The 65,323-nt window shown below is 44.0% G+C and overlaps 2 protein-coding genes across 2 annotated transcripts; both read right to left on the minus strand.

The window, feature by feature from the left end:
* Window positions 1-8,141: 8,141 nt before the first annotated feature.
* On the minus strand, window positions 8,142-41,641 carry LOC137523039 (IgGFc-binding protein-like). The gene is made up of 11 exons (XM_068243228.1): window positions 41,514-41,641; window positions 38,962-39,551; window positions 32,357-32,834; window positions 28,529-29,112; window positions 24,212-24,701; window positions 22,692-23,083; window positions 21,314-21,809; window positions 16,009-16,184; window positions 15,649-15,927; window positions 10,809-11,059; window positions 8,142-8,256 (listed from the first exon to the last, which is right to left on the minus strand). The coding sequence occupies exons 1-10, from the start codon at window positions 41,635-41,637 to the stop codon at window positions 10,811-10,813; spliced, it is 3,858 nt and encodes a 1,285-aa protein (XP_068099329.1). The 5' UTR covers window positions 41,638-41,641; the 3' UTR covers window positions 8,142-8,256; window positions 10,809-10,810.
* Window positions 41,642-41,690: 49 nt separating this feature from the next.
* LOC137522272 (IgGFc-binding protein-like) lies at window positions 41,691-60,220 on the minus strand. Its single transcript, XM_068242301.1, has 6 exons — window positions 60,166-60,220; window positions 53,266-54,492; window positions 47,272-47,358; window positions 44,934-45,223; window positions 41,758-42,054; window positions 41,691-41,714 (listed from the first exon to the last, which is right to left on the minus strand). Exons 1-6 carry the CDS (start codon window positions 60,218-60,220, stop codon window positions 41,691-41,693), a joined length of 1,980 nt encoding a protein of 659 aa, XP_068098402.1.
* Between the last annotated feature and the right edge of the window lie 5,103 nt (window positions 60,221-65,323).

Below are 65,323 nucleotides of genomic sequence, written 5' to 3' on the forward strand. Positions count from 1 at the left end.
ACCTCTAGCAGATCTGCAAAACGCTAGAGGTTTTTGAAGCAGATTTCAGATCGATTCTAGGCATGTTTAGAGAGGTTTTCTAAACATGCCTAGCGGTTTTTTTTTTAGCCTTTTTGTGTAGCAGATTTCAAATATTGTTACAGTAAAGCTGTTACTGAACAGCTTCTGTCAAAAAAATGCCGCTCGGATCTAGCGTTTTTCAGAGCGGTTTGAGCTTTTCCCATACTTTACATTGAGGCAGAAACGCATCTGCAAACCGCAAAAATGCTGCAGGAGCCACGTTTGTGGTTTGCTAAAAACCTCAAACCCAGTGGCGTAACTAGGAATCGCCGGGTCACCCTGCAGAGATTGAGCGGGCCCCCCTCCCCCCTGGGGCCTGCTCAGGACCGTTTTTGGGGGGGCTGGAGGGGTCGCAGCATTAGGGGAGAGCTTGGTGACACGTCGGTGGGGAGGGAGGGCGGTCCCCCCCCTCACCATCTGTGGAGCGCACGGAAGGTATGAGGTGAGGGATGAGACCGTCCCTCCTCCCCACCGACGTGCCACCAAGCTCTACCCCTCATGCTGCGACCCCTCCAGCCCCCCAAAACCGGTCCTGTAGCGGGCCCCAGGGCAGGCCCGGGCCCCCCTGCGAGAGCATGGGCTGCATCCCCTATTGTTACGCCCATGCTCAAACCGCTGGTGTGCACCATCCCATTGAGATACATTAGGCAAGCATTTTCACAGGCGTCAGCAGTTTTGAAAACGCTACCAAAAATGCTTGGTGTGCACCAGCCCTAAGATTGACCTGAACTCTCGCACAGGACAGAAGGAATATCAAGAAAGGTCTAAACAAGTTGTAATTTGATCTCTCCTCTGTCACCTGACTGCCATGGCAGAGCAGCTAATTTGTAAACACAGGATGTTAACCCTATGCAGGTTTCCATGAAAGCAGGAAGTAGACATACTTAAGATTTATTGTAGGATTTATATCAGCTGTAACAAAGAAAGGTTTTACCTTAAATATACTGTTGCTCATCTTTAAAGGGAACCTAAACTGAGAACGATGTGGATTTTTCCTTTTTCAAATAATACCAGTTGCCTGGCTCTCCTGCTGATCCTGTGTCTAATACTTTTAGCCACCGCCCCTCCACAAGCATGCAGTTCAGGTGCTCTGACTGAAGTCAGACTGGTTTAACTGCATGCTTGTTTCAGGTGTGTGATTCAGCCACTACTGCAGCCAAAGAGTTCAGCAGGACTGCCAGGCAACTGGTATTGTTTACAAGGAAATAGCCATATCCTTCTCAGTTAAGGTTCCCTTTAAAGAGAACCAGAGACGTAGAATAAATAGATTTATACATACCTGGGGCTTCCTCCAGCTCCATAAGCCTGGATTGCTCCCACGCCGCTGTCCTCCGCTGCCCACAGCTTCGGTACCGGGTCCCATAATTTCCGCCAGTTGATGCAAGCGCAGTGCGCTCCCTCCGTACTGCGCAGGCGCATGCGTACAAAGCCGGAGGGAGCCCCTGCGCATGCGTACAACTGGTCGTGTCCGGCGGAAGTGACAGGACCCGGTACTGACGATAGAGGCAGTGGAGGATGGCAGCGTGGGAGCGATCCAGGCTTATGGGGCTGGAGGAAGCCCCAGGTATGTATGACATCTTTTTCCATTTTTAGCTATGTTTCGTCTCTGGTTCCCTTTAAGAGCAGAGAGGAAGTTCTGAGTTTAGGTCTGCTTTAAAAATAAAAAGGGAAGCACAGATAAAGGTTGCACAAACAGCTGTGGCTCTAAAAATACTTTGGGAAGCAAATTAAATAACTGACTTGTAGTTTACAAAGCGTCTCATGTGACTTGAGATCATGCAGAACACATGAACTGGGTTATGCGATGTCAAGCCCTAAAGAGGAACTGTACTGAAAACTATGAATAAAATAATTTTACAATATTCGTAGTTTTGTCAGTGTTGGCCCATTTTTTCCTCTCCCTGATTTACATTCTGAAATAGATCACTGGTGGTGACATCTTTAGTTCTGTCAGGTGATCTGTATAGAATGTTCGTTACTGAGAGTTCTATGCACAGAGGCAGATGCTGCTTGCATGGCAGTTGGAAAAAGCTGTTATTTCCCACAATGCAATGAGGTTCACGGACAGCAAACTATCAGGACCATGGTCATGACGACATTACACTGTGGGAGGGGTTTCACCCAAAAAATTACCCATACAGACACTCCTGATGATCTATTTCAGAAGAGGTAGAGATTTCTTAACTGATTGGAAGTTCAATCCTTGGTTAAAGGATACCCGAGGTGACATGATGAGATAGACATGGGTATGTACAGTGCCTAGCACACAACTAACTATGCTGTGTTCCTTTTTTTACTTTCTCTGCCTGAAAGAGTTAAATATCAGGTGTGTAAATGGCTGACTCAGTCCTGACTCAGACAGGAAGTGACTACGGTGTGAAGCCTCATTAGGATCCAGAGTCCCCCCCCCCCCCCCCCCCCCCAGATTTACTTTAAGGCAACATTGGCTATCATTCATAAAAGTGAGTTCGGTAACAAAAATCTGTGCGGGAAAATACCGCTTTCGGTATTTTAGACTTCTGTGTGCTCATTCATAAAATGTTGCCAGTTGCGATAGTGCGGTGATTTCTTGAACTAGGCTGGCGGTAGGCTGGCGTAATGGGAGAAGCTGCCTGAGCCCCTCCATGCGCTGTCACTGCTGCTGCTTGGCAGGTCTGTCTCCATTGACTTAGCTGTAATCTGCATGCTTATCGCTACTTCCAAGGGAGCGGTATTCCCCGTCCGCATACCACTTGCTCTAATCTTTATGAATTGACATTTAGTGACATTTGTTAACCTTTTGGGGACCAAGTACGTTGAATCAACATCCAGCATGTGATGCTACCTTTCTGATTGGACATTGATTCAACATCTGCGCTAACGTACTGTCCCGAAGCGATCCTGCGCACCGGAGAGGGGAGATTAAGCTGACATATGACAGCTGGCATCTCTCCTCAGTGATCAGCAGCAGCCATTGCGTATGGCTGCTGAATCACTACGATCGCCGTCGGATCGTAGTGATCAATTTGACAGCTGCGGTGTGTGTGGGGGGGGGGGGGGGGGGGAGGGAAACAAGAGGATCCATTCACCTCCCTGCCGTTCTCGCGATGATCGGCGCCCCCCACCGCTCTTGCCGGCATTTCTGCTCCTGACGTCAGAATCATGTCCCAGCTTGATGACATCATCAAGCCGCGACCCGGAACTGAGCGGCAGTAGGAGCTGAGATACTGGCCGGAGCGATACGCTGCAGCTCGTCGCTGGAGCCTGGAAGGTAAGGGATGGCTGCTGACAATGGGTGTGTGTGTGTGGGGGGGGGGGGGGGGGACAACTGGCCACATAGGGGAGACAGCCCAGCCAAACCCGGCTGCCTGACCCCCCCCCCCCCCCCAAACTCACCCCTCTTCAAAAATGCCTGGTCCTGAAGGAGGGGGTTAGGCGACCAGTCCCGAAAGGGTTAAGATAATCACCGCACAAGGCGTTAATTTATCACTCTGCTCAGGAATGTCAGCTTTTCATGCGGAAACAGCCTTTATGAATACACATTTTGCTATGTGCTCGGTAAAGTAAGCAGTTTTCAGCATTTCCGCATGCGGGAATGCTTTATGAATGATAGACATTATGGGGTATGTTTGACGTACAGGCATGCTGCATCTGTGAATAGAGGGGAGGAAGGACAATGGGGCATTGCATGAGTGATCAGCTTTCAGCAGTTGGATAACAAAAGCACCATGGACTAGTTTGTTGCTCGAGTTTAGTGGTCCAGTGGGATGGTTCAGTAAACAACGCTGGGCAGGAGCAGTAGTAAACATCCTCAGCTAAAGATCATCTAGCGTATACATGTCAAACTCCAGCCCGCGGGCCAAATCTAACCCTCAGAACCATTACATTTGGCCATCAAGTGATTTCCCCACTTTGCATTCTGTCTGGCCCACTCTAGACCACCAGGGAAGCTATATTGGAGGTGAAGCCCTAGAACACTGGGAAAGCAATATGGGAGGTAAGGGGGAAAGCCCTAAACACCAGGGAACTGTATAGGGGAGGTTGGGGGCCTCTAGACACCAGGGAACTGTACAGGGGAGGACGGACCATTAAACACCAAACTGTATAGGGAAGGAGGACTACTATAGGGAGCAATTAGACACCTGGGAACTGTAAGTGAGCAAGGAGTCCAGTAGATAGAGGTTGACCAGCAACTAGGTCCCAGTGTACAATTTCAGCCCACTTTGTATTGTGTATAACGTTTTAGATGGAAATTAAAGTTCGATATAAAATTGGTATGGTGTGATGGAGCTGCCGAGAAAACCATGCGAACATTGGCGTAACAATCACCACTCCTTCCGCTCTGCATTCAGCATAACTATATTATTAGGTACAAGACTGAGCCCCCCTCGTCGTACCTGTGCCTCCAAGTTGGCCTTGTCAACGGACCCACCTGTTGGAGACAAGAGACGCTTTCCTTGCGATGCAAAATACATTTTCCAACCCTTGCATCAGTATTTACAAAGGTCATCAGTTTCCTGCACACCTGTCACTTAGACCCCAACTAACCTATTTTAACTTCCTGGGGTCACCTTTCAGGTCATGTGCTCCTTGCATCTTGCTCCACCCTGCTCAGGAGCTCAGTTTATCATCATTAGCCGGTGAATAGGCAAGCTCATTGCAGAAGCCATTTCCTTAAAAATCTGCTTCAGATCATTTATTCAGAAAACTGCTGATATGAAACTTTCCACCAGCCAGCTACAAGATCCGCCTGTGACTGGAGGTGAAAGTTTCAACACTTGTATCTTCACGTTAATTTATCCAGAGTGTAGTCTAAGCGGTGGCTGAAAGGAAGTCGTACATCAACATTGTGAAAATTCTACTGTGGAGAAGTCACCAACCCCCATGAGCTTCTGAAAGCACAATGTGCAAAACAAACCATCCGATTTAGACAATGTGTTGATCCATTTCACCTTAAGTATTTAAAACAAAAAAACTGCCTGCGAAAAATAGGAGAACTATGAAACCCATTTTGTGTCTTAGCAAAAATTCCCCTTTTGTGGGGAAATAGTCTCTTAAGCTCAATATATTGCAAGAATTAATGCAACAAATATGGTTTCAGCTTGCTTACTTTGTTTCTGTGCATATAAACAGCTATTCTGAAAACATGGGAGTGTCAAACCTTTTGGCCAGTTACTGGATGAAACAAAATAAATGTAAAACATAACACCAAATTGTTGAAAGTAACAGGATTATTACCTAAACTGCAGTATAGTAAAACAGCCACAAGATGTCACTGTCTGTAAAATGATGCAATGATCTCTATGGTATTGCGATTTCTGGTTCTGTGTTCCGCGCTGATCTAAGTAAGCAGCATTTCCTGATGGTGATGTAGGATAGAACTCTTTACTGAAGAAAAACCATGCAGAGATAAGTTATACTGGGTGCCTTATCTGCATATAAAGAACACTCTGCTCCATCAATTGTAACAAGGAGAGAAAACAGGAAAAGTGTAAAGCAGTCCCAGATTACCAGCAGACCAGCCCCCACCCTGCTTCCGCTCTATCATGTGTGGGGGAGGTCCACTTCTGTACATAATGCAGAGTGGCAGCAGAGTGTTATACATTACATTATCAGCTCCCGGAAGAGACACAGGTCCTCTATTCACCATTAGTATACAAGTGCTGTGCAGGAAGCCACTCACTATGTGGCTTCTGTCCAGTTCACACGACATAGGACAGTTCACACGACATAGGACAGTTCACACGACATAGGACAGTTCACACGACATAGGACAGTTCACACGACATAGGACAGTTCACACGACATAGGACAGTTCACACGACATAGGACAGTTCACACGACATAGGACAGTTCACACGACATAACGGAAGGGCACAGGGACGGATCTAGGGGGGGGCAAGCGGGTCTCTTGCCCCAGGCGCAGTTTGTTGAATTCTTAAAAAGGCGGCAAAATTTGGATGGGGAATGGCAGTTTAGGCGCCAAAACCTGACCTTGCCCCAGGCGCAACTTGGGGCAACTTGGTCTAGATCCGTCCCTGGAAGGGCATAAGAATTGGCTGGTTGCAAGGCACTCATGCATTAGAGAGTAGTGAAGAGGACCTGTATCACAGCCGGGAGCAGTTAAAAACTGGGTTCCCGTTTGAATCCCAGGGAGGGCATTATCTGCATGGAGTTTGTATGTTCTCCCAGTGTCTGCATGGGTTTCCTCCAGGCATTCAGCTTTCCTCCCACATCCCAATCATTGCAGTTGCATGCAGCTATGTGTAGGGCAGCGATGTGGCTTAGTGGTTAGCTCCTGCCTTGCAGTGCTGGTCCCCCAGTTCATGTCCCAGCTAGGGCACTATGTGCATGGAGTTTGTATGTTCTCGGTACATACATAGACATATGGCTATGGGTGGTATGAGTGAGGGGATGTATAGGCCCATATACAATTCACTTTAATTTTTTATCTTCTAATTAAAAAATACCGTACCTTTTCAGCACTTTGCAATTGAAAAAGCGATGATGGTCATCAGCTAACTACCATTGCGCAACATTTTGCGTACATTTTCACAATTACGACTTGTAACTTCAATTGATTTTGTATAATCATTCGTAAGTGTGTAAAAATGTTCATGCCTACTTTAGCAAATAGCAAGGCTCTTTTTTTTTACTTGTACCCAATATTCTGCTTAACACATGTAGCAATTTTGGTAGCAATAGCATGTATGGGGAGCTTTGCTATTAACCGCTACAGTTGGCAAAAAGGCAAAATTATGAATTACATTAAATAAGAAATTACTATTTTCTCTGAAATGTCACAAGATTACGATGCAAAAATTTCAGCCCACCACTGATTGAAATTATCAAAACAGATCTTTCTGTTGGTGGGGTCTGATCGCTTCCCCAATTTTTTTTTTTATAATTTTTTTAAAATAAAATTGTACATTTTTTCCCCTCCCCCCGTCTATCACAGCGGATCGCTCCAGAGTCCCCCAGGGGGACAGCTGTGTCACATGGCTGTCCCCAGTATATCGCTGTACAGCCTAATTAGACGGTGTCGCCGTCTAACAGTTTCCTAGTGGCGATCTCCGCTGGTGGACTAAATGCCCATAGGAAACCATTCACGTCAATCTGTGGGGAGTGGTCCTGAGGCTGCCGCCGCATTCACGTCAGTTGGCGTCCAGCGGTCGGCAAGAGGTTAACGTGTTCACCATTCACCTGCTTGTGTTCCTCTACCCGTTGACTTTGTCTCAGTGCCCAGGAACTATGTGCAGTGTTGATTGCATAAGAATGTAAATGGATTAACTCATATCCATAGGGTAAGGGCAGGTGGCTTTGCTTAAGAGTGCCTACATCTGAGGGCCCCATGAAAGCTTTGCTATGGGGCCCCATGATCTCTAGCTATGCCACTGGCTTGCGCGTCAATGTTAAAGGCCCAGCAAAAAGAAAAAAAAAAAAAAAAAAAACAGTACTATTCACCACACTGTACATTTACCATACACTTTAACATGAATAAAAATGAAGGGCTGATTGACATTGGGGCAGTTCTTCAGCGCTTTGCTGATCGTTGGCAATCAGCAAAGCGCTGCTACAATGCATCCCTATGGATACATTCACACTGCAGCAGTTGCAATTTCAATCAATCGTAAATGCGCTGCATGCAGCGTTTTGGGGGCGATTGCTCTTTGATTCTTGTTCTATTGAATGGGAATCACAAGCTCAAATCCTGCTGAATCGCCGAATTGATTTTGCCCGCAAATCATGATTGGAGCCTAACTGATTACTAAGACAGAGGTTTAGGACTGTATGAAGAGGTGTAAAAGTAGATTTATGCATCCTGCAATGCCAGGAATTTTCTGGTTGCTTCAGAACTATCTTACGGTAACCAGAAGTCTCAATAACAGGGGTTTTAGTGTATTTGCAATTTCCACTATTTTTTTTCCTTTTTAATTTCACTTCACACCACCTGCAACCACCTAATCCGTTGTGGTTTGCACAGACAATGTCCAGGCGACATTCTTCAGTCAAAACAAGCAACAAAAGGAGTTGGTTTCTAAAGGTTTATTTTTAGCGCTTACAAATACAAGACAACATATCTTTAACTTTCAGCTCTGGAGGACAAGCAGACAAGTAGATCAGGAAGCTGCTATATGGAAACCCCTCAGTGGCTGTAAATCATGTGCGACAGACTTGCTGGAAGATTAAATTCCCCGTTGTCAGCATTCTGTGGAACTGCACAAAAACAAATATACGGTGCATATATATATATATATATAAAAGAAATCATAACAAAACAGCTCAAATGGCATCTTTCCTTTCTGTCAGGAGTGTAGCAATAGGGGGGGGGGGCCTTGTGCCAGAGAGGCTTCCCTTCAACTGCAATATTAGCTTTCTATTGGTCCTGTGCTCATAATCACTTCTACAGATTATTTGAATAGTAGTAATAGTTAAACTGTTCCCCATTCCCTTCTTGCACCTCTGACACTAATTGCCATTGGCAGGTTATGGTGTGCCATATCAATTGTTATGTATAGAGTGCTTGGGGGGGACCCATTGTAAAACTTGCATCAGGGCCCACAGCTCCTTAGCTATGCCACTGCTTCCAAGTTCCTGGCAGGAAGTTACTATGTTTAACCAGCTGAGCGGTCTGGACGAGCTCAGCTCGTCCATCACCGCCGGAGGCTGCCGCTCAGTCCCTGCTGGGCCGATTTTCATCAAATAAAAAGCAGCACACGCAGCCGGCACTTTGCCAGCCGCGTGTGCTGCCTGATTGCCGCCGCAGCGCGGCGATCCGCGGCGAAAGAGGGTCCCCCCAGCCGCCTGAGCCCAGCCGGAACAAAAAGTTCCGGCCAGCACTAAGGGCTGGATCGGAGGCGGCTGACGTCAGGCGCCATGGCGACGAGGTAAGCGAAACACGGAAGGCTGCTCATTGCGGCCTTCCGTGTTACTTCTGGCCGCCGGAGGCGATCAGAAGAACGCATTCGGAGCGCCCTCTAGTGGGCTTTCATGCAGCCAACTTTCAGCCGCAGCCGCCCTGGCGATCTTAATAGAACGCCAGTGTGGTTAATACAGGAGGGGAGGGAATTATTGGGCAGGCCATATTTTACACCTGCATTTAAAGTCATCAATCCATAATCTCCAGGAATTAGAAAACTTGAGTTCAGCAAACATTGCATGGGTAAGGTAGCTATACATCTAGTGATGATAGCGCAGATTTGTCTCTTGGTCGAATCTGCCCGTTTGCGGTCCATAGACGCAGGCCGATTCACAATCAATTTTAGCATGAAATCTCAGGAATCGGCAGGGACTCCTGCTGCCCCTCTAGTGCATAAATGTAGCTATGTGCAAAACAATCAAAAAAAGAAGAGGGAGCGCGCCATAGCGCATTAATCTTAAAAGATGGTTTATTAAAATAAAAAGTTTATACTCACAAACATATGAGTGTACGCGCTTGTCAGCGGGCAGCCAACCGCTTCAACAGGGGAGGATGTCGCGCCGTGGCCAGCAGCGCGAGTCCCGATCGTCTGGGCTCCAGCCGGCTGTGAGGTGGGTGTGGCTGAATCAGCGGGCGTGTGACGTCATTGACGCGTTTCGGCGCTCTGCGCCTTCGTCAGGACTTCATTCATACATTACCTGTCTTGCCCACCATGTGCTCTTCTATTAACGGTATAAACGATGCCAGTTCATAGCATGCGGAACATGTGACGTCACTCTTACGCCATGCCGGCACTGTGGATACCGCTAACGGAAGTGCGGGGGATTCCGAAGACTGATGGGCACTGCACGCTGTGGGCGGCAAAGGACAGGTAATGTATAAATGCACACATGGAGAGTACATACTGTACATACCAGTGATGGCTAACCTTGGCACTCCAGCTGTGACAAAACTACAAATCCCATCATGCCTCTGCCTCCCCGAGCAATGCCTCATGGGACTTGTGGTTCCACCACAGCGCGAGTGCCAAGGTTAGCCATCACTAGTATATACACTAGGGGGCAGCACCAGGGGTTTCATCTTGTGCGGATATCGCTCGCTGTTACCCCTGAACTCCCAATTGAAAAACGATGGCTCGACATCCTTCAGCATGTCTGGACGATTTCAGCCTGAAATTGGTTGCATTGTGGATCGGGCATGTTCTTGGTGGCGCCGATTTTCATCAGATTCAACAATCATTAAATCCGATGGTCGATCGGCTGCCAAATTGATAGATGTATGGGTACCTCTACTAAAGTGGTGGAAAGACTAATGTCTGAGCAGAAACAAAAAGATAAAATTGGTTAGCAGCATTCCTTGAAAGCTAAACGGGGGTCCTTTTCACCAACAAAATGTACTTAAAGTGTACCAGAGAGGATATAAGTAAAAGATTTTATACTTACCCAGGGCTTCCTCCAGCCCCATAAACACCGCTGAGTCCTTCTGTTCTGTAGACTGCTAGCGGTCTTGGTAATTTGGCTAAGTCGTGCCAGTCAGTCTCTTCTGCGCATGTGCAGAAGAGCCCAACTGGCATGGCTGAGCCAGTTACCGGGATTTCTAGCTGAACAACTGAGTCACTCGGGAAGATGTTGAGGGACGCAGGCTTGAGGAAGCCCCAGGGAAGTATCAAATATTTCATGTTGTCTCTGGTTTACTTTTAGTGTTAGTTGGGAGGAAATTTTAGATCACAATTTAGTCAATATAATTTACAGCAACCAGAGTTATCTGCATGGCCTTTTCTGAGGCACCAAGTTTAACACTGTTGACATAGGCTGAAAGACCAACAGCAGTGTTATGCTGCGATAATTACCATTAGAGGTCTTCTGCTTTCCAAGGGTCCAAATAGAAGATCTCACCATCCCCCTGGTAAGAATTGGCTATAGAACAAGCCCCACACAGTTCTGCTGCCACATTCTGAAAAGCGTAGATGTTCAGTTGTCCTAAGGGGTTGAAGGTCAACACCATCTTCCCTGGCCAGCCGAGAGAAAAACCACCCTCTGTTTTTTCTAGGTACAGGTTTGATGCCACAATAACGGGCAGTGATTCATTCTTACCATCCACCTGTAAAGAGGGGAGAGAAATTCACTGTATAACAATGCTTAAAGTGTTAAGTCTGTTTTATCTCCTGAGTCCTGACTTAGCAATAACCTTGTAAAAGGAGTAGGATATTGCACTGTGTTAACCATCAGTAGAAGCAAGACATTTTGAATCAGGATGGTACCAATTATTGGCCAACTTAGAATAAAGCAAGCTTTCGACTGTATAGCCTTAAATCCTGTTTGACAAATGCTATACAGTCAAAGCTTATTCATTTTCACAAAAATGTTGAAATCGGAAATGGCCTTTGCGATGCGAAAATTCGCAAGCAACACTGCTAGCAAAGATTAAAAGATAAACTTGCGAAAGGTTGGTGGTTCAAACCCACCCAGGGACGGCCTTGTCTTTTGTGTTAAGGTGATTCAATTTCTAGCAAAAAAAATTGTTCGAGCGATCAGATAATTCTGGTCAGATGTGACTGGATAGGTTGCAAATCTGTTGGTGGACACTCACCCGTTCAGTTGGCATTTGATTCAGTATTGGTAGTAGATGAAGTATTCACACAACAAAAATATTTCTGCAGAGAGCCTAAGCACTTTGAGTCCTATAGAAGAAACGCACTATAGAAATGCTATTAATTGTTCATTACAAATGACTGGAAAAAAAAAAAAAAAAGTCCTATTACAATTTTCAAACCAAAATTTGGATTTTGTCGGTTTTAATAGATCGGAAGCAAAGATTGGTTCGTTGATTGCGTGGTGAACAATGTATAATGATATTTTACTTCTGATCAGAATTATCTGATTGCTTCAACAATTTTTTTGCTAGAAATTTGATAGTTAGCGGCCACCTTTATTTGTCACTTTTTTGGTCTTGCCCAACTTTTAGCCACCAGCTGGTTCCATTCCTAGAGTTTGAGTCCTCAACCTAACTGCAAAGTATGCAGCAAAAGAGTCCTCTGGCCAATAGTCAAGGAATCGTTGCATTTTTGAAAAATAAAAAAGGGCATTTTCTGAGCTGGTAACCTCACATTTTTTGTAGAAGCTGCTTTTCTTTAACTACTACATGCATTTAAGACCAATTTAAGGGGTGTGTTAAAATCGCACTCCTATCTAGCCTACAGATCTACTGCTAGGCAAAGCAGTATAGTTTAGTCCCTGCATATTCTGGCAAGCAGAAGCAATTTGCATATGCTGTACCTTTAAATTTGTCGAGAGACAGTCTTGCAGACTAGTGATGGTCGAGTAGATGCAAATAACTCGAAGTTGGTGCAAATTTGTGCAAATTTTATGCAGTAAAATTCTGCTGAGGTACAATACGATTGGTTCAATTTCAAGCTGCTTACACTTGCATAAATTTGCATCTACTCGACCATCACTACTGCAGACATACATACATACATACAACAGGTGCTGCTTGGATACCCCTTTTCAAAATCTGGATCCGATTCGGATCCGGATACCCAGATATCCGATCCGGGTCGGATATCAGAGTTCAAAATTTTCCGATCAGAATGCAAATCGGATATCCGACCACAGTATCTGGGCTATCCGGGCAAATTCGGATATCCGGATAGAAAAACCGGAAGTGGCCTTTAAATTGCTTTAAAAACGATTTTAGGGTATATGAGGCATGTACCATCATTTTGTAAAGGGGAACACTAATTGATGTGGGGACTTAAAATCCCCCCCCCCCCAAAAAAAAATAGCTGTAAATCAACATCAGGCCTAGGTTACAGACAGCAGTCGTGCAGCCCACATTGTGTCCAAAGTCCAACCGCACAACTGGGACATGACAGTTTTCACCCCAGACACCAAAAAAAAAAAAAAAATTATGCAGCAATTGTGTTTTGGGTTAAATATAGGTGGCATCAGTGGCCTGTGGCACCCTGGCAGTGGGAGCTGCATAGGCAGCAGGAGCAGGGCAATGCAGCAGGTGTAACGTGTGCCAGAAGCATGTCAGATGTGGCACGTGCTAAGTGCCAGTAACTCTGGTTTGCAGAGATGTATGGAACCCATCTTTGGAGTCCAAGTCTAACAATAGGTCTTCTACCTGCACGAGACATTTCGTGAGATTCAGACGTTTGCTAACGGCCATGGCTGAGATTTATGTACGTCAGAATTGCCACCATTGAAATTACCCAAACAGGTTTTTGTGACCCTAGGCTATGACCTCTTTGGCCTAGGGGCCCGAAACTCACCAGTTATGATCCCCCTAACAGTTCCTACAATGCTAGAAAATTTGCCACTGCTGAGCAATTGCCCTTTGAAAAGATTTGAGATTTTGGAAAGTGAAATAGGGAGCCTAATGGAAGCCTATGGCAGAATTCAGCAGTTTTGCACCCCTATAATTCTGGTTCGTTATCACCCGCCGACTTTAGCAGTTAATAGCAAAGCCCCCTTACATCCTAGCAACACCAAATTTGCAGGATATGTTAAAGATAGCAGGAAACAATATTTAACCTCCCTGGCGGAGGTTAAATATCAAGTGTTGGAGTGTAAAAACGCTAGGTGTATTGAACAATTGATGCACTTGCACAGACAAAAAGCACTGGAGCAATCTCTCAGTACAGTCAGTAAGTCGCAAGCAGGATGAGTGAGGCAACATGGCGCCTGCTATTTATAGAGGGGGGCTTGGCCAGGCTCCCCCTCTGTGATTGGCTGCAGTCAGAGGGCTGGGAACCCTCTGATTCGCTTGTGAGGACTCGAGGTGACGTGACGCTATCCGAGCTTGGATTGCTAGGATATCTCCGGATAGCTGATTGCTATCTGAGTGCGCTTGGATAGCACAGCCCGGATAGCTAATACTATTCGAGTTCGGTATTCGAGCGCTAGAATATCCGAGTATCTCGGATATCCTAGCCCGGATGAGCATCACTAGCTGCCTGGTTTGAGCATACTCCTGTTTCTCCAACAACAGTTCATAGTACAGTTTTAGCCAGGCCTATTTTTAACATTCACTAAACCAACCAGAAATTACACTTACCCAGCATCAGAGCATGTGTTTGGATAGGTCACCCCAAACAGAGAGACCGAGAGCGTGAGAGTCTTTTCCAGAATGAAAAACCACATTCCTTACTTGTAAATAGAGATGGCCCGAATGGTTCGCTGGTGAACTTCCAGTGGTTCGCATTTGCCATGCAAGGCGAACTTTTCCGGAAGTTTGGTTCGCCCCCATAGTGCACCATTAGGGTCAACTTTGACCCTCTACATCAGTCAGCAGGCACATTGTAGCCAATCAGGCTACACTCCCTCGTGGACCCACTCCCCCCCCCCCCCCCTATCAAAGGCAGGCTCCGCCAGCCATTACTCACTCGTGTGCCTGCAATAGTGAGAGAAGGGACAGCTGCTGGCAGACTCATCGGGAAAGTTTAGTTAGGCATGTGTAGGCTTGTTAGCTTGTTCCTGGCTTATTCTTATTGCTAAAATAGCACCCCACAACAGCTCTTTTGAGAGCCAATCTTGTTCTTGTGATCTATTTTTTTTATGAGTGTCCCACTAACACTTGTGTTGCATAGACAGCCTTGCTAATTCATACTGTGTGCCACTACCAGGCCCAGCACATTCAGTGACAGGTGCACATTGTAAAACCCAGTACTGCATATACCTACCTGTTGTGTTCAGTGCACCCACCTCATCACTGCATATACCTACCTGTCAGTCCTCACACACAGCATCTCTGCCTGCAGGCCGCTTGCTTTCTCTGCCACCAACAGGGTCCGGGACTCCAGGGGGATTCCTGAATTTTTAAGGCCGCTGCTAGCAGCGGCTGCTATACTAAGTTTTTCTGGTGCGTATACATGCCTGCCTAATTTTTGTGGCTGCACTGCAGCTGCAACAACAAAAACGGCATGTGCCCATTCCCCTTTGTGATCATTAACTTGCCACGGTGAAGGGGCTTGTGTATCACAATGAAGCAATGACCGCCGGCTATATGAGTGTCTTGGGGGGCGGCACACCAAAGATAATAAGGTTGTTGCTTCATTGTGGACAGACCAAATTTGATCAGCTGGACAGTCACTGTTCTATCATTTAGCTACCACAGCCCGGCGACCATATGGGCTTGAAAACCGCCACGGCCTGCACTCTCGCCATGGTGCGCACCAGTCCAGCACGGCCGTCACTACGCAAACAGCTGTTTGCGGTGCGTTACACAGTGAGTTTGGTCTGTCAGTGTGAAGCAGTACACCAATTACGCTACCTGATTGATGTGTACGCATGCAAGATGTTTTAAAGCACTTTAGGCCTGCAATTTAGCATTCAATGTGATTTCTGCCCTTAAAAAAACGCTGCTTTGCGTCAAATCCAGATTTTTCCCCGTGACTTTTGGCATGTATCCCACTCCGCCATGCCCCCGTCCAGGTGTTAGACCCCTTGAAACATCTTTTCCATCACTTGTGGCTAGCATGATTTTTTCTAGTTTTCAAAGTTTGAAGTCTATTGCGGTTTGCGAAAGTTCGCGCGAACCAAAAAAGAGGTTCGGGCCATCTCTACTTTTAAACAAAAAGTTGAAGATTTGTTAGCTTGCCATATGTTGCATAAGGCAAAATTTTGTCAAAATGGCCAAGTGAAAGTGCCCACTCTAGAGCGTAAACGAAAAAACAGTTTACTTACCAAAACATCAAGATCAGTGTTGACGGCAATTGAAAAGTTGTTAAAGTGAATGGAGAGCTGGGGTGGTAGAGGTGGCGTAAGTGCCAAGGATATTCTCCACTTCTCCTCAGCCAAGGAGTCACAGATCTTTACTACGTCATATGTGCCATTCCCATTGTGTTCACCAGAAATATAGCCAAAGGTGGATATGCTGGTATTGTCCACAGAACACAAGCGGCAATTGGGCTGAAGTGAAGAATCATTCATACAGTTGAGGTATTTATTCGGGTAGAGGTTTGGCTAGGGAAGAAAATTATAATTAGCAGACAATTTTCAACACCACAACCACCAAAACATGCAAACTGGGACTGTGAAACTCACCTTTGTTTGGTTTTTCCCACACACCTCTGGAGCTACACAGTTTCTGCCATCCCACAATAACCCATCTGTGCAATTACAGCCTTCCTGGCAATACAAACTAGGACATAGTCTTCCTTGACACATTCTACAGGGCTCTGTACACACCTCATAGATTGCTTTTTCAGGACAAGGGAAAGCTGGAGGCAAAAAACATACAAGTTGATGTTAACTACAGGATGCAGCACGATAGGCCACCAAAGATTATTTTGTGTTCCATCCTAAGATGGTTCTGCACATAGAATGCAGAAAAGATGGTTCTGCATGTGGTCAACCAACACACACTATTCTGCATTCTTTGTGCAGAATCTTAAGATGGTCAACCATCAACCAGAGCAGAGGCAAGGTGCTCCGGCACCCAAGGCTGAGACCCTAAAGTGAGTGCCTCCATCCCTCCCACTCCAGCCGTCACACACGGATTGCTATTAGACTAAGAGGTGCCCTAACCCCCCCCCCACCACACCCCCCTTACACTTACCGTAATCACTTGGTGTGCGTTAGTATGAGTTTTTTCCATAGTGCATTGGGAAGAAGATTTCAATTAAAAACGCGTTAAGTGGGAAAGGTGCCATAGGAAAACATGGACATTACTTTGAAAATCAGTTTTCTTTAAGTTATAACAGAGCAACTGATTAAGTGTAAACGGGGCCTAAGCACCTTCAGTCCTATGGGAAAAAAGCGCTATGGAATTATTGTTAGACATTCCACTTAGATCAAGAGTCTGGCTCAAACCCCAACAAAGTCCATGCAGTCCGACTATACTCTCCCTTGAACCTCCAAATTGCAGTTATTTACCGCCCTCCAGGCCCTGCTTCTGTTTTCTTGGATCATTTCTCTGCCTGGCTTCTCCAGTTCCTCTCCTCTGACATCCCTACCATCATCATGGGTGATTTTAACATTCCTATTGACACCAATAACACTGTCTCCAAAAAACTTCTATCACTCACTTCCTCCTATGGCTTGTCTCAGTGGTCCTCTACCTCAACCCACACTGTTGGCCATACGCTTGACCTTGTATTCACTCGTCTCTGCTCTGTCACTGACTTTACTAATGATCCACTACCACTCTCTGACCATAACCTACTTAGCTTCTCTCTCTCCTCCTCTTTTCCTACCACCCTGGCACAAGCACGCTCACATACTCGAAGAAACTATCGCAATCTTGACATTCAAACTGTCTCTGATGCCCTGGCACCTCTCCTCAAACAATCCTTCACTGACCCAGACTCTGCTGCTATACACTACAACAGCTCCATTACAAAAGTCATGGATGACTTCACCCCCCTCGTCAAGGCCCGCCCTCACCATGTCTGTCGCCAACCCTGGATGACCAAAACCACTAAACAGTTAAAAAGATGCTCTAGAGCAGCTGAACGGCGCTGGAGGAAAAGTAACACAAGTGAGGACTTCATCTTATATAAAATTGCCTTGAACAACTTCAGAAACACTCTCTGTGGCAAAAAAGTCCTATTTTTCTTCCCTAATATCCGCCCATTTACACAATCCAAAACGCTTGTTCAGCACCTTCAACTCCATTCTCCATCCCCCTCCTCCTTCATCTTGCTTATCAGCTGAAGAATTTGCAACATACTTCACTGATAAAATTGACAAAATCAGAAGTGAATTCTCCATGCGGCCCTCAAATCCCACCTCCACACCTCTCATTGACTGTTCTCTAACTGCCTTCTCTCCACTCTCTGAACACTCTCTTTCCTCTAAAATTGCCAAAGCTAATCTAACCACCTGTTCTTTGGATCCTATTCCCTCCCATTTCATTCCGCAGCTATCCTCATCTCTCTTGCCTGCACTAACAACGCTATTTAACCTCTCCCTCTCTACTGGCATCTTTCCGTCCCCACTCAAAAAAGCTGTTGTGACACCACTACTTAAAAAACCCTCTCTAGATCCTACCACACTTGCCAACTACCGCCCAGTGTCACTTCTCCCATTTGCATCCAAACTACTTGAACGCCATATACATGCAGAATTAAGCCATTATTTATCTGCTAACTCCCTACTTGATCAGTTCCAGTCTGGCTTTCGCTCTAACCACTCCACGGAAACAGCCCTTACCAAAGTGGCCAATGACCTTCTTACAGCCAAATCCAAAGGTCAATTTTCCATACTCATCCTTCTTGACCTGTCATCAGCATTTGATACTGTCGACCACACCTTACTCCTACAAATACTTTCAAATGTCGGAATAAAGGGCCTTGCTCTCACATGGTTATCTTCCTACCTCTCTGGAAGGTCCTTCACAGTCTCCTACTCAGATCAGATCTCTTCTCCTCATGCTTTGTCTGTCGGGGTTCCCCAAGGCTCTGTCCTTGGTCCCCTCCTCTTTTCCATCTACATGCATGGTCTTGGTGATTTAATCAACTCATTCGGGTTTCAATACCACCTCTATGCAGACGATACACAACTGTACCTCTCTGCCCCAGACCTTAACTCCCTCCTTAAACGTGTTCCTGACTGCTTGTCTGCTATATCCTCCTTCATGTCCTCTCGCTTCCTAAAACTTAACATGAGTAAAACGGAACTAATAATTTTTCCACCGTCTGTCCACCTCCCTGCCTGAACTAACAATAAATGTTAACACCACTCCCATAACTTCAGTTCCCAAAGCTCGGTGCTTGGGGGTGATATTCGATTCATCTCTCTTTTATTCCTCATGTTCACTCCATAACCAGCTCCTGCCATCTCAAACTCAAAAACATATCTCGCATCCGTCCCTTTCTCACTCAAGACACAACTAAAATGTTAATACATGCTCTCATAATTTCTCGTCTGGACTACTGCAACGTACTACTTTGTGGACTACCGTCTAACAAACTGGCCCCGCTCCAGTCAGTACTGAACTCAGCTGCTCGTCTCATTCATCTCTTCTCGATCTTCCTCTGCCGACCCTCTTTGTCAAGCTCTTCACTGGCTGCCAATTAACCAGAGGATTCAGTTCAAACTCCTAACCCTAACCTACAAAGCTCTCCACGATCTCTCCCCCCGGTACATATCCTCATTAATCTCCAGATACAAACCCAATCGCAATCTCAGATCGGCACATGATCTTCTGTTGTCCTCCTCTAGAATCAACTCCTCACATTCACGTTTACAAGACTTCGCACGCGCTTCACCCCTCCTCTGGAATGCCCTCCCACAACACATCCGTCACTCGCCAACCTTTGCTACCTTTAAACGCTCTCTAAAAACACACTTGTTCGACAAGCATATGCTCTACCTTAGGCCACTTCCCTTTGTACTAAGACCAAATTGCACTCCTACTAGGTATCCTAAAACACAAAGCCTCTATATATTTGCTGCATACTACCCCTCCTCTTGTTTCCCCCCATTCCCTTTAGATTGTAAGCTCGCAAGGGCAGGGCTCTCTCCCCCTTTTGTGTCTTGGTAACCATTATACATTTTATTCATCATGTTAATTTTATCACTGTCATTACCAATTCTATAATTTGTATTTTGTATCATTCTTTGTATTTTGTCACTAATTATGTATCTTGTATATTGGTGTACACCATTGTCTGTATTATGTACCCCATGTTTGTTTCTTACTTTGTACAGCGCCACGGAATATTTTGGCGCTTTATAAATCAATAATAATAATAATAATAACAAAGACCAAGTCTGAATGGCATATTGGCTTGTCCTTGTAGTAGATGGTCAAGGAGATTTAAAATGTTCCAACTTTCAAGGTCTGCAGCCCGAATTCTCCTACAATGAAATCCTCCTGTCCTTTAGTAACTTCATCTCACACCTAGGACTTCGTGAATGTCACCTCTGAATTTATCTTAGCGTGTGCTCAAAACCTGGAAACCTTTAGATGCAACCTTAAAGGGGCACTATGGCAAACAATTGTAATATTTAAAATATGTGCAAACATACAAATAAGTATGTTTTTTTTCCAGAGTAAAAAGCCGTAAATTACTTTTCTCCCATTTTGCCGACACTTACACTAGGTAGTAGAAATCTGACAGAAGTGACATGTTTTGGACTAGTCCATCTCTTTATGGGGAATTCAGGGATTTATTTATTTTCAAAAGCACTTAGTGAACGGCAATTGCTCTGTCCAACTGCCAAAAAAAAAAACTGTAGCAAGCTGGGAAGCTGGCGGCATCATTGTTTAAATCCTTTTTAGGGAATATCTTTATAAAAAAATAAAAGCCTTACCAAGAATCCCCTATGAAGAGATGTACTAGTCCAAAACCTGTCACTTCTGTCAGATTTAGACTACCTGCTGTAAGTGACAGCAACATAGCAGAAAATGTATGGCTCATTTTACTCAAAAAAAAAATAAATAAATCTAGTTTACATAGAAATGTTCCTCACACAATGAGGAGTGTGTTTCAAATATACTGTTTATGCACAGCCTGGGTCTTTACAGGTTAAGCAGCCCATACACTCAGCCGATTTTCTGGCCGACCGATCGATCGATCGATCGCAAATCGGTTGGTCAATCGACCGATCGACGGCCGATTTCGATCGATTTTGATGGATTTCCATCGAACTAGCAGGGTGGAAAATTTAGGTCGATCTGATGAGATTGCTTATCAGTTTGCATTGGCCTTAATGGAAATCTGATGGCAAAAAAATGCCATCAGATCGAATTTCAACAGATTTCAAACTGAAATCTATTGGAATTCTATCCTGGTAAAAAATGTTCTAAAAACGCATCAGATAGATCATTAGATGCATTTCTTATCTGTCTGCTGCCAATCTGACGAGTGTATGGGCACCTTTAGACTCTTGTCCTGGATATCCAGGTTAGAGTTGAAACACTTGACACAGCAGCACCTAATTAAGTGTTTAGGCATTGAAATGGCCATCCGGAACTTGCAGTTGGCTTTAATTACATAAAGTACAGTGTGCTAAGAGTAGCTATGTGGTGCTTCAGGTCTGTGCCTGGTTTGCCTATGCCTTAAAACACAGGTACTGAACTCTAGGCCTGGAGGGCCAGATCCATGCCAGTGTTTAGGATGGACTGAGAAAGGACTGTGTTCTACCTGACGGACTGGGACCACACCTCACCTTTCCTGATTTATTCTCATCAATTTGAGCTGTGTCAAAAATGTGTGAGGACCTCGGCCCTCGAAGGACTGGTTTGACATCCCTGCCTTAAGAGCCCTCAGTCACAGTTTAATAATGTTAACAGCTTGATATACTCTACCGCAGAAAATAATAATGCCCTATACAAGGAGGAAAAAAAAAAAAAAAAAAAGTGTAAAGAGTCAAACAAACCCTGGAGACCAATCATACTTACGGCAGAAGGTCTCATTCCTCCATGGTCTGACAAGAGCACCATGCTCATGGCATCTTGAGGTAGAGGCTTGGAGAAAATTACACACACTTGCCTCATTTCCACCACTCTCACAGAAGTGCTTTTGACAGTTCTGGTGATAAGTTTTGGGGTCAATGAGATTACTGCAGTCCTTAAATGGACCATTGGCAACCAAAAATATATCGCAGCCAGTATGGTGCACCTCACAGCTAAAAGGTTCCTTCACCCCAGAAAGGCATTGGTCTGGCTTTGCATTCCATTCCCTGGAGAAATTCAATAGGTGAACACCGGCACCTTCTGCACACTGACCAAGCAGCTGGTCCTGTAAGGCAGCTGGAACCAAGACAACGAGATGTCCATCTGGGTTATAACTCACAACAAGTCCAGAGTCCGTTTCCAGTATGAAATCATAGTCATCAACCCAAACCTTGATGTTTGACGATAGACAGGCTGGGATATTAGTTGGCACCCCATTAACCTAAAAAAAGGAGAAATTGAAAGAAACCTTGATGCAAAACTTTTTAAAGCCAGATTTTAATAGACATTTCTGGGGATCTCTGCAGAAGATAACTGGTAATACATTTCGTTTTCCAGATCTGTTTGTGGTGGTAGATTCACATACATCTCATTAGCCCTCGCTAATCCAATATGGCCCACGTGGGACTATAAACTTCTAATTACTTCATAGCAGACATTAATCTAGTCCAATAATTCTAGAGAATTTAGGATAGGGAGCGGAGAGGCCTTCATAAAAACAGGCCCAAAGCAATCCATTTTGAAAACCAATAGTGTTTGGAATGGTCAAAGATCATGCACATTTTATATCCAATTATTTGTAGCTTGAAAATAGACCAATCAAGTTCTCTAGAGGTGGCGTTGGATTGGTCCATTTTCCAGCTGCACGTTTGCACTTTACTTACAGTTTAAATCTATATTTATTTATTTTTTTTTTATTTTTTTTAGCACCTGCATGCTAAGTTTTTTTTTTTTGACGCGCTTTTCTAAAGCGCTTTTGCAGAGCAATTTTTAATTCACTTCCAGTCAGGAAGTGAACTTTGACCCGGAAAAAAAAAAAAAAAAAAAAAAAAAAAAAAAAAAAAAAATTTCCCACCCACAGCACCAACACCCTTGGTATGAATATTTAATCCCCCCTCCCCCCCCCCACCACCACCTATCCATGCCAAGTACTACATTTGTATAAATTTATAATTTAAGGCTTATTGCATAATTAAGGGTGTGCAAATTTTGGAAGTACGTACTACATTGTATACCTTAAATATTTTCCCCTACAAACCTAGCGTAACCCTCGTGCTAAACACTTAGTACAGCTAGGCAAAAAACAAATACCAAACAAACTTACCAAAACCTGATTATCTGCAATAAGTGGCAGCATGACCTGCATCCCATAGCCCTCCGCTATCAGATTTGACACGCTTCTATTAGCTTCAACTATATGCTGTAGAGAAACCGAAAAGGAAAGGTTTGTAGCAGTTCCAATGCTTCCTAGAACCAGCAGTTTACAGTCTATAGAACGATCCCACCCAGATCCATTTCTGTCTTGGGAATAGGTTTCAGCAATCTTGAACGTGCAGTTGTACTTTCCTTCTGATTTGTACAAGTCATTGAATGATCCATTTAAAGGCAGATGACAACCTTCTACAGGTTGGATTGGAGAGGCCATCTGTGAAGAGTTTGAAGAAACTCGTGTTTCATTAAGGGAAATTGGAAGTGTGCTTGAAGGTCCTTCAGAAGCTGCAACAAGAAAAAGGCCACGAGTCAACATCCATCTAAGTTCCCCCAGAGGATGTCCTCTAAAATAACTTCCCACCAAGTAAGCGGACAAAAATACAAAATGCTAGAACTTAAAATGCTAAAGCCAAGTGTGCTTGCATTAACCCAACCAGATTAAAAAACTTCCCAAATCAAGGAAATCTAGGTAATCCATTTCCAAACACGACAGTTTCTAGGCTTAATGGCTCCGAGGGCAAGGGTGCAAAATTGCATACCTTTTGAATTTTCAGTTTAGGTTTGCATTAAGAATCAAAGCCAAAGTTTAGCATTACTTATGCTCCTCGTTTATATCATGCAAATTTGCCTCTTGTTCCCTTTACCGTTAACTACATACTCACCGCAATGACCCAAACTAACTATGTAACTATGTAACCCAGGAAGAGAGGTCCAGCCAAGTCACGAGTGACCCATTTTTTTTTTAATAAAAAAAAAAGTGTTTAACATGTCTGCCCTACCTAAACCGCCGCATCCCCGTGGCTGTAATCTCACTAAATCTGCCCCCCCCCCCCCCCAACTCCCCCCTCAAAATCCACAACTTTTTGGGTTGTGGATTTTGCTGCTAGAGGAGGCAGAGCTATGAGCTGCAGCTCTGCCTCCTTACGTGTCAATCAGCCGCATATCTCCGCCTCTCCCCCACCCCTCAGTGACGGAAGACAGGTGCAGGGGAGAGGTTTCGATCCGGGCTGATAGATGCGCTGAGAGGCAGAGCTGTGGCTCATAGCTCCACCTCTCATGGAAGCACTGCCCGGATTGCCCCCTGGGGAGATAGATTACAGCAGCGGGGATACGGCGGTTTAGGTAGGACAGTAATGTTAAACGTTTTTTTTGAAAAAAACAGGATTTTTACGAGACTTTAGAGTATCATGATCATGCACCTGTACCCATGTCGCGTGCTCATGGAAACTATTGCTCACTCAGAAAATCACCGGTCATTAGTATGCCTTCTTATTTCTCTCTGCTTCAAACACAATAAGGGAATGATAGCTGAGTGAGTTGTTCGCCCTATCCTACACTGCGCCCTGAGCCTGCAGCCCCCCTCGCCTGACTCAGCCTGAATAGTTTTATTTTCTAGATATTAAAACAACTCACCACAGGTAGTCTCCTGCTCCCATTGGTAGACTGTGGCCCCAGTCGCTTGGCAGTCAGAATAAAAATTCCTTAGTGCCTGGCACACATCTTCCTTGCTGTCACTACAAGCTGATGTCAAACAAGAGCCATAATACTGGTAGGCATCAAGGAAAAGCTGGCATTCCTGGAATGGTCCATCAACCCTCACCATGAGCTTGCAATACATTCCCAAACTGAATGGCTTTGGTTCATCACTGTAATAGGAGATCCAGTTAGACACAAACTCATCCTCCGTCAGATTTTCAAAATCATCACTGGGGTTTCCATTGGCATTGCCACAGAGACCGCACACATTTCCGAGATAAGGTGGTTTTAAGGTAATTGAAACCTTGGACGGATCAATGATCAGATTCAGACCAGACTCTGCTTCAATGCGTGTATGAGTGTAGTTTCCTGCAATGTTCACCATGCCAGGCCAAGAGTATGGGAATGGAGTCAAAAATCCATCAACCTAAAAAAATTGGAAGAAAAAAAGGTTTCAGAATCATCATTGGGACATCTTTCAGTGTGACATGAAGTATTGCAAGCCTGAGAAATATTAAGGTCAACATTGCCGACCTCTGAAAATACCGGCTGTTTAGCTGTATTGATAAACACAGCTGGTTTGCATACATGTTCTGGGTAGTGTACTGGTTAAGGGCTCTACCTCTGACACAGGAGACCAGGGTTCCAATTTCTGTTTGTTCAGCAAGCAAGCACCTAGTCAGTGAGTAGACCTTGGGCAAGACTCCCCAACACTACTACTTCCTACCGAGCGCGCCCTGGTGGCTGCAGTCCTGTCGCTTTGTGTACACCAGGAGAAAAGCACAACAAATGTATCTTTTCTACAGGAAAGATTTGCAGGTTCTATAGCCAGTCCAGTAATGCCTAAATTCCATTGCACATATAATGTAGATTCATACTAAATAGTTTCTTTCAAAAGAATACTGTTTTAGTAGAAGCATTTCTGGAGTTGCCATTAAGGTAACCACTTACCACTATGATACAATTTGCCAAACTATCATTTACAACCATTTTTTTTTTAAGAATCTGAAATCATTTGGGACCACCAATAGACAAAAATCAAACCAATCCAATCAAATTGACAGGATCATCCTAAAATCAGATTGACGTCCTTAGTCTAATCGGAATGGTTAGGAGATTTTTGTCCATTAGTGGTCTCAAATGATCCTTTAAAGAATCATTCGAAAACTATCGTTTGACAAACTATGGTAAGTGGCCACCTTTAGGCAGCTTGGCCTATCAACAGTCTCAAGATCTACCTCCCAGGAGTATTGTGTAAACAGTTCATGCAGAATCAGGGTACATATGCTAGGACAATCAGAGGTGGCTACTAATGATAGAAGTTGCCAAACAATAGTTTACAGCCACTAGGGCACATGCTCAGAAGGTAGTAGCAATGTTAGGGAGTCCATTCAAAGGAATCCTTCCTGAATAGGTGCTGGCTTACTGAACAGGAAGTGCCAAGATTCAAAGATCCAAGACCAAAAACCTGGTCACCTGTGTCCATAGGTGGTGCTGGGGGAGGGGCCGGGGTTTTGAAGCACCCCCAGCTGCCCGGCTCCCTTTAGTGCTACAAGAAAATGGCCACCGATGTCCACAAATGGACATCAGTGGCCATTTTTTGTAGCACTACCGAGGGAGAGGAGGCTGGGAGACTCAGACGCCTGACGCAGGAGCGGCACCGGCGGGAATAGCCACAGAGGCAGGGCCGGCGCTACCATTAAGGCAAAGGAGGCAGCTGCCCCAGGGCCCCACAGCTTGTAGGGGCCCCCAGTGGCTACAAGAGGAAAAAAAATGTTTCAAATCGGCCTTATAGTTTTTGAGAAAATCGATTTTAAAGTTTTAAAGGAAAAAAAAACACATTTAAAAACCTGCCGACTTTAATGGTTAATAGCAAATCCACCTTAAATGCTAGAAACCCTAAATTTGCAGGATATGTTAAGGAGATTAGGAATAAGAGGAAAAAACAATTTTTCAAAAAGACCTTATAGTTTGAGAAAATCGATTTTAAAGTTTAGAAGGAAAAAAGTATAGTTTTAAATGCGGTAAATGTAACTTTTAGTAGCAAACCTAACGGTAGTGTCATTTTACATGTATCAAACGAAAGCGCAATCAATTTCCTGACGGGGTTTCCAGGGTGTCCATACGCAGCCACAGCGCTTTGGCCAGGGATCGCTATACAGCCGCAATATGGCTGTATGAAGATACCTGTCATTTTTTCCTATTTCCCCCATTTTTTTTTTTTGTTTAGAGTGTGGGAATTTAAAAAAAAAAAATTGTGGGGTTCACCTTCCTGAAACTTTTTAACCCCTTGTCCCCCATGCAGGCTGGGATAGCCAGAATGTGGAGCTCTGACCGATTGGGACTTCACACCCTGACTATACCAGCTGCAAAAAAGGTCCCCTAATGCCGATTTTTGTTCCGGGTTATATGTTGGGGGCCCCCCAGGTTTATTCTGCCCTAGGGCCCCATTGTTGCTTAAACCGGCCCTGCATAGAGGTAGTGGCTGCTAGCTCAGAAGGATGCACGAGCGTCGGCCGCAGGAAGGGCTAGTGGAGCAGCTCTACTACCTACGCTGGGGAACTATACTACCTATAATGGGGCAACTTTATTACCTATACACGACCACTTTCCAGTGCATAGACACGCCCCATTTTGACCACACCCCTGTTTTTAGCCATGCCCCATTTTTTGGTGGCACAAGTTTGCAGCTACCCCTAGAAAAGATCAAGCACCTGCATAGCACCCCTAAACAGATTTCCTGGAGCTGCCACTGCCTGTGTCTGGGCAACTTGAGAGATGGCAGGAACCTGGAACGGTGGACTGCCGTGCCTAGGGCCCACATTCACACTTGCAAAATTATCGCTTTTGCTAGAGTTTTGCTCAGGTGATTTGCCATTCACACTTGCCGATTTTGCGATCGCGATTAGCGCTTCTATAGCACTAACCGCAATTGCCAGGAAATGGTGCAGGCTACAAATTTGCGTTTGCCAATTTGCGTTAATCGCTGGTGATTAACAAATCGCCTGAGAATGGGCCCATAGGGCATTATTGCACTAGCGCTTAAGTTCTAGCGCTTGAGCGTTTTGCCGAAATCGCTGACAAAACGCTCAAGTGTGAATGGGGCCTTACAGTTCTTATTTATTTAACTAACTTCAGAGTAGTACTTGAAGTGTTACAGATCTCAACAATTTTCTTGCTCCTGAAGATCCTGTGATACCCGGCCGGGATACGGTGGTCTGCACGCTTCTCCCATATCTAGGTACTAGTCAAAGCGTGCCTCCTCACTACCCAAAGAGGCCGAGCACCTAAGCGCAACTGTCAGGCATACAATCAAAAGTCAATTCTTTATTTTTATCTAGTGAACATATAATAGGGATGCTAACCAGGCAATCCAAAAGTTAAAAAATTGCTTCAAAAAAATGCCCTAGTTTCCCAGGCTCTTATTTCTTACATCTGCCACACAAAGGAAGTTGCAGGGCATGCTGGGTTTTTTCTTCTTTACTTCCCCTCAGACATAACTAATGCAGCCGATTGGCTTAAGCCCATTTTCTGCCAGTTTTTCCCCTCCCACACCGTGACCTCAGTTCCTCTCTGATTGGCCAATATTTCTCATGCTGGGACAATGTACTTTCTACTGCAGAGCTGGGTGGGAGTGAAGACTGGGAGGAGGGCAGGCAATGATACAGTGTAAGGGAGGAAATGTCAGGATTAGCTTCAAGATAGTCAAAATGGAAAATCCCAAGAAGGGTTTTTATTTTTTTTACTATAGAAAAAAAAAAAAAATCAAAGTTTTGTTTTGCAATACATATAAAGTATTTTATCTACTTATGTGTTTTTTCTGAGATAGTATGGCTGACCACTCTAACCTTTACACTATCCAGCCTATGTCCTCTGGTAGCTTTGTGATGTCCCGCAATGCTGTCTCAAGACCCCACTTCAATGCCAGGCCCCACCTCCCCCTGGAGAAAAAAAAAAAAAAAAAAAAAAAAAACACACCCAGCTATTTACTGCAGTAAATAGCCAGGCGTTTTTTCACCGAGAAGAGACGGCACCAGAAGTGGAGTGATGTGGGGTCTTCAGGACGGCTGCACGGGACATCACACCCAAGGTAAAATATGAACTTTCTTACAGCATCGCTGCATGCTCTCTTTTTTCAGCCTAGAGGTCCTCAATGACAAATTCCAATTCTACCCAGTCACATGTGTACAGGAATATTTTACTGTTAAGTAGAAGAGGTGGTTAAGGAGTGGTCGATTTCCTACAATTTCTTACCTCAACTCCATCATTGTCTTCATTTAAGAGGATAGTGTATCCAGAAATCTTCAGCTTGGAGTCTTGAAGCACTGCTAGATTGCTTTCAGGATCAAGCAGTCTCCTCATTTGGACTTCAACGTCTGTGGCAGCTGGGAGTTCAGTGGTAGGGCACTTTGTGGTGAGCAATGTACGTAAACATTCCCCCTCAGCAGTGAAAGTGGCCCCATCGAATGTATGGTAGGTTTGTCCAGACACCCAACAAGTTGGAAGCTTTGGATAGCATGCCCTAATGCCCTGCACAGTTTTACACTCCTCTTCATCAGTACAGGTGTGATCATTACAGATCAGGTTACCACTACAGGTACACTCCTTCCGGCACTGATCAGTGTAGAACTTTTCACCTGCATCCATATATTGTCCATCCACATAACACCCACAGCCTTCATATGGTACACAAGTGTCATCACGCAAGATATAGCCTTCTTCACAGACACAACCTTCTCGACACGGGAGTGGGCAAGACTCTGGCAAGCTGACTCCACACACAGGTGGGCAACTGGGAGCACACAGGGAGTAGTATGAATTTGGTGGGCACTTGTAATCTATGAAAAAAAAAAAAAAAAAAAGGAGAGAGTGTTACGGTAAGTTTGAAATGAACCAATGCCTTTCAGAAAACCACACATTAAATGATTCCTTATTGGAAGAGATAAAGGAGAACTGTTTTACAAGAAGAAACCGCCTTCATATAACTAAATACCAGTTGCTCAGCAGCTTTGCTTGTCTATTTGGCTTCAGTAGTGTCTGAACACCACCAGAAATAAGCATGCAGCAAATTGTCAGATCTGACAATGTCAAAAACACCTGATCTGCTGCATGCTTGTTCGGGTCCATGGCTAACTTTATTAGAGGCAGAGGATCAGCAGTATAGCCAGGTAACCTGTATTTTTTAAAAGGAAATAAATATGGCAGCCTCCACATCTCGCTACAGTTGTCCTTTAAGATCTACTAAAGTAGCCTTTCCATGATTATGCATTGGGAAAGTAGACCATTCTAGACAACTACAACAAAGGTACAAAGCAGATCTGTACTTTAGACCTGAAACTGGCATGCCAGAGATCTAGATATATGAGCTTGGTTGTTGGTAAAATGGGTGACTGTTACTGTGTTAGCACCATTAGATAGACTGTCTCCAAGCTCTTCAAAGTTTTCGGGATCATTTTAGGAGGTCCTTGGGAAGGGGGTGGAGAGGTGTACATTTACGCTAGTTCTTTAAGGTCTACAGCTGTTAAAGACCCATTCCCTGCAGAAGAAAGGTTTCCTCGAAGTGGGTACCATTATTTCACCCAGCTTAGTCTTGTATCTAGGGTGACATTTTACTCTAAACCACCATCCTTTCCAGCTGCAAACAGGTATTAGACAGAGTCCCAGCGATTTGTCATAACGGCCTCACTTGACCATCAAAGGCCATGCTCAGACTTTTGATCATTTAAGCAGCTGGATGGAATTGCTATCTAAAGTGGGGAGACCAGTGTATAAAAATCATCCATGCATAACCGAGTAGTCACAAATACCTCCTGTTTTAGGAAAGCACAATTCTGTTTTACATAGCATTTTTTTTTTTTTTTTTTTTTTTTTTTTTTTTAGCAACAGGGCTATTTGTTCCTTTTTAGCCCCCTTATACACTTCCGGCGCAGCTTCAACTCCAATTTAGTTATTTATTGGGGGGGGGGGCAAATTGGGCATGATGGTTGACTGGAGGGGCTAGATTTGGGTGAACAAAAAACTTGTATAGCAAGCTTTAAATGTTTTTTTGCCCAACTCAGGTTGATATAATGAAGGCCAACTAGTCCAGCAGTAGTTTGACAGTATGCTGCATTCCTTACTTGCTAGCAAGCTGCTCCTGTGTGAACAGATCACAAACAAATCATTCCATCCCCTGCCTGTGTCTCACGGATCTACAGTCAGGAGGGGGGGGGATGGGTAGATTGGCATTGCTGGAGGCTACAGCTTATATTTTACAGACAGGAAGTTTTGAATCAAGATCTTGATTAAAAACTTCCTGTTTAGCCTCCAGCAATGCCTTTTACATACAGGAAGTTTTGAATCAGGATTATCGGATTATCTGGATTCAAAACTTCCTGTCTGTAAAATACAAGCTCTACAAGTGCAACTTGACAAAGGCCTGTTAAGGCCGAAACAATCTGTCATTGCGATTACTTCACGATTCATTAAAGTATTAGAGCTATAATACTCTGGTGACCAGTGGCGTAGCTAAGGCGCTGTGGGACCCAATGCAAGTTTTACAATGGGGCCCCCTCAAGAACTCTACATAAAATGGATATAGTGCACCAAAACCTGCCAATGGCAACTGCAGTGTCAGAGGTGCAAGAAAGGGATGGGGACAGCCTGTTAATGATTCCAACTATCCAAAGCATCTATAGAAGTGATTATTACCAGCACAGGACCAATAGAGAGCTAATACTGCAGTTAGGGAGGGCTCTTTTGGGCCCCTCTGTCCCAAGAACCCCAATGCAATTGCAACCTCTGCAACCCCTATTGCTACGCTACTGGTGGTGACGGTCCTTTGTGGATTTCTACTTTTGTGACCCCTTGGTTCTGGGGTGGGACCATGGCAGACATTGGATTTCTGTGCCTTGATTGGTGCTCCTGGGCCTACTTATAAGAAAAAAAGAAAATCCTTCAGCTAGTAAGCCTTCAGACTATTTCAGTTGACTGACAATTGTATATATAAAAAAAAAAAAAAAAAAATCCAGAAGTACAGATTTTTGTATGTAATATAGTTGCAAAAACAACAAAAGTGTCATCAAGATACATTACTACAAGAGATCTTGCAGGGCCCAGGGCATGGCTTTAGCTGACTGGAAACATATTTCCCCTCCCCCAAACTAGGAACATGAAGGGAGGTGGTGAGAGGAAGTTATAATTTCTGGGAGCGAGCAGGCAGTAAGGCCCCGTTCACACTGCACGCATTTCCAGCCGCGTTTTGGAAACAAGTGCAGGTGGCCGACACGCACGATAGACATCGCATAGAGTGCAATGTCTGATGTTCACACTGCATGTGTTCCGGACCTGTGCGGTCCAGGAACGCATGCTGGACGCATTTTTTGTAAAAACGCGTGGCTGTCCCATTCACTTTTCAGTGATGGGATCAGCCATGCAACGCACACAAACATGGATCGTGTGTTTGCATGCGTTGCGTTACGCATGCGTGGTCATCCGCGTTTGTGATGTGAACGGGGCCCAAGTTGCTGAGGAAACTGGATCCATGCACAGATTAAAGGCCACCTGAGGTGAAAAGAAACTAACGAAATAAACAAATTGCATCCCATCTGCCTTCTAAAAATGTATATCTTAAATTTTATTTTATGTTTAAACCTACTTTAAGTTTTAACTGTTTTGTTTTTGCTCAATGACATTCATTGAAGTATGCCAGAGCTAAACTTAATTGACCCTTTTTATATTTTTCCTGCTCTCAGAAGCCATTTTCTGCTAGGAAAGTGTTTTATAGTTCAAATTTCTTATCAGTGAGGGTCACACTGTAGCCACTTCCTGTCTGAGTCAGGGCTGAGTCAGTCATTTACATACCTGAAAGTTAAACTATTTCAGGCAAAGAATAAAAAAAAAAAAAAAAGAGCATAGTGATTGGTGTGCTTGCCACTGTACATACACACGTCTATCACGTCACATGTCACCTCGGGTATCCTTTAAGCCAGTATTTTCTTTATTTTGCATAAGCCTGTGCACAATTAGATTTTATTAAATAAAACCACCACACAAATACCAGAACAGTGCCTGGACCGGAGGTGGTGGCGGTTTACTACTCACCACAACTTGTTTGCGATCGCCATTCCTCCATGGAGACCCCAGCTTCCTGGCATGCAGACACATAGCTGGAGAAGGAGGAGCATAGCGTGGTCTGGTTACAAAGGTCGGCAACGCATGCCTCAATGTACGCCATAGGATGCACCTGTTCATAACAGTTGCTGAATAGCCCGTCAGCCACATCCAGCTGTCCACAATAGTCCGGGGACCGGTGAAGCACAATGTCGTCCACACTGCAGGAGTATCGGATTCCTTGGCATTGGTCACTACACGGAAAGTTGGATGTAAGATTTACAGGAGAACACAAGCCACAAACGCCTCTTGAATAAGACTCTGGAATCCTGACCAGCAAATGTCCCGTCTGGTCGTAGGAAACCACCAGCCCGAAGGCAGATTGCAAGAGAAACCCCTGCAAGCCACTTCTGATGATCTTCAAGAGATTCCCCTCTATGTATGGAGTCTGGACGAGGGTTCCATCAACCTATAGAAAGATGCAGGTGTCAGAACACTATTGAATACAAAGTCTTATTACATTAGAGTCTCCAAACTGAAGTCACAGCATACACTTATTTGCGCTTAATGATCTACCACAAAAATCTGGGTGTGGTAGAAGTACAGAAACAAGCCACAAAAGGACCGGTGAAGGGCGTGTGGAAGGCTTTAATTACCAGGAAAAGTTGGACAAACTGCGCATCTTTTCTGCAGACAACATAAGCCCAAAACCTGGTACACATCCAGTTTTGGTCGGTCAATTTTTCCACTTCCCTGTAGTAGGAGCGCTTACCTTAATCTGTATACGGTATTCAAAGTCGTTGCCCCTCATACTACATGGAGGTGGTAAAATTGGTCAGTGATTAGCCATTTACACATTGGAGGCATGTATGCAACTTTAGAGGGGATCTCGCTAACACAAATACAGAGAGCAATATTATAGCTTGACAGGCTTGTGCACAGACAAGGGTAACTCATCTGTATAGCGAAAATACATTTTTTTTCCCCGTTTAGAAAGTGGTTCTTTACAGTAAGAGTGGTTAAAATCTGATATATCTTACCACAGAACTCATGGGCAATTTCCCAGCAGATTCTAGAGTATTTTATATGAATTACCACCTGAGTCAAGGGGAATTTTTTTTTTCTTTTTCAAAGCCTAGTAGACCTCACATTTTGATTGCTCATTGGCCAATTTTGCTTCTTGCACGTAGTACGAGAGCTCACCTACACACTAAAGCCTGGTACACTTTCAGTGATTACCACCTCCATGTAGTATGAGAGCTTACATACACAATCTCCCGACATCTGTTGACCCGCATACTAAACAGAAGTGGCAAAAATGGTGACTTGGCAATTGAAAGTTTTTAACAGGCGTTTAGTATATGTGGCCCACATTCTGCATGGGAGAGATCGTAATATTGGCCAGCCATTGTCCAAAACAAATTGGATGCATGTTATGCGAGTTACAATGCGATTCAGGCAGATTTAGTCAGATCGATTTCCAACATGTCAGTTCTGATTTGATTTCGGATCGATTTCCAACTGTTTTCCGTTTACCCTCATCAGAAAGCAATCATAAAAAAGGATTGTAAATCAGATTACACGTGTTGGAAACAGGCCTGGATTTACATCACAGGAGCCTATAGGCACAGCTGTCCTGGCACCTTCGACTTAGTCCTCCATGAACCTACAAACCCTGTCCATAAAATTGCACTGCGAGTGTGCAGACTTGCCCAGCTGTCACTTCTCCCTTACTTCCCATTCCCATCATAGGTAGCTACAGGTGCCCCTTAGTATTAGGTAGCCATAAATACTGAGGAACATCAGTATTAAAGAGAGTCTGAAGCAAGAATAAATCTTGCTTCAGACCTTAGATAGCAGGGGCGTGTGCCCCTGCTAAACCGCCGCTATCCCACGGCTTAACGGGGGTCCCTTCATCCCCAAATCCCCTCCTTAAAGCGGGGGAGCGCTTCCTGGTTGGGGCAGGGCTAACCGCCACAGCCCTGCCCCACGCGCGTCTCAGACACGCATCTCCGCCTCTCCCCCGCCCCTCTAAGTCTTCCTTCACTGAGAGGGGCGGGGGAGAGGCGGCGATGCGCGTCTGATAGACGCAACTGGAGGCAGGGCTGCAGCCGTTAGCCCTGCCTCCAGGAAGGGAAGATTTACGACCAAGACTACGACCAAGTCTTGCGGGGGTGGGTTTGGGGGTGAAGGGACCCCCGTTTAGCGGCGGGATAGTGGTGGTTTAGCAGGGGCACACATGCCCCTGCTAACTATGAGCTCTGAAGCGAGATTTAGCCTCGCTTCAGAGTCTCTTTAAGTAGCTAGAGATGCCCCTGACTGAAGTCAGTGGAATGTTGTCAGTGGAATGCTGAGGCGAGCAACCTCTCATTTGCACTTTCATCAGGACTCTGCATAGGGAAGGAGGGAGACACTCAGGGAGCGGAGTGAGCCGCCTTTCCATCAGGCACCCGTAGGCACGTGCCTACAGTGCCTTATAGTGAATTCTGCCCTGGTTGGAAATAAATTGAGCTGACAGTAAATATGCCTGAAAATCTCAGTGTACCTAGCATGAGGATAATTGGCCAAGCCTTGGAAGTGATTTTGCCTTCTGGATTGGCTGGGATCCAGAGGTGCAGGACAGGGTTGTGTCATATGTTATGGTCTAGCTAGATGGTTGTCCTTTTTAACCATGGAACTTTAGGTTCTCAAGGAGATGCCAATATTCCAGTTATGCCAGTTTGTGTACGCAGTTTGAAAATGGCTTCAAAAATCACCAGGAAGAGCTTTAATTGGCTCAAATGTACAACAGCCTACAAATAGCAGGTTATCGATCCAATCACAGCATGTATTTTCAGTTTTGTGTCAACACGTTTACAGTCCACACCTGAAGCAAAAGTAAAGGTTTTGGAATGAGGATCAGTGGCGGAACAGACATGAAAACAGATCCCATGTCGAGTTTTGGAACAGTTTACATTTGATAGCCTTCTGATCCACTCATTGTGATGGAGTTTATCATAGAAGCCTATGGTGGGAACTAATCTGCATCAGACCACAAATACTACCCTAAATGGGCCAAATTATAAATTAAAATCATAATTCTATAAACAAAGATTAAAGAGCAAATCACACACTAACTATATCGGTTCCACAGAGTTACGACTTGTCAGTCTTGCCTTCTAATGGGTTGAATGGTTGGATCATTGAATTTTTTTCAATCTTAAAAACTCATAACTAGTAACAGTATAGCTGAGGCCTGTGGTACTTAGAGGAACTTAAAGCAAAAATTGGAAGGGGGGGGGGGGGGTTGGAGAAGAGATCGAGGTGATGGCCATTTGCTGAGTAATGTGTTCATATTGTTTGAACAACAATCAGCCTGCACACACTGCTGGAGGACATGGGAAAAAAATAAATAAAGCACTGCCATTATCTATAACCACACCCCTTAGCAATGCAACAGGCTAAAAAAGTTTTTTTTTTTTTTAATAAAGATTTATCCACAGAGGGAGATACTGGTTGCTTGACTGTTAGAAAACTACCGCCATCTTTTTGGTTGAAAGGAGGCGACAGGAAGCATGAGACAGTTCCAACTGTCCTGTGTCCTGATCACCCCACCCAGCTGCATGCAGTAGGCAACAAGAACATCAGAAATCCCTTCATGCCTTGCACAGCATTAGGGAAAAATGCCCGGGCAAATTTCTTTGATGGGGTGGAGCTTAGCTTCTGTGCAGCTAAAAATGAGGCTTGTGTAAGAAACAAAGTTCTGATACACTGAAACCTTTAAAGTGAACCTCCAGACTAAAAATCTACTGAGCAGCACTGAAAAGGCTTGGTGTTTCTTTAAGTATGAGTGCATAGTTGAATTGAGTCAATTACACTAGTCATTTTCACATCAAGCTGTATAATGTGTACCTTTTATGACATGTTTATCTGGTCTTATATAAAAGACTATTTAAATGGGTTGCTACCTAGAATATGACTTGAGATTGGAATTAGAGGCCATTATTCAATTTACTTTTTCTCCTAGGGCAATGATCTGAAAACTTGGCCCTCCAGCTGTTAAGGAACTACAAGTCCCACAATGCATTGCAGGAGTCTGACAAGTCTTGATTCATAAAGGCAAATGCATTGTGGGACTTTGTTCCTTAACAGCTGGAGAGCCACGTTTGCAGATCACTGTCAGAAGATAATTTTGATCTTTTTAAAATAATCTTTCAGTGGTGGTGAGCACAAAGTTTTGCACATTTGTAATTTGCAATACGGATGCAAAATTGTAATGCAAAGTTTTCAGAAAATGTTTAATTCATTTTACATGTAAATGTAATTCATCCATCATTTTGTGTAATTATGCAAAATTTTGTATAATTTGTATCGGATTTGGTGCTTAAAGGGGCACTATGGCGAAAAATTGTAAAATGTGCAAACACTTAAGTATGTTTTTTCCACAGTAAAAATGAGCCATAAATTACTTTTCTCCTATGTTGCTGTCACTTACAGGAGATAGTAGAAATCTGACAGAAGTGACAGGTTTTGGACCAGTCCATCTCTCCATGGGGGGGGGGGGGGGGTGATTCTCAGGGGTTTATTTTCAAAAGCACTTAGTAAATGCAGTTGCTCTGTCCAACTGCCAAAAAACTGTAGCGAGCAGGGAAGCCGGCCAATATTGTTTCAATGCTTTTTAGGAGGAGATCACTTTATAAAGAATAAAAGCCTTGCTGAGAATCCCCTATGAAGAGATTGACTAGTCCTAAACCTGCTGACAGAAGCAACTTTCTACTACCTACTGTAAGGGACAGCAACATAGGAGAAAAGTAATTTATGGCTCATTTTACTAGAGGGGGGGGGGGGGGGGGGGATGTATAAGTTTACACATTTTAAATTTTACAGTTTTACAATTTTTCGCCATAGTGCCCCTTTATTGTCAAAGCCTCCCATACATGCCATCACCAAAACTGATATTTTAAAGGGGAATACTGGGAACAACTGAAACAATTATTTTTCAAATATACCTTGCATTATAATTGATTTTCTCAAACTACAAGTAAAAAAAAAAAAAAAAAAAAAAAAAAAAAGGTTAATTTTAACTCAGAAAGACAACAAAAAAACCTGCATTTTTAAAAACAATTTTTGGAAAAACTAGGCCTTTGTTTTTTGAACATTTTTTGGGACTTGTACTCAATATTCTCCTTAAAGAGACACTAAAGCGAAAAAAATATGATATAATTAATTGGTTGTGTACTATGAATAATTACTAGAAGATTAGCAGCAAAGAGAATATTCTCATACTTTTATTTTCAGGTAGTGTTTTTTCTAACATTGCATTATTCTATAATATGTGCAGATTACACAACACTCAGCATTCAAAATGAGTCTTTCAGAGCAGTCTGTGAAGTAATGACCTCTCCTCTAGCAGAGGAAAAGTAAATAGTCCAGGAACAGTTGAGATAATAAAAGTCAGATAACAGCCCTCTCCATGACTAACTTAGTCGGAGAGCTTAATGGCTTGTTTGCATAGAGATAACAACTGGAGTTTCTCAACTCTTCCTGTACTGGAAACAATTAGACTGATGTATCAGATCCTAATGTTTTATTTCTTAGCTGTGCTACACATACAAATCAAAATCATAATATAATTTTTTTTTTCGCTTCAGTGTCTCTTTAACATATGTAGCAATTTGTGTCGATAGCATGTATGGGGACTTTGCTATTAACAGCTAAAGTCTGCATAAAATTCCGAAAATGTACATGAAGTTATGAATGATTATACAAAATCAATTGAAATTACAAATCATAATTACATATAGGCGTAATTGCAAAAATGTACACAAAAAGGTCATCTAATCGCAATTAACGGATTACAATAACTACCTTTCAGCACACTGCTATTGAAGTACCAAAAACTAAGTGAAAAGTACTGTCAAAATTATTCAGAGTATTTGCTTGCTGGTGGCTTAACCACTTGAGGACCGTGGTGCTAAACCACCCTAAAGACCAGGCCATTGTTGACTAATTGGGCCACTACAGCTTTAAGACCTAGCTGCAGGGCCTGAGCACACAAGCGATTTCCCCTCTTCTCCCCGCCAACAGAGCCCTCTTTTGGTGGGGTCTGATCACCCCAGAGGTTTTGATTTTTTTTTTAATTTTTAAAATCCTCCCTCCCCCTGCCAGCCAATCAGCATGATCGACTGTCATAGGCTCCAGCCCATGACCGCAGATCACTTAACCCTGCCAGGGGACAGCTGTGTCACACGTCTGTCCCCAGTATGGCACTGCTGCAGATCGCAGTGCTGTACAATGTTTATAGCAGTTTCACCATCTAACAGCGGCGGTCGCTGCTCGGAGACTGTTAAAGGTGGGGCTCTGCCTTCCAAGCAGAGATGCGCACAATCTCCTGCTAGCCCCATAGAGGGCCGTTCCTGGGGCTGCCGCGGTGTCCACTCCAGTTCGACTGGAGCGGTCGGCAAGGAGTTAAAAAGATTTATTAATATGACATGAAAGTACCAGCTAGGAGAAAAGTTAAGAGAAAAGGTGAGAGCCTATGTTGTGTCATTTCTTATGGCAAAAAAAAAAACAAAAAAACAAAAAAAAAAAAAAAAAAAAAACTAAAACAAACTTACAGCGACATGTCCAGACTCTGGATTTAAGGTGATGTTTTTTCCGAAGACCACAATATTGACCGCTGTTGAATGGGGCACATTTTGTCTATCTTGAACCATCTGCACATGAAAGAACTCCAGACCAGAATGTGGGGTGCAAATGACAGCTACTGTGGGCTGGCAGAAGCCATTCCTGGGCAAGTCCTTTCCATCAAACCTTACGTAATGAGAGTCACCATACAAAGAGCAAGATACAAGCGAATGAGGTACACAGATAAATTCATCATCGTCTTGCTCACAGGTGTAGCCTAAGCCTACATCACACGGTTGGACCTCGTGGCAGTCCACGTTGGAAACATTACAACGACACTGAGTGGTACAGGTTTCAAGCATAAATTCCTTTCCTGGAGGGTAATATCCATCCTCAAAAGCACAGCCACATTCACCGGGAGGGACGCAGGTGCCCCATGCACTGAGCTTCAAGTGTCCTTCACAAATGCAGGCCTCATAGCAGGAATGGGGGTCGCAGTTTGTGTCTTGACCTTCCCAGCAGCTTGACTGACAAGCTGAAGGACAAGCTTGGTAGTGGCTATTGGGTGGACATTGAAGAGCTGCAAGAGTCAAGGATAGAATAAGTTTAATACAACAGTATTGCAACACTGTAAAACATATTTAGCACTTCACAAATGCAAAGGCTTCTGTAGCACAGAACTGGAAAATCAAGGGACTATACAGCATATTAGAGGTCTTAACAGTAAAACATGTACATTAATGGGAGGGGCAAGGGCATTTGGGAGCAATCAGAAACAAACCGCTAAATGACCAAGACCCCAAAATTTCAAAGTTAAGGACAGTGGCATGAAATATTTTTACAGCACTTGACAAAAAAAAAAAAAAAAAAAAGGTTAGTGCTACCAGGACAACTAATGTTGCTCTCCTGAATGGCAAGTATAGAAATATCACAGATAGCCGGGTACAGGTTAGAAGGGGAGGCGTGGCAGCACAGGACAGTGATTCAGAGCAAGCTGGGAGGAGGAATTGCAGCACATGATACTGATAGGTGCAGGCTGGGAGGAGGCATGGCAGCACAGGGCACTGGTAGGTGCAGGCTGGGAGGAGGCGTGGCAGCCCAGGACACTGATAGGTGCAGGCTGGGAAGAGGGGCATGGCAGCACAGGACACGGATAGGTGCAGGCTGGGAAGAGGGGCATGGCAGCACAGGACACTGATAGGTGCAGGCTGGAAGGAGGCGGTATGGCAGCACAGGGACACTGATAGGTGCAGGCTGGAAGGAGGTGGTATGGCAGCACAGGACACTGATAGGTGCAGGCTGGAAGGAGGAGGCATGGCAGCACAGGACACTGATAGGTGCAGGCTGGAAGGAGGAGGAAGCAGGGCAGGACACTGATGGATGCAGGCTGGAAGGAGGAGGCATGGCAGCACAAGAAACCAATCGGTACAGAGTGGATAGTAGCACCATGGCAGGCAGACCTGCAAAATGGCATTTCAGATAGTAATGCATATATTTGCCAACTTCCTATACTGACAGGAGCATCTCAGTGCTGGGTCATAAGGGCCCATTTCACTATATGCATTGCAAAAACACCCACTGTTTTTACATTGAGCGTCATGGGATCAGTGAATAATGGCGCACAGCGCCTATGCATAAAAATGGCGCCGCATTAAAAAAGATATGCTTATTGCCATTTATCGTTAGTACTGCATAATAATGGCGCACAGGGAAAAAGAAAAACGGCACACTAATGTTATTTATCAGTAGCGCCCTACATAAGTCAAACTGCAGACGTCATTTAACTGCAAAATGGTGAATTGATTTAATGTAACACTGTCAAGGTTAGGGTTAGGCACCACGGGGGTCTTAGGGTTAGGCACCACTAAGGGGGTGGTTAGGTACAGGGAGGGTTCTGTGTGAGAGTAGGGTTAGGTATAGTTACTGTACACTATACACCACCAGGGAGGTGGTTAGGTTTAGGCACCACCAGGGGGGTGGTTAGGGTTAGGCACCTCCAGGGGGGTCTTAGGGTTAGGCACCACCAGGGGGGTTTAGGGGTTAGGGATAGGTGCAGAGAGGGTTCTGTGTGTTAATGCTAAATAATGATAAGGCTTTAACGTTAAATAGCGATAAGCAGCAAACGGATTAGCGGCAACACTGTGCGCCATTATTCACAGGCGCCATTTTCAGATGGATGCCCAGGACCAGCACATTGATGGTCTTGTGTGCCATTGGTGGCCCTGTGTCCATAAGCTTTGGACAATTCTACAACTATGTGCATAGTGAAAATCTCAAACTTCTTGGACTCTTGAGCAGAGATGGATTAAGATGTAATGGGGCCCTAGGCAATGTAGTAGATTTGGAGCCCAGGCACTTAGGTTGCCTGGTGGAGGATCCTGCTCTGCTCTTGAGAACACCCTTTGTATGAAACCAACCAACTAGATCTGAAGAACACAGGTGCTTTAGTCCATAGTCTAGATCTATTTCATATTCTCAATGCATTTGTGCTACACATTAAGTTCATCAGAGCAGGTTATGAATTGCAATCTGGACAACTTACCACACTGACTTTGACTTCTCCAACCAGTCATGTTTATTCCTTCAACTTCACAAGCCAGTGCATAGGCCTCAAGGGCTAAGCAGACACTTTGTTGCTTGTAGGCTTCAGACCCACAGCTCTCCATAAAGGGCGTTGGATCCAGTGTAGAGTGACAAGCTTGAAAGATTTCATATTCCATCATAAGATGACATGCATGCGGCACTTCAAACACCTCGTCAAAAGCCACACAAGGCTCTGCATTGACCAGGCTACCGAGGTCACAATTTAAGCCACCCTGTCCTGCTGACCAGTTTGTCATTATCCAAGACTGATGCCTCAGCTCACCAGGGGTTGACAGCACTGCAAGGTTCTGCTTCACACATAGACCAGACAGATTTTTAGAATAGGAGCCAGGCATCTGAATGTGGAGGAAGCCATCGTAATCTCCAATCACTAGACTTAGCCCAAAAGACGCCTTCAGAAGAAAGGAAAGGCCAAAACGGGTTATATTCAGCCTGCCATCCTGAAGTGTTATTGGTGCATACTTCTGCTTCCCATTTACCTAGATAAGACAAGAGGTAAAACGAACATTGGCATTTAGACATTAACAATAAAAATATTAAAGAGAAAAACATTGATAGGGTCGTCCTGATGAATGAGTGCTTCTTACAACCCTGCTTTGGAAGAAGTCATAATATTCCTTAGGCCTCTCAGACGGGAGGCTGAACTGCACATTCCTGCTCATTTCACAGCTGAGTGCTGTGGGTGGGGCACAAGGATGTGTCACTTCATAGCCTAGGCTGTGACATCACTGAGGGTGGCGTTACATTCCAATACACAGCATTATATAGGCATCGGAAGTGTGATGCGGAAACCTGGATAGTTCAAAGTTAACATGGGTGTCTGTAATTTACTGAATTGTCACTACAGTGCATCTTTAAAGCTATAGCTAAGGAGACTTGTAGGAGGCTGCCAGAATAAAAAAAAAATCAACTTAAATCATACATACGGTATAGGAGTAATCAGATCTTACCTCCATCAATGAACAAACCACATTAGGAGAAATAATGTACAAAAAACCCACAAATCATTTCATGGGTACAGGTCCACTTCTCAAGGTCAAAAAAGTGCCTAAGTCAGTAGCAATAGTGAGTGTGCTGATTTAGGCACTTCTTGACCTGAGGAAGCAGGCCAGTACCCATGAAACGGGTTGTCTTTTGTACATTAAATTTTTACTAATGTAGTTTGTACATTGATTGGGGTAAGATCTAATTACTCCTATATCATATGATTTAAAGTTAAGATTTATTCTGAGCGCCTCCTACAAGTTTTCTTAGCTATAGCCCAACCCCTTCAAGGTAGTAGATCATACACTGCATGTCCAAATATCTTAAAAGCAGCCAACCAGGCCCTGCCTAGTTGACCTGGGATACCAGATAATTTCCTGTAGTCACATAAGTAGAAAACTTGTTTACGATTTTAACAATCTGGGATTAAAGTGTATGACAGCAGTGCCAGCGCTCTCCTCTTTCTTTATGCATAATTTCCTGTAGTGCAACCCACCCTTGTGAGCAACTTTACCCAACGATACTGCGCCATCAGACTCCAAGTCTCATTACAGAACCTTGGTGGTTGGAAGCACCACCAAGAATCATCCCACAGTCTTTAGAGTTCCCTTTTAAATTAGCTTGGACAGTCAAGTGCAGTTTTCACTATAAATATTAAAGAGTGACTAGAGACAGTGCAGAAAGTTATTCAGGGTATCCACTTTTTTTGAATTGTCCAGTTTCAGCATCAGAAACTTTCTACAGCTACATATTGGCACATAGCCCTGCCCCCCAGTGATGTCACAGCCTAGGCCACTTCGCTACGAAGCCAGAACCTTGTTGGCAACTAGGCGTTTTTTCTACTGTCTTCAAAACCCTAAACATTCCTCAGAGATACACCTGCCAGCACTAGAGGTCACCATCTGTGGATAAAGTTCAGAATGTAAATACAGAATGTAAATAAGGGAGAGGAAAGATTTTACAATGGGAAAACACTTACTAAATTTATAAGTAAAATTTGGGGGAAAAAATTGAATTACCCTATTTTCAGTATTGAAAGTGATAAACACTATCCAACTTCTATGTTTACATGCAATGCTGCTCAAGATCCTTCAGATCTTGTTGTACAGAAAGTTGACAGATAATTGGCAACATCCACCGAAATGCCTGGAAAGCAGATACAAGTGGATGTCACTGCTATCCTTTGGACAGTGGTGTCTATGTTGGTATGATCAATTAACCACTTCACCACTGAGGGGTTTTAAACCTTGAGCACCAGAGCAATTTTCACCTTTCAGCGCTCCTTCCATTAATTAATCTATAACTTTATCATTACTTATCACAATGAAATGAACTATATCTTGTTTTTTTGCCACCAATTAGGCTTTTAGGTGGGACATTATGCCAAGAATTATTTTATTCTAAATGTGTTTTAATGGAAAAATAGGAAAAAATGTGGGAAAAAAATTGTTTTCGTCCTTTATAGTTGTTAAATAATGCATGCTACTGTGATTAAAACCCATGAAATGAATTTGCCCATTTGTCCCGGTTATAAAACTGTTTAAATTATGTCCCTATCACAATGTTTGGCACCAATATTTTATTTGGAAATAAAGGTGCATTTTTTTCAGTTTTGAGTCCATCCCTAATTACAAGCCCATCGTTTATAAAGTAACAGTGTTATACCCTCTTGACATAAATATTTAAAAAGTTCAGTCCCTAAGGTAACAATTTATGTATTTTTTTATTACAAAAAAATAAATTGGAGAGTGTGGGAGGTAATGAGTTAAATTTTTAATGTATAACTAATGTATTTGTATATGAAAAATGCTTTAGGGTGTAGTTTTACTATTTGGTCACAAGATGGCCACAGTGAGTTTGTTTATGCGACCTGCAACGTACAGGAAGTATGCTTGCAGGAAGTTCAGGGAGGCTGGGCAACTTTTTTCACAATGATTGCGCTGCTTCTCGTAGAAGCAACTGATCATTGCGGGGGGCTTAGATCAACGAACGGGATGGGTTTTTCCCATTCATTGATCTCCGGGCAAGCAGGCGGCTGCGTGCACGAGCGCGGGGGTGCGCGGACGACCAAGCAGGAGCGCTGACAGCAGCGGGAACGGCGTCAGGTATGGATTTCTCTGTCCCTTGGTGGTAACAGGGTGGAAAAAGGAACGGAGAAATCCATACCGCTGGGGGTAAAGTGGTTAAATGCCAATCCAAAAACTGATAACTATGTAAACTTATATGCTGCTTAGAAAGAAAATGAAATGCAGCAGAGGCTGTATTAGAATGATCCACTTCTGAAAGTACACTAGTTAGCAAATTTAATTCTAAGCTCCTCATTGTCCATCTCTTCTGTGTATGGGAATAGGACCTTATGCCATGTTGTACATACCAGGACACGGTTTGGCTTTGCAGCAGATATCTCGAGTGTTTCTCCAAACATCTTTACCCTCACAGTGAAATTCTCAGGTTTTCGTTCCACACTGAATGGGCCAAGGCTGGAGTCATCCCCCTGGGAAGCGATAAGCACAGTCGGGCAGCTACCAGTGTAGAATTGCTGCATTCCTTGGAATGTTCGGAAATAGGTTCTCCCCCAAACCATACACGATTGGGTTTCATTTTTCTGACAGCCAGATTGACAGATGGATGCATTAAAACATTCAGATTCAGAGAGACCATTTACTGAAACAGAAAGAGGACAGGTGACAAGATCATACATCGAGACGACAAGACAGCAGATATAGACCAGCTGTACAGATTGGATCTCAATGAGGTCAACAATGCAGCCGAACCTGCAGTCCAAAAATAATATTCTCCAAAACAAATCCTTTATCAATGCAAGATGTTGGCCTCCGCCATAGTAGGAAATGCAAGCCAGATTGGACAGTCTTCCACACAGGACACTACTGAATATAGAGGGGTTACTCAGAACTGAATCTCGTCCTAGATATGCACCAGCAGGAATTCAGTTACTAGATGCTACACTAAATGTGGTCCTGGGTTATGTAAAAAATTCGAAGGGCTCGTTTCCACTAGGGTGGTGCGAATCGCCAGGATTCCACCGCAGATTAAATCGCATGCGGATGAGATTCCACGTGCGTTTTTTGCCGCGATTTCGCAAAGGCAGGGTATAAGCGAATTTAACCATGTCACTGCCTGGTTCAAGTTACATTAGTAACATGCGGCAAAAAAAAAAAAACCCATGTGCGTTTTCCCTATCAACTACATCATCTGCATTCCACACGCAGGCGAATTCTGCAGACTACTGTGCAGAAAAATCCTGCACAGAAAAAAAAAAAAAGTGGAAACAGGGCCATTCACTTGTATTGCTTATGCGAATCCGCATGCAGATTCGCTCTAGTGGAAACGGGCCCTTAAAGTTACAATTCTCTGGGGCATGTGGAATTTATCCTAGATACCAATCAGGTCTCTGCTCTTTGAGACGAGGAATGGAGGTGGGCCCAGGTCACAGGTTTGGCACTCAACTTTCCTGTATGGTACCAACTTCCTGAATGACCAACTTCCAAAATTACACAAATCAATAATTGACAACATCCCCCCCCCCCCCCCCAATGGGAGACTGTTAGTCTTTGGTTGCCAGTCTCACAGAGCACCTGTCCCATTTTTTTCCTGGAGCATCTGGTACACCTCATGGGCATTTCATCCCATATGACTTGCATCCTGGATGCCCTCAGATTGGTGGAGAGCATAGAATGGAATCTGGAGTACATGCTTGATGTGGAGAGCCTTTACAGCAGAATACCCCATGCAGCAAAGGTTTGTATTTGATTGAGACTCTCGGCATTACATGAGTCTCCCCATTAGAAAAAGGCTTGATTTGCTATATTCCAAGACAAAATATTGGCATAGGAAGTCCTCAGTTCTAGTAGTTTGAGTCTGGGGAACAGCTTTTCCCCAGTTCACTACTCCAGTGGAGGTGGATCTTTGGACTGTATGCTTAACTTAAGTCGAAAAAGGTTTGAGGCATGTATAAAAATTGACATCAGAAGCCTGGCTTGTGGCAGAGTTCTGCACAAAGAGGCAGAAGGTATGGAAGGGGCTGGAGAGCTGCGGCAGTGGTGAACACAGCGATGTGTAGGAAACTACGCTTGGGTGGTACAAATTATTCTGCCAGCATTGAGTGAAGTTTGTGAAAGGAAACTAAGCTGCAATGACAGGCTGAAGAGGTTGATGTAAACAGGTTTATTTAACCATGCATTCTGCAGGGACTCCCTGTTTTTTCAAGCTAGAGCAATCATGCATGGGAAGCCGTGCTCCTATCCCCCAAGTGCAGCATCCCACACATCACTATGTGCTTGCTCACCATGGTCGCAGCTCTTCAGGTGCTTCCATATCTTCTGGCTCTTCATCCAGGATGCTGCTGCTGGCTTCAGACGTCAAAACTACCACTGAAGTCATCTTCTCGGCTCATCCGTCCAGGACAATGCTGCAAGCCTGGCTTCTGAGTTCAGGCCTTCCTACTGAAGTCCTCATCTCATACATCCAGGACACTGCTGCAAGCCTGGTCCCCACTCCCCAAAGTCTGTCAATTTGTATACCATTTGATGTCCACATCAGACAAGGCAGGGGCACCATTTGCCTCATCCTCTCCTCCCACCATCCGCCCAAGTATTTTTTAAACCCAAAGTTAATTGAAGGGCTCACACAGTTTAGAGATAAAGGTTAGCAAAAATATTTCTACTACATTGATAGAAGTGGATCACACTTACAAATAGTCCCAGCTACTTTACCGGTACCCAAATTTTGTTGAGTCCTCAAGGCCGACTCCTCCCCCAGAGATGAGAATGGTCCCTCACCTATTGAAAAACATGCAATTAAACAATTAAAATAATCTAATATAGGGTGTAAAATAGGGTGACTCCCCAATAGAGGTGTCAATGAGAGGTAAATAACTCAGAGTTGATTCAGTATGGTGTACATTTTATATGCACATTTTTTCAGCTTGAAAAGAGACCAATCAAGACCCACCAAGGATTAGTTGGATTGGACCATTTTCAAGCAACATAAATTGCATATGTCACTGATCTTATAAATGCAAAAAAGTGTGGATGTTTGTTAATCACGCAACAATGGCTGAACGGATTTGAATCCCATTTGGCACACATTACCTGGAACCTAGAATACATTTTATCCCCATAACCAAAAAAAAGTGGGCAGAGAAACAAATGTCACTAGGAAAATGTAAACTGCAGCCATTCTTTACACGGTTAATAGTAGGGTTCTCAAACTTTACACAGTTGGTCACTGGGATGAATATTCAGAAAGGTGGGTGGAGCCTACAAAAGCCAATCAGAATTCACCTATTGATTTTCAAGGGGAATATTTAATTGCTGCCATCCTTGCATGGTTAATGGCACAAGCCTCAAACCTGGTACAGTTGGTCATTGGGGTTCAATTTCAGAAAAGGGGTGGAGCCACAGCCAGATTTTTCTCATTTCAATGCAAATCTATACCATAGACTACGAAGCTCACAAACTTGGTCATTGAGTGATTGTGTGTGAGGTTTAGGAAAAGTGGGTGGAACCAACACCAGCCAAATACATACTCAGGCAATCCGCTAGTATTTGAATAATACTGTATCAAGTAGGAATTCTTTATAACTCCAGTACCAGCCTTACTACCCAATCACCTCAATTCTAAGAGGGGAAAAAATAAAAAAAAAACCACCAAGTTACACCTAGTGTAAAAGGGAACAAAGTCTAGTGTAGGGTGTATGGTACTGAATGCACATTCCAAGTGGTTATTCAGTGAGAGCGAGCACAAGGGGAGGACCTGATATCCATCACTTTCTGGTGGCCGCACCTCCTGTTTGCAGTGCTCTGTACACTATACAGTCTGTTTTTAGGCACTATATACAGCTATCTGGCCTTGTTTTATGGGGATCCTAGGATATGCCAGTTGGCCTATGTTCTGACCCGAGTTGGAGACAACTAGATCATTAGCGCACCTTTATCATACTTGTGTAGGAGTCATTTGACCTAACATTTTACTTTTTAAACTTTCAGGAAAATAAAATATAGTCCACACCTTTTCTTCTCATGCTGTTTTCTGCAGTTTAGCAAAGCCGAAATTTCAGCTGGGACTGAAATTCTATTTTGTGTAGAAACCGAATGAGGAGTAAAAGGAAAAAAAATAAAATAAAATGTGATGAATAGCAATTTCTCATAACATTCAAATTTCATGTAAATTATATGCAGATTGAAATGACTTTGTGGATCTAAGTTCAAGCGGCATACAATTTACATGAAATTTGAAAGTTAGTAGAAAATGTCCACCTCATTGAACACCTCTACAAATGAAAGCCTGTACGTGTAACTTAACCAGGCTGAAAAAGAAATTGAAAAAAAGCTCTCCACTAGTCCAACAACCCCCCTCCCCTTCCCAGTGGCATAGCTAAGGAGCTGTGGGCCCCGATGCTAGGTTTACAATGCCCCCCCCCCCCCCCCCCAAGCACTAACAAGTGATACGCGCACCAAAGCCCGCCAAGGACAACCACAGTGTCAGAGGTGCAAGAAGGGGATGGAGAACAGTTTGTGACTATTATGAGCACAGGACCAATAGGGAGCTAATACTGTAGTTGAGGGAGGGCCCTCCAGGGCCCCTCTGTCCCAAGGGCCCCGATGCGGTCACAACCTCTGCAACCCTCCTGCCCCTTCCTTCCTCGGCCCAACCAGAAGTCATTATCATGCTTTGCACAAAGTATTGGTGTTTAAAGAGGAAAGTAGACTTTCCCTTGTTGGCACTGTAGGTCTGCCCAGGGGCGCCTCTAGCTATTTTGTCACTCCAGGCGAGAAAACCTTTGGCGCTCCCCTGCCCCCATGGCACCTTCCCCCACATGAAAATATTTGTAATGTGGCATCGTTTGACCAGGAAATAACCGTAATTGCGGCAATGTTTCACCAGAAAATAATTGTAATGCAGCAGGGTTTCACCAGAAATTACATTTATTGTGGCAGCGTTTCACCAGAAAATACAAGTAAGAAATACATGTAAGGAAGAAGGCACACAGGGGGGGCATAGAGAGGCACAGGGGGACCTAGGGAGGCACAGGGGGACAGAAGGAGGCATGAAAGTCAGAAGAAGTCACAAAGGAATACAGAAGGAGGCACAAGGGGACAGAAGGAGGCACACAGGGGGACAGAATGAGGCACAATGGAGGATAAAAAGAGACACAATGAGGGGCTGAATGAGACACAAAGGAGGACAGAAGGAGACACAGGAGGACAAAAGAAGGTACACAGAGGGGGCAGCGGGAGGTACAGGGGGACAGAAGAAGGCATGAGGGCCAAAAGGAGGCGTGGCTTAATTTTGGGGCAGGGCTTAATCCAGCAACATGGCACCCCCCAGGACTAATGGCACTCCAGGCAATGGCCTGTACTGCCTATGCCTAGAGGCGCCCCTGGGTCTGCCACCTGGTATGTCCCTGCTGTCTAACAGACTGGTCCCTGTGGGGTAAGGCAGGTTTCCACTAAAAGCCAGTGGTCAGGACTCTTATCCAGAAATGTCTGTTAGAAGGCCCTTCTTAGAATATTCCAAGTTCTTGTTAAAAAAAAAAAAATAATAAAGCCCTGAAATTCCAAAGCCAAGAGTATGCTTTGAAGTTATATTATGCCCCCTTCTCAGGCATTTAACCAAACAGAAGTTTAGCTGCGAGAGAGGGATCAGCACCTCCACCAGTGTAAAGAATTGCTCTTGTATTAAAAAAAAAATAGCTCTTCATTTAATCAAAGCCAAAAGAGGGCTGCTGTTTTAATAGCAAAGAGCCATTTACACTGGTGGAGGTGCTGCTCCCCCTCAAGGACTGCATTCCTGCCTGAGAGGTACTGAAGAGCAGCTGGATCGGTTCATGCCCTCTACGTTCAATTGATACGTGTGTTGATCTCTCTCCCTCTTGATAGTTTAAAAGGGCAGCAACACAGGAACCCCAAAACCATTTAGAGTCCAATAGACGACATGGCAGGTTTGAAAGAAAGTAGTCCCCACCTATTTTTTGGGTGTAATCTCAGCCTCTCCATTGGGGTCCTTCAAAGATGCAGGTAGTTTTTAAGCCTGTACACACTGGCTGCACTTGGATTTTAGAACCGCGTGCATTTTTTCCCCCCAATCACAATATCCTTATGGGAATAATGTGAATCAGGAAGCACCATACTGAGTTGTGTGATGCAATTTCAGAATAAAATCCCAATAAAACCGTGACTGCAGCATTTGCAAAGCGCAAACAAAATCACATGCAATGGGCTTTATTCACGTAACGTATAAATGATTTATCACCCATTTGATAAATATAACCATTCAGCACATTTACAAGTAAAATAATCACTCAGGGCTTGCTCAGTGGGACGTTGCGGAGCTGCATTATAAAATCTTATAATGCAGCTTACCGCACTGCTAATCCTATGGGATGTTCACAGTGCGACGTTACCATAACACTAAACCTTACAATATGATGCTAACACTGCTGCAGTGAGTTACCTCTAAACTCACATTACCAGGTACAGGAAAGCATGTGCATTGCCACCTTTTTTGTTCCTTAAATGGGTAAGGTGACGACAGAGGAAAGCTTTGTGAATAATGCCCACTGCATGCAATTTACATTATGTTCAGGAGACCTTGCAACAGAAAAAGATGACCTCAGCAACATCGCAATTGCATGGCAAACACAAGAATTGCATGTAGAATTTTTTATAAAAATATATGACTGCATCTTATTGCGATTTTGTGTGTACCAGCCCTACGAGTCTGGCTCACACTATTGCATAAGTGAGGCATCTAGACATAAAGACCAAAGATCCGGATCTCCCAGTTAAAAAAAATAAAATTAAAAAAAAAAAAAAAGTTAATGATTACTGTGATGTGTTCTAATTCTCCTACGAATATTATAAATGGGATAGTTTGGATGTTTGTTACTCGATCATGCAAAAATGGCTGAACAGATTTGAATGAAACTTGGCACACACATAGTACATTACCTGGAATAAAGTATAGGATACTTTTTATCCCCATAACCAAAAAGGGGTGGAGACATACAAATTTCAGTGGGAAAATTTAAAACGCAGTCATTCCTACAGTGTTAATGGCAGGGTTCTTAAACTTTGCACAGTTCAGTGGGTGACTGGGATTAACATTCTGAAAAATGGGTGGAGCCTACAAAAGCCAATCAAAATGCACCTATTTCAAGGAGAATATTTCATTGCTGCCATTCTTGCACTTAATAGCACAAGCCTCAAACCTGGTACAGTTGGCCACTGGGTGACTGGGGTTAAAATTCAGAAAAGGGGTGGAGCCACAAACCGCCAAACATTTTTCAATGCAAATTGATGCTCAAGACTGCAAAGCTCACAAACTTGGTCATGGAGTAACCATGTGTTAGGGTTATAAAAAATGGCCACAGCCAACACCAGCCAGATACATAATCGGGCAATGCTGGCTCGGTGGGCGGAGACAAATACAAATTTCACTGGGAAAATGTAGCCATACTTACACTAACGGTAGGTTTCTCAAACTTTGCAAAGTTGGTCAGTGGGTGATGGGAATTAACATTCAGAAAAGTGGGTGGAGACTACAAAAACTAATCAAAATCCATCTCGATTTTGAAGGGGAATATTTCATTGCTGCCATTCTTGCACAGTTAATGGCACAAGCCTCAAACCTGGTGCAGTTAGTCATTGGGCGACTGGGGTTTGAATTCATAGGAGGGGTGGAGCCACAGCTAATTAGTTTGTTTCATTTCAATGCAAATTATTGATGTCAAAGATCAAAGCTAACAAACTAGGTCATTGAGTAATTGACCAATTGTGTGCTAGGGTAAAAAAAAAAAGTGGGCGGAGACAAAACCAGCCAGATACATACCTGGGCAATGCCGGGCCATCAGCTAGTCATAGATAGAAAGGAGGGATGTACCTGCAGCTCTGCTCCAGTCTGCCACCGTAGGCTTCTGAACCTCAACTGTGGATCTACATTTTATCCCAGGTCCTATTATATACATTTCTACAAGGGAGTGTAGAGTTGAGCTGAAATTTGCGTAATTTCCGTTTTTGTAATAACGGACGCAAATTTTGCCACTACATTGCAACTTCATAACATCTCAATTGTCAAACAGTAATTTGGAATTCCGTAAGTGAAATTTCCTTCACGTAATCGTGTTTCAATGCAAATTTGTGTTTTACACAACATTTTGTAATTTCGCGTTTTCTAAAGAAACAGGTATTTTAATTATGAAAATGGACATAATTTCTTTATCAGTAATTATGCAAATGTGCTGTCCGTAATTACTAAACCAAGGGAGTTTGCTGTAATTGGTTGCAATTACTGATAATGCAAAGATGCCTGCATGTGCTGTCGCTTTAAATGTACCAGGAGGCTCTACCTGCAGCCGCTTCTATGACAGGTGCTCTTTGTAAAGGTGCACTTAGCGGTCATGCATGCTGAGACAGTTTTGGTCCTTGCAATATCTAATAATGCAAAGGTCCCTGCATTCTGCATTAAACACAAAATTACAATTGATTTCTGTTACGAAAAACAAATGTAATTATGAGATTCCACATACACAAAATATCCCTCAATTTCGCAAGATTACGAATTTTCAATTATTGTAACTTTTGTATAATCGCAATTAGGTCATTACAATCATCACTAGGGGGAGTGGCCATATGTCAGGAGGAGCCATGCTGGAGGACAATGGGAGAAATTTAGAAATCACTTACCGTCATTCATGCAGACTCCAGATGCTCCGTATGTGCTTGGCATTGTAGACTCGAATAGGCTTGGCATTGATATTCCAAAGGAGACTACACTTAAGTGACTTCCTGGGTTATATATAAAATTAGAGATCTCTCCATCGATGCGCGCATATGTATGGACCAGCTCAGTTCCAGGAATAGCCATCCAACTTGGGACCAGAGTGTCATTATTAATCTGCAGTTCATATTGTTCATCCGCTTTCACTAGAAGTTCTACAGCATTTGTAAAATCACCCAGTGCAACAATAGAGTATAAGGAACAGTTTATTTCCACGGGCAACAGGTCTAGGAGGAAACCATTGTACGGGACAGGATTAATGTACACCAACACCAAAAGTCTTCCAGTGCTTGAAATCTGTACAACCAGGTCTGAGTCAACATTCATTTCTTGCGCCAACCCAGGAATGATTGTCTGATTATGAGTGTCAGTCCCATTTCTAATTTTCACTTCCGTCTGACTTTCTGCAAGGATGTAGATGATATGGGAGTAATTCAGAAATGATGGCACCACAAATTTGAAACCCCAAGCAGACACTGGAGGAAGCTGCACCAAAGCTTGACTACATGGTCCATCTAGCGCAGCACACGTATGACCTGAAAATACTGCTACTGATTCCTCAGACACAAGATAGCTGCCAGTCAAGGTCTCCTTGGTTTGGAGCTGTATAGCTTCCCATGGCTCAAGACTCAAGATGAGTACATTTCCGGCGTAATGTAGGTTATTCTCAAACTCCACTGTTCCCTGTAAAAGAATAGAGACCACGTTGGGGTTGGGACCATTAACTATTGCCACCTGCCCAAAGGAGTCTTCAGGTCCAAAATCAGGCGTCATGGCATAATATTCATTTCCCCACTTTTCCACTGGAGAAACCACCACAACAGTGGTTTCTTTCGACCTTCTGCTTGTAGCCACCACCATTATGGGTGCGCTGGAGGTGATGTGCACAGTTTTGTTTGCCCTGGTAGAACCCAGAATCTCAGTTTCGTCAGGTAGCGCCACAGTGAGTGGTTGTCTAGGGTTTACAGAAACGGTCATGTTATAACTTCTGTCGGATGTTTGGATACTGGCCTGGGTATTCGGGAAGAAAGCTGTGAGTTGCACCTCCAGCTGTACTTCGCCAAAGTCTGGGAAAGCATTTTGCATAAATACTACGGCAAACTCTGTCCCCGGCTGTGCTGCCAGCACATAACCTAAAGGTAAAAACAAAAAAAACTTCTTTAGAAGCAAAACCAACTGGGTTTGAAAAAAAAAAATATAAAAAAAAAAGCACACACACACACTAGTCATTCCATTGAGTATGTTAGACAAACTGCATGGGTGGGGGGGGGGGGGGGGGGTCGGTAGGGTGTAATTTGAAGGGGTAGCTGCTACATACCCAGCTATTAACAAACCTATGTGAGCACACTTCCCCTCAGACAATAGCTCAAACAGGTCATTCAAAAAAAAAAAAAAAAAAAATTAAAGTCCACCTGAACTTAAAAAAAAAAAAAAATCAATACATGGCATCCCTTCAGGATAGTCTGGTCATCAATCTTTCTCTTCTCCTGCAACCTGTTTGCCCACTGTTATCAATGAAATTCTCCATCCATTTTTAATAATGATACCGTGAAAGTTAGAATGTATAACAGCACCAGTATTATACAGCAGGGATCAGCCGGTAATGGCCATCTCCAGGGGGCATCGTGCAGTAGCAAGTGTGGAGGAATTCGTTTTTTGCAAGGCCAACGTCGCTTCTCCAGAGGCAAAAGCAACAAGGTTAGCCTTGTAAAACAACGGTCAGGCTTTTGCACCCCCACTGCTTGATACTACTGCATCTGCTCAGCTGGAATAAAGTGCTTTTACAGCAGCTGTGCCTCTCTTGGTTATCCATTTTAAAAAGGTTGATGCGGATGCCCCTATAAAGGCTTCAGAGTCAGCACTCCGTAAACCAGTAATATTGCTTGAGCCATAGGGATACATGGATACTACCTTGCACATCAGTTCTTTCAGTTATAACTGACAGAAACTGATATAGTGGAAAGGGGTCCTAAGACTTCCCAATAGACAAGTCTGACTAGATCTAGTCAAAACTAGAAGTCATCAGAAGAAAATGGTGAGCTTCTGAGAGGAACTGACAGCAAGATAAGTATGTAATAATCATTTGCAGGTACATGTATTTAAAATAATTTTACTTGGATCAGGTTTACTTTAAGCAAATGATATACAAACTGAAATCATTTGAAGATGAACCAATGTAGTCCAACCTAGTTTTGGACTGGTAATTTTTTTTTTAATTGTATCCGAGATGAACTTTTACTCATTGCATAATTGTGTTCCTTTCCTATTTATAGGGCATTCCTCAAGCCAAATACTTTGTTTTAGTACTCCAATTCCCTATAAACTAAACAAGCCACAGGTTTTCAGAGAGCCAAGGCACTTTCAGACAGTAGCAAGGGCTCATGGGTGCTCAGTATGGGCAGGAGGAGGGGGAGGTATTACTAGCCAGAGATTTCAGAGGCAGAGGGGAGGGGGGGGGGGGGGGGGGATTAGTTTTTTTTGCTCAAGATACAGATAAGCCTGCTTCTGTGTAATGCTTACAAACAGCATGGCTGCTGTCATTGTATCACAGGAAGAAATATTCTTATTCTATTTAAGCTGTTTGCAGCTAGATTTGCTGTGTAAACTATCTAAACTTTAGATATATAGACAAGTTACTTGTTATAGTTTTTCATCTCAGATGCGCTACATACACTTACATAACTCTGCATCAAATCAGAATTGAGTTTCACTGACCATCTTCATTTAAAAATTGGAATTTGCCAAACCATAGTTAGTTAAGCAACACCCCTAGTTATGGGATGGAAGACTAAAAAGGACTAGCATTCACACACACACAGCCGGATTACCCACCGGGCAACAAAAGCAGTTGCTTGGGGCCCCCCATTCAGAGTCAAAGGGGCCACATCAGCACATAAACCAGCCTTCGCCATCCTGTCAGTGGTGGCTGGATGGTATAATGGTTAAAGGGACTCTGAGCAGTGCAGTAACTATGAAAAGATGCATATTTTAAAGCTCTTTCTCCTCTTTCCAATGATATATAAAAAAATGCCGCCCTATGCCTTTAGTTTTTGCTATTTTCGTGATCGAAATCACGGCCACGGAAATTTCACAAAAATAGTGAAAACTAAAACGCGTAGGCTGGCAGTTTATCGATCATTGGAAAGAGGAGAAAGAGCTTCAAAATGATATGCATCTTTCCATTGTTACACTGTATTATACAGGATGACTTTTCTCCAAAGTCAGCAGCTTGATTCAGCACAATGCAATGAAATATAAGGAACCCAGGGGTATATAATTACAAACATCATGCTGGTAGGTGTGAGGATGTAATTAATTAGTTGTGGGTATGCTTAAAGGCATACCCACAGGCACTGCTCAGAGTCCCTTTAAGGGCTCTGCCTCTGACACAGGAGACCAGGGTTTGAATCTTGGCTCTGCCTGTTCAGTAAGCCAGCATCTATTCAGTAGGAGACCTTAGGCAAGTCTCTCTAACACTGCTACTGCATATAGGGCGCGTCCTAATGGCTGCAGCTCTGGCGCTTTGAGTCCGCCAGGAGAAAAGCGCGATATAAATGTTATTTGTCTTGTCTAATGATGCCGTGCGCTGCTAATTGTCTTCAGAGTCAGGCTCTCCTCCTAGGTCCCCCTCCTGCTACTGTGCGCTCTGCCGCTGCCCACTCCTCCCTTCCCACAGAGAACCACAGCTGCAGCAAGAATGATAGCAGCAGATGCCAAACGCTCACTCACCTATCCATGATCCAAGCGATAGAGATCCCCTCCTCTGAAACCCATCTGTCTCTTCTACAGTGCAGCCGCTCGCTCTGTACTTTGATTCTCAGATCAGACAGGAAGTAGTAATAGTAGTAGTAAGCAGCGGCAGCACTCTAGAGGAGACAGATGGGCTCCGGACGACGGGACCTCTATTGCTTGGATCGCAATAGGTGAATGTGAGTCATCTCCCCTGCTGCGGCTGCCTTTTCTGCTGGACTATCGTATTCACTGGGATGGAGGCTGCATGGTGGCTGTCTAGTTTGGGAGGAAATCGGTTGTTCGGTGGTGGGAGTGGTTATGTAATTCTGTCTGGGGAACGGCTTCCGGTTTGGCGGTGTCCAGAGCTTTCTGCTATTGCCAGGCTGGAGATGCAGGGGGAAAGTGCTGCTGCTGTGATATCTGGCGCCCTCTTCATAGGGGTGCCCCAGCCCCTGAGTGCAAATGTCCCAGCCATTAATTTCTCACTCTGCATTTTGCTGCTGCTATTCCCTGCATTGTGCACCCACAGAGGAAAGCAGGCTGTTGCCCATAGCAACTAGTAGCTCAGCTGCCCCGGTGTGTGCGGCATGTTGCTGTGCAGCTGCATATTCTGATTCTATTACGATATGATGGGGGGGCCCAAATCAGTTACTTTGCTTAGGGCCCCATTTAGCCTTAATCCGGCTCTGCACACACACACTATACATTTCTACAGGGCCTGATTTGTACCCCATCGCCCAAGGCCATTGTCACCAGCTGCCTCCCCTTCAGTATAGGTAGCCAGATGACCCCTCCCACTTTCCCTCTAGTATAGGTGACCTGATGACCACCCCCCTTCAGTCTAGGTAGCCAGCTTGCCTTTACACCCCATCACCCATCAGTGTCACTCCTTTCTCCACTCGTCTCCAGTGCAGAAGCTTCCTCTTCATCTCCATCTCCAATGCTGCCCAAGTCCATAGCTGCCGGCCACAATGCAAACGTGCACAGAGAGCAATGTGGCTGCTGCACAGGCCGATGGCAGCAGAGTACCGTGGTCAGGTGCTCACCTGATCTCCCTGCATTGCAGCATTTGCAAGCTTGCAAATGCTGCACAATTTTAGCCTGCTGCTTTGGTGCCCTAGGCCATGGCCTAAATCGGCGTTTCACTCCATTTTTCTACTAGAAGCAACTTGTTGGCTAGCTGCCCCTGCTCCAGTTTCCCAAACTAGTGATGATCATCTGCTAATCACTATTACAGAAAATGTTGCATACATTTTCACAATTACGGCCATACGCAATTACAATTTAGACATTCTGCTGAATTCATGTAACCTATTCGTAATGTGCATTTTCATGTGGATTTTAGTGGTTAACCCTATGGGGACCAGCTGTCTAACCCCCTTGAAGCAGTATAAAACCATGACATAAATCAATAAAAACAGATTCCTACTTTTTATATGCCATACAGTTATATTTGCTTTTGTGCATAATTATTCGTTTAGAAATTACAAGTTTCCAAAGTACACTTTTTGCTTTGAGAGCTGACTGCATTTTATTCATAACTTTCTTCATGTTGAAATAGAAGCAGAAATACTTTGTCTTTGTTGAGGAGACACTGCAGTGTCAGAGAAGTGTTTGTTTACATTTCTCACTTGATACAATTAAACACAAGATAAAATTATCTCTAGTTCGGATTCGTCCAGCTTTCCCAGCATTGAGCTTTTCTGTCCTGTGTTTAACCCTTTGAATGCTGTTCTAGTAAAAAAAATTGCTGGTAGTATATAATATGCTGTAAATAATGTTTTAGAGCAAAGAAGAATTGCTGGGCTTCATTCAGTTTTAAGGACCAGGCAATTTTATATGCAAGGGGGTGCATTTGTGGGGGCTCAGGCAGCAGGATCCCCAGTGTGGCCTGGTGTCCCCCGTATTACCAGCAGCCTTTAGTCACCTCCCAGGCTCCAGCAATGAGCAGCTCTAGCCCTCTCCGCTCTGGCCAGCATCCTTGCTCGCACTGCCATCAAGTTCCGGGTCGTGGCTTGATGACTTCATCAAGCCGGGACCCGACACTTACGGAGTGAGCAGGGATGCTAGCCAGAGCGGAAGGGAGGGCCGATCACTGGAGGAATGGCAGGAAGCTGAGTGGATCCTCTTCTTCCCCTCAGGACTGAGCTAATTGCGATGGCCCCTGATCACTGAGGGGAGATGTCAGCTGTCATATGACCACTTAATCTCCCCACTTGGGTGCACTCGATCGCGTCGGGAGCGGAAAGAGCAAGTGGCGTAAATCCTAAACCGCATCAGGCTTAGCCACAAGTGCGGCGTAGGATCTACATTACGCAGTTCCCACAAGGTTAATAGCAAAGCCCTCATGCTATCACCAAATGCAAAAATATGTTTTTTAAACTAAAAAAATGAAAGTAGAAAAATTCCTTCACATTTTTAAAATAGATTCTCAAAAACTATAAGGTCTTTTTGAATTTTTTTTGCCTTGTTCCCACCCTTTTCCTTAACATGCATTGCAATTTTGGCAACGATAGGATGTAAGGGGGCTGTGCTATTAAACCACTAAAGTCAGCACAAAATTACGCAGCATTGTAAAATTAACGTATACAAACAAAATTACAATTTTACCTGAAATTTTGCAGCATAACTATGATGCAAAATTACATTTGTGCTCATCACTAGAACAGAGTGGCCTTTCCCTTGTCCACCAAGCCGTACATGTTTTAGAATGCATGGAGGATGTTCTGCACATCACCAGTAAAAGATAGACAGTACTATTGAGACGAAGGAATTTTTACACGGTTATGTAAGTGAATCCTTGTAATATGCTGTATAGGTATTGGATGTTCATCTTGAAATATAACTACCATACATTTTCCGGTTACTGTTATGGCATGATACTTTATCTGCTGATATGCTGCACTGTTAACTTGCTTGATTAGTTGACAACTTGACATTCAATAAAATTTTAGTTTAGGAGCAACTTTATAATGAAAAAAAAAGTGGCAGCATTTCTTTCAAGAGTGTCGGCAACATCAGCCTCCATATACTTGAGGAACGTCTACTTTAGTATATGGTTTTTAAACACTTACCCGTTAGGCATAGAAGAGGAACAAGATGTAGAAGTGACCAAAAGGTGAAACTCATTTTCTGCAATAGAGAAGAGGGGGAAAAAAATTGTAAGGGAGCGTTTGCACTACAAAGTTATGATTAGTTTTTACCTTATTTGGTCATACAAAAACAAAAAGCCACACCCCTGGTCACACATACCATAAAGATTTTATAAGAAAAATATGTTTTATACCACACTGATCCTTTCTATCCTGGTTCATTTTCCTTCATATTAACATTTTAAAAATTAGTAATCTATCAATTTAAAGTATTTATGGGATTTTTGCATTTTCGATGTAGTCTGAGATTTGTGATATATATGAATAAAGTTTCTATCCTTATCATGCACCCAAGAGCCAATTCTCATTTTTCACTTTACCATATCAATTTAAAGAGGAACTCCAGTGAAAATTAGTAAAAAAAAAGTGCTTCATTTTTTTACCATAATTATGTATAAATGATTTAGTCAGTGTTTGCTCATTGTAAAATCTTTCCTCTCCCAGATTCACATTCTGACATTACATGGTGACATTTTTACTGTGGGCAGGTTATGTAGCTGCTCCTAGCTGTTCTGGCTGTTAGAGACAGCTGTAAACAGCTAATTCCTGTCTGTGAACATTGTTACATTGTGGCAGTTTGCCCAGAGTACCACGGTACTCAGAGCTTCTTGTGGGAGGGGTTTCAGCACAAAATCAGTCATACAGCACCCCCTGATGGTCTGTTTGTGAAAATCATTATATTTCTCATGTAAAAGGGGGTATCAGCTACTGATTGGGATAAAGTTCAATTCTAGGTTGGAGTTTCTCTTTAAAGGATGTGAATAAAGTTTATAAATATCTGGGATTTTCACAGACTGCACAGAAGTATGGCTCAGTTACCGCCACAGATCCATTGCAGGATGACCAGTGTGAGACCTCTTTTCCACGAGGTAACAAAATGCCTCTCAAATTCAGACAACTGCTTGCTGCTTCCACCTGGTAACTAATATATATTCAGGGCCCCCCTGACACCCCCCCCCCCCCCCCCCCCCCGTTTTAATGGGCAGCTGTGCTCTCCAGTCTTAGGTAGTCTTCCCACAAGTATGGCCACAAGTGTCCCCCAGGATTCGGTAGCCCCTCCCAGTATAGATAGCTAGATGTGCTCCCCAATCCCCATGATTAAGTACAGTTCCCAGTATAGATCGCCAGATCTGCCCTTCATGATTAAGTAGGCACCCCCCCCCCCCCCTCCATCTGTGAAATTTACATAGCAATGGCAGCATGCTCAATGAGTTCAGGTGTGACAGACATTTGGCTCTTTATATTGCATAGTGCTTCAGTGTGGAGGTAGCAGACAGTGTAGTATAACTGGCTGCAGTATGGCAATACTGCATGCAGTGCATTACCGCTAAACACGTTAAAGGGAACCTTAACTGAATGGGGGGGTAAAGAGTTTTACTTACCTGGGGCTATTACCAGCCCCCTGCAGCAGTCCTGTGCCCTCGGCGCCGCTCTGGAATCCTCTGGTCCCCCGCTGTCACTTAGTTTCGTTTTTGACGACTCACCAGTCGCCGGCCGCCATGCGTATTATTGGACGCATTCACCAATGCAATTAGCGCTATTGCGTACCGCAACGCGTACAAAAATACGCGGTGCCGCATTCTGCACGCGTAGATATGCGGCAACGCGTATTTTTGTACGCGTTGTGGTCCGCAATAGCGCTAATTGCATTAGTGAATGCGTCCAATAATACGCATGGCGGCCGGCGACTGGTGAGTCGTCAAAAACGAAACTAAGTGACAGCGGGGGACCAGAGGATTCCAGAGCGGCGCCGAGGGCACAGGACTGCTGCAGGGGGCTGGTAATAGCCCCAGGTAAGTAAAACTCTTTACCCCCCATTCAGTTAAGGTTCCCTTTAAAGCAGACCTAAAAACTCAGAACTCCCTTTCTGCTCTAGTAGACGCAACAGCATGATAACTTTTAAAGAAAAGACATTTGCAGTGTGTCTACTTCCTGCTTTCATGGAAGCAGACACATTGCCAACATCCAGTGTTTACAAATTAGCCAGCTAGCACATCTGAGAGATCAAATTACACTTGTGATTAGTCACTAAGGAGATTGAATTAGACAGCCAAAACGCTAAATACATACAGGGTGCATTTCTCTCTGGTTTCCTTCTGTCCTGTGCAAGAGTTCAGGTGCACTTTAACCTATCTGGACAGATAGGCTGTACTAGCTGCCACTGGCCCCACACGCTCCCGCCGCCTTCTGTTAGCCCGGGGATCAATGAATGGGAACAGTTCCCATTCACTGGGAAAAGCTGTTCTTTCTAATTTTCACATCCTCCCTTCAGTTCCTGTAAGCGAGAGCAGTCACTTACAGGATGAAAAACAAAATTACTGAGGCCATCTTGTGGCCAGATAGTAAAACTACATCAACATACTTTTTTTAATATACACAATCAATTACATTTCAAAATTAACTACCACCCCCACTCCAAAAACCCAAATAAAAATAAACGCAACAACCAACAACTGAGAAATATTTTTTCCCACTTTTTCTTAAAGTCTCTGTACTCTAAAATTCTTACAATAAAAAGCATACCATTCTAGTCATTATGTTCTCCTGGGCACCTCTGTGCTGTTTCTGCCCCTTCCTTGCTGCAATCCTGGCTTGTAATTGCCATTTTTATGCAGTGTTTACAAACAAAAGATATAGCAAGTGATAGGCTGAGAGTAGGTCAGTGTGTGAGTCATACAGAGTGTGCAGGGGGCCTGGAGAGGGTGTGTATAGCTTCTATCCAATCACAAACAGCACAGCACATTCCAGCTTGACTGCCTGAACCCGACAGAGGAGAGAAGATTAGATCATATAACCGAGATAATAGCCACTGTGCAACTAGGAAAGGCTGGCTGCAGTAAGCCAGAGCACATTAAAAACAGGTATAATAACTTATAGGATAGAAGAAATAAGGATGAACATTTTTGTTAGTGTCTCTTTAATATTACCGTTTAAATGCATTTAGGAAAAAAAAAAAAAAAATTCTTAACAATGTACCACCCAAAGAAAGCCTAATTGGTGGCGGAAAAAACGATATAGAACAATTCAGAAAGCCTAATTGGTGGCGGAAAAAACGATATAGAACAATTCATTTTGATAAGTAGTTATAACGTTATTGGCAAATGAATGGGAGGTGAAAGTTGCTCGGCTGCATAAGGTGAAACACTGAAGGCTGAAGTGGTTAACAGGTAAAGTGTAGCATACTTTTCATTGACTATATGCTTCACTGTCTGTAAACATTGCAATGCAGCTGTAACGTGTACAACCACTGTTTCAGTCCATTCCGTTGCCTTGCCGTTATACAGGAAACACAAAGGCTATCATTCATAAAGCATTCCTGCATGCGGAAATGCTTAATACCGCTGACTTTACCAACCACATTGCAAAATGTCTATTCATAAAGGCTCTTTCCGCATGCGGAGCTGACATTCCTGTGCAGAGTGATAACTTACCGCCTTGTGCAGTGTTGATACGCAGTTATCCAGAAAAAGTAGCAAAATGTCCATTCATAAACCTTACCGCATAGCGGTATGGGGACGGGGATTACCGATCCCCTGGATGTAGCGGGAAGCTTGTGGAGTACTTGTAAGTGAATGGGACAGACCTCCCAAGCAGCAGAAGAGAGCAGCTCACGGAGGGAATCGGGCAGCTTTTCTGTTTCTGCATGCCTACCGACACCATTCTCCAGAAAACCTCCGCACTGCTATCGCACCAGGCACAATTTTTATGAATGACCACCCAGAAGGCTAAACTACCGACGGCAGTATTCTCCCACACGGGTTCTCCTTACCGCCAGCAAGTTTATGAATGATAGCCAAAGCATCACCACACTGTAAATCTGGCCTAAGTCTCCTTTCACACAATGTCCATTGTGTGTCACAACATGATGCAATGATATTCCTATGGGTCTATCACATGGATTGCGATGCAACATATTCCAGTGGCTAACAAAGCATGCAGTGCAACATGTGTTTTTACAGTACTTTTATTGTACTGTATGCCTCAGTGTATGCTACCACCACAATGCTACTTTGACTGTTGCAGGGGGCGTAATAGACCATCCAAGGGATGCAGCTGCAGGGGAGCCTAGAAGCAGCAGGGGGCCCCGTAGGGGGAGAAATTTTTGTCCTGAAAGACTGAAACTGAAACTCTGCTGTAGATCGCAGCGCTGTATTGGGTATTTAGACAGCAGCAATCACTGCTGGGAGACTGAAGGCAGAGCATCGCCTACGAAGCAGATGCTGTACGTGCAGAGTGACCGCAATCTCCTGCAAAACAAAGCGCCAGGACTTTACACTGATCGGCGTTAAGCAGACCTGGGGCTGCCGCTACAGCCACGCCCATCGGCATGACACAGTCTACTACAGGTTAAAGACAAAAACTGAACACCATGGGCATAGCAATTACCCCTGCAATTTCAGGGAGGGGGGGGCACCCACCTCCCTCTCCCAAACTGCAAGTGCAGCCAAATGGCAAAGAAACCTCCCCATTTGCTCACAAACTATGTACAGGAGCGTGTGCCCTTTTTCGTGCTTCCAGAGGCTGCTGCACAGCAGAACACGCTTTGCTGATTTTCCCCGAATACAAATCCATGGGATTCAGGGACAACGGGGGCCCCATGCTATCATTTTTGCAGGGGAGGGCCCTATTAAGTCTAGTTACACCCCTAGTGAACACTCAACATTTCAGATGAGGGGTCTATGAAACAGCACAGGCTAAAGGTTATGATCATTTGTGGGTAACAAGGGGCAGCAACTTACCTCAACTGAGGTCTACCCACATTCCACTGAGGAGTCACAATCCACCGACCTCCCAGCCACCAGAGTACACACACAACTAGTACTGCTGGGGGCGGTGTTTCTTTATAAACTAAAATGACCCATAAATTAATTCCCCCCTGTTAACCCTCTCAGTGTCAGACAGAATTGTGTACATGAGTAGGGAAGGTCAGTGAGATGCTAATGAGTTTGAGTTGATGCAAAATGCATGATAAATTTTTGCAGCTTGGAAATTAACCAAATAAAATGCAGCAGTGGCAGCAGTCACTCAGTTCAATGCCAGGCTGCATACACCTGTCTCAGGCCTCTTTTCCACGGACTGT

The sequence above is a fragment of the Hyperolius riggenbachi genome, chromosome 6, assembly GCF_040937935.1.
Source record: "Hyperolius riggenbachi isolate aHypRig1 chromosome 6, aHypRig1.pri, whole genome shotgun sequence".
Lineage (NCBI taxonomy): Eukaryota > Metazoa > Chordata > Amphibia > Anura > Hyperoliidae > Hyperolius > Hyperolius riggenbachi.

Coding starts and splice junctions, on each gene's coding strand:
- LOC137522272 (XM_068242301.1), bottom strand. CDS start 60,220: ATGAGTTTCACCTTTTGGTCACTTCTACATCTTGTTCCTCTTCTATGC. Junction 54,493..60,165: donor TCCTCTTCTATGCCTAACGG/GTAAGTGTTTAA, acceptor TTTTACCTTTAG/GTTATGTGCTGGCAGCACAG. Junction 45,224..47,271: donor TAAAGTAGCTGGGACTATTT/GTAAGTGTGATC, acceptor TTTCTGTTTCAG/TAAATGGTCTCTCTGAATCT.
- LOC137523039 (XM_068243228.1), bottom strand. CDS start 41,637: ATGGAGAGCTGTGGGTCTGAAGCCTACAAGCAACAAAGTGTCTGCTTA. Junction 24,702..28,528: donor AAGACAATGATGGAGTTGAG/GTAAGAAATTGT, acceptor CAATTTTTTTAG/GTTGATGGATTTTTGACTCC. Junction 16,185..21,313: donor GAGGAATGAGACCTTCTGCC/GTAAGTATGATT, acceptor TTTTGCCTCCAG/CTTTCCCTTGTCCTGAAAAA.